Source organism: Neopsephotus bourkii, unplaced genomic scaffold, assembly GCF_033783945.1.
Source record: "Neopsephotus bourkii isolate Nb327-2 ecotype Australia unplaced genomic scaffold, CSIRO-AGI_Nbou_v1 NB_1624, whole genome shotgun sequence".
NCBI lineage: Eukaryota > Metazoa > Chordata > Aves > Psittaciformes > Psittacidae > Neopsephotus > Neopsephotus bourkii.
Window position 1 is genome coordinate 4321568 of NW_026902099.1, and position 60948 is coordinate 4382515.

At 38.9% G+C, this 60948-nt stretch overlaps 1 protein-coding gene across 1 annotated transcript; it reads right to left on the bottom strand.

Moving 5' to 3' along the window:
* Positions 1 to 15383: 15383 nt before the first annotated feature.
* On the bottom strand, positions 15384 to 59896 carry IL17REL (interleukin 17 receptor E like). The gene is made up of 17 exons (XM_061372916.1): positions 59330 to 59896; positions 42065 to 42092; positions 36285 to 36434; positions 35379 to 35488; positions 33857 to 33971; positions 32208 to 32252; positions 31139 to 31278; positions 30904 to 30975; positions 28611 to 28665; positions 27467 to 27630; positions 25133 to 25180; positions 24416 to 24473; positions 23941 to 24086; positions 21336 to 21395; positions 20295 to 20352; positions 17960 to 18014; positions 15384 to 16366 (listed from the first exon to the last, which is right to left on the bottom strand). The coding sequence occupies exons 1-17, from the start codon at positions 59429 to 59431 to the stop codon at positions 16339 to 16341; spliced, it is 1434 nt and encodes a 477-aa protein (XP_061228900.1). The 5' UTR covers positions 59432 to 59896; the 3' UTR covers positions 15384 to 16338.
* Positions 59897 to 60948: the final 1052 nt, after the last annotated feature.

The window sequence follows — 60948 nt, forward strand, 5'->3', positions numbered from 1 at the left end:
AAGCTGAAACAGCAGCATCATGAAAAGGAAACCGATGAGGGTGATGTACAGTAGATATAAGTGGGTAAGAAATGAATGTTTGAAAAGAGATGAGAAAGAAAAGGGATCTGAAAAATGTACTTAGTTGCCTTGACGGAAAAATATTAGGAAACGGTGGATTTCAAGCTTTGCAAAACTTATGATTCATGACCATGTGCCTGTTTTATCTCTGAAAGCTATATGTGAAGTAACTCTAAGGAAACTTCAGAAGCACATCTATGCATAGCGCAACCAAGCCCTGCAGCCATTATGGCAAAGCCACCCCTGCTTTTCATGAGGAAAATAATTCCCAGTAACTAATATTATGAATATAACAGATTAATCTGTAATTAGCTTTCATTTGCTTTTATGAGCCCATATTTTGTTTCCAGTGAAGCATCAGGGAAGTCACTCCCAGAGAAATCCTTTCACCTCAGGATGAGCAGCTCTCCTCTGGAATGAGCAACAGCCCAAACAGAGCCTCACCTGGACGTGCTCCCTGTACCTCATGTGTTAATCAGCATTGCATACATACATGTTTGCTTTATAAAATGCGTGTTAGAACAGGAAGGTAGAGCGTTTCATGAACCTATTATCTATCCTCTTTTCCACATAAATGCTTTGGAGATGTTTTCCTGGCACGCTGTGGGTTCTCTTGGTCTGCAGGCTGGCCCAGGCCCCAGGTTTTGCAGTCTGTTTTCAGCACACTTGACAAAAATGTTGCACTCCGCCATGCCTGAGTGTCATTCCCACCAAAGCTGCAGCTCTGGCTTTACAGGTACCATAGCATAGTCACATATTCAGGGGCCACTCCTGGGCTCTGACCCAGGGACTCCCCTTCCTTCCTATAAGTTACCAAGATGTCAGGCAAAGGCAGCTCAGAGACACATCAGTGTGGGGTGTTGGTCATAACAAGTTTGCACTGATGTTGTCTCATCAGTCCCTGGAGGGAATTTCCATGCTTGTTTTCTCTCCTCACTGCACCTCAAGCCCCTACTTTGCATTTGTGATTGCATAGGTAGATGGTGTCCCTTTCCCTGCTCTTATTTTCTGTCAAACCCAGAAGGTGATTCTTACAGTTCCCAAATTCTGGAGATGGGGCAGTACAAACATCAGTGCCAGAGGTTGGACACAAATGGCATTAGCAGTCAACTGGCTTCACGTCTTACAGAATAAGCTACTGGATAAGGTAACTTCCAAGCCATCAGACCATAACCTTCAGTACTCAAGTGCACCAAGAAAAGGAGGGTCCTTGTTTCTTCTTTGTCACTTTCAAAAGGAAAGAGAGGCTGAGTTGCTGCTGAGGAGTCGCACTGAGCCTTGAAAACACACAGAGAAATGGTGTCCAGAGAGGTGCCAAATGGCTTGTCTTGAAAATCAGAGACTGACAGATGTCAGTCAAGAATAAACAAACAAATGAAACCAAAGAGCAGATAACTAGGTGTCCTCGATATTACACGGAGAAGTTTGCTGTGCAGTTTCAGAAGAACCACTCAGTTGTGGAAGTACCTTTCAACACAGGTGGAAATTCCCCCTATCAGATTCCTAAATGCAGCAAAACTTGAGACCCAACAGGTATTCTATTCTTTCCTTACCAGTCATTATGGTTTGAATGCTGTGCTCAGTTTTTCACAATTAATTAAATAAATGCTAAACCTATGCAGCTGTAAAGAAACACTTGATAAAAATCACAGCTGAGAAGGTGAATGACTAATCCAAAGTAAACAGTAATTTGCATAAATTAAGAAATAAATACAGGGAGACATATTATTCACTGCAGAGTACTTCCTGTTGGAGCATTCTACAACTAATTGCAAGTCAGTGCAATGTCATTCCACAGTTTTCATTTTTGGCCCCAGCTGTGCTATTAAGCAATCTATCTGAATACAATGATGTCTTCAAATGACAAAAAGATAGGATGAGGCAAAGGGTATGGAAAAGGTATCCAGCAATTTAAGAAGAAATATTGATGTGAATTTTTACTGCTGTAGAGGGAGCATGGGTTGGTTTCTCAACTGATCAATATGCTCATAAATCATCTAGCTACTGACTTAAAACATTTGTCAGTGATCCTAAGGTATTCAAGCTGAATATGACAAATTACAGATGGGTTTCACAGCAGTGAGCAGCTGGTGATAAAATGGTAGGTGATGTTCAATACCAATAAATAAAGAGATATATGTAGGAAAAAAACAATCCTAACTTCACAGCTATAGGAAACACCATTGATACCAACACCACCCTCACCACCCCTATCATGAAACCTTAACTACATGCAGAATATATCCTGTCTTACAGGAACTCAGTAGACTTAGGAGGGGGGGAACCTACCATAATGGCTAAATTTCAAAACATTTCTAAAGCCATCTAACTTGCAGAAAAATATTATTGTCTGTATATGATAGTCACAGACAGCCTGCTCTACATAGAAGTGATTTGGATTGGAGGCTCAGGACTATTTTCCTTTAAAACCTGACTATATTAAGAGCACAGAGTTTTTAACAGTGCTGTCATGGAGACATGAATTAAGTGAGAATAATAATAGACTCTATTTTACCAAAGCAATTGAAGCTCCATCAACATTGGTGGATCACAGATTTGGGATGTCAGATGCAATTGGTACTACAAAACTGACTTAAGAATTACCAAGTTTATAGAAGGGTAACCCAGAATGTGCAGGAACTCATCCAGTAAGGCCAGTGCCCTCAACCTCAGAGACTTACCTTGAGCAGTGTCCTGACCCAAGATGAGAGTCCCAACTACAGACTCACTGCTCCGAGGATGGCTGACTTGACTGATCCTTCAGCTGGGATCCGTACTTACCACAGGAACATTCATGTCTGGAGTGAACATCCTCTGGCTGGGTCTTCCCTGCAGACTGGCACAGGGGCATATTAACACACATGGAACTGTTACAAAAAATACAAGGAAAGTGCCCACAGTTGTCTTTTTCTTCCTTCTGATCTTGATTAGTTAAAAAGGAACAACAACACCTCTCTTCTGTCCAGTATACAAGAAGCGGGATCTGCACAGAACAAAGCGTTCGACACTGTTCCACATGACATTCTTGTCTCTAAATTGGAGAGACATCAATTTGATGAATGGACCACTCGGTGGATAAAGAATTGGCTGGATGGCCACATACAAAGAGTTGTGGTCAATGGCTCAATGTCCGGCTGGAGACCAGTAACGAGTGGTGTCCCTCAGGGATCAGTGTTGGGACTGGTCTTGTTTAACATCTTCATCGCTGACAGTGGGGATTGAGTGCTCCCTCAGCAAGTTTGCCGATGACACCAAGCTGTGTGGTTCAGTTGATACGCTGGAGGGAAGGAATGCCATCCAGAGGGACCTTGACACACTTGTGAGGTTGGCTGATGCCAACCTTATGAAGTTTAACCATGCCAAGTGCAAGGTCCTACACCTGGGTCGAAGCAATCCCAGGCACAGCTACAGGCTGGGCAGAGAAGAGATCCAGAGCAGCCCTGCAGAGAAGGACTTGGGGGTGCTGGTCGATGAGAAAATGAACATGAGCTAGCAGTGTGCACTTGCAGCCCAGAAAGTCGACCGTATCCTGGGCTGCATCAAAAGGAGCGTGACCAGCAGGTCGAAGGAGGTGATCCTGCCCCTTTATTCTGCTCTCGTGAGACCTCACTTGGAGTATTGTGTACAGTTGTGGTGTCCTCAACATAAAAAAGACATGGATCTGTTGGAACAAGTCCAGAGGAGGGCCACGAGAATGATCAGGGGACTGGAGCACCTCCCATATGAAGATCGGCTGAGAAAGTTGGGACTGTTCAGCCTGGAGAAGAGAAGGCTGCATGGAGACCTCATAGCAGCCTTCCAGTATCTGAAGGGGGCCTTATAGGGATGCTGGGGATGGACTCTTCATTAGGGACTGCAGTGATAGGACAAGGGGTAATGGGTTAAAACTTAAACAGGGGAAGTTTAGATTGGATATAAGGAGGAAATCCTTTCCTGTTAGGGTGGTGAGGCACTGGAATAGGTTGCCCAGGGAGGTTGTGAATGCTCCATCCCTGGCAGTGTTCAAGGCCAGGTTGGACGAGGTCTTGAGTGATACGGTTTAGAACGAGGTGTCCCTGCCCATGGCAGGGGGGTTGGAACTTGATGATCTTAAGGTCCTTTCCAGCCCTAACTATTCTATGATTCTATGATTCTATGATTATTTTGTAATATAGTGTTAAACTGTGATTTATCCATAAGAACTGAAGAATGAGATTTCAGATTTCTAAAAGTTCTGTGTTGTCAACAGTTCAGTACTCAGTAGTACTGGTTAAAAACAGGCATGTAACTGTCAGCATTATCAGGTAGGGAACAGAGAACAGGACAGAACATCACTACCCCAATGCATAAATTAATGAAGCACTCATATTTGAATACTGTATGCAGTTCAAGTGATTTTCACACAAAAAATAATTAAATAGACCTGAATTCTTCAAACTGAAAAAAAGAAAATAAACTAAAAATCAAATGCTCTGCTTCCATTGCTGCAACCACCCCCACAGGCCATTTGCCACCATCCATGAGTCAGTACAGAGATAAAGTACTGGTCACTTTTCTCGTTCAGCAATGGAAGCAGAGCAACTGGCAACGTAGAGGTAAACCTATCTGGGCTGCTGCACTGTGGAAAGATATTGCTGCCCGGGTGCAGAACCTGGTGGTGAAGGTACGTCATGTAGATGCCCATGTACACAAGAGTCGGGCCACTGAGGAACACCAGAACAACCAACAGGTGGATAAAGCTGCTAAGATTGAAGTGGCTCAGATGGGGTTAGATTGGCAACATAAAAATGAATTATTTTTGGCCCGGTGGGCCCATGACACTTCAGGCCATCAGGGCAGAGATTCAACATATAGGCGGGCCCGTGATCGAGGGGTGGACTTAACAATGGACACTATTGCCCAGGTTATTCGTGAGTGTGAAACATGTGCTGCCATTAAACAAGCCAAACGGTTATAGCCTCTTTGGTATGGAGGACGATGGCTGAAGTATAAATATGGGGAGGCCTGGCAGATTGACTATATCACACTGCCACCAACCCGCCAAGGTAAGCGCCATGTGTTTACCATGGTGGAAGCAACCACCGGATGGCTGGAAACGTATGCTGTGCCCCACGCCACTGCCCGGAACACTATCCTGGGCCTTGAGAAACACATTTTGTGGCAACACGGCACCCCAGAGAGAATTGAGTCAGACAATGGGACTCATTTCCAGAATAACCTTATAGACACTTGGGCCAAAGAGCATGGCATTGAGTGGGTATATCACATCCCCTACTATGCACCAGCCTCTGGGAAAATCGAAAGGTACAATGGGCTGTTAAAAACTACACTGAGAGCAATGGGTGGGGGAACTTTCAAGCATTGGGATACACACTTACCAAAGGCCACCTGGTTGGTCAACACCAGAGGATCTGCCAACAGAGCTGGCCCAGCCCAATCGGAACTTTTACATATTGTAGAGGGGGACAAAGTTCCTGTGGTGCATATGAAGAATTTGCTGGGGAAGACAGTCTGGGTTATTCCTGCTTCAAGTAAAGGCAAACCCACTCGTGGGATTGCTTTTGCTCAGGGACCTGGATACACTTGGTGGGTAATGCGGGATGATGGGGAAGTCCGATGTGTACCTCAAGGGGATTTAATTTTAGGGGAAAACAGCCAATGAACTTAATTGTATGTTGTTGCCTGCTGTGTAATACTTTAATAGCCCATCAACCAGATGTCTTCAGGCCACCAGCGACTAGCCCTGACTTCCCTTCAACCATCATCCCAACAGAGAGTGAACTTTGACAGAACCAGACAAGTTCTACAGTAAGGGAATGATCAGCATCAGCAGGCAACGACCCAATACTGCACGCAGCCTCTCCTGTGAAAGACTGTTACAAGAGATGGAGCCTGACATCATGGACCAGATGGACTCAGCAGCTTTATAGGGACTAGTCTATGCACTAAGATAGAAGTGCACTGAGATCAGAGTGATGGTATATTGAAAATGTAGGATCTGAGCATGACGTGAATGGTATGGAATAAGGGGTGGATAATGTCCTGGGTTTAGCAGCAGCAGTCATTTTTTCTCCTTCTTGGTAGCTGGTGCAGTGCTGTGTTTTGACTTTCGGGCTGGGAACAAAGCTGATAAAAATGATGTTTTGGTTTGGCCAAGGACTTTGTGAGTCTGATGCTCTGCCAGGGAGGAGGGGAAGCCGGGAGGAAGCAGAGACAGGACACCTGACCCAAACTGACCAGAGAGGTATTCCATACCACAGCACGTCATGCCCAGGGGGGAACTGGGAGGTACCCGGAAGGGGAGGGGGTCGGCCAGGTCGGACTGGTGGTTCGGCACATGGTATTGTACTCCTTTCCTTTGCTATTTTCTCTTATCATTGTTGTCGTTGGTGGTAGCGGTGGTGATTCGTATTGTACATTAGTTGCTAGACTGTTCTTATCTCAGCCCATGGGAGTTGCATTCCTTCGATTCTCCTCCCCATCCCTCTGGGAGCGGGAAAAGGGGGGGGGGGGCAGCCCCTGGGGAAGGGGGGCGACGGACTAACATGGGCCTCGATTGCTTCCAGCCTGGCACCACTCACTGGGAGTAAGTGCACAAGCTGTCTTGATTGGGGTTAAACCACGACAGGAGGCAATAACGTAGAGGTTGGCAAAGCAAAGGGAGTGTGAGAAAATAAGTACAAGGAAACTGTTTATTGTCCCTTTCAACACAATACGTAGAGGACAACTAGAGCTAGGTGAATGGCATACAGATTGGTGACAGGTTTAGAGCAGACAGATACTTCACACATCACCTGATTAAACTGTGGAGTCACTTGAAAAAGAAAATCTGAGAATTTTACATAAATTCAGTAAAACTCTTAGGTAAATTTGCATGAGAAAAACCCTTCCAGAGATATTAAACACACACAAGAAAAAATAATTCATCATGTTCTAAAGAACAACTTCCCCACTGAAGTTGGGGAATATTACCTTATGTTTGTCCTGACTATTTGCAGATGTACCTGATGAAGACAGTACAAGCTAGATAAACCTTTGATTTGCCTCAGTACAAACTCCCACATGTCCTTATACAAAGTTAGGGAAGCCAGAGGTGACTGGGTAGAAATGTGAAAAAGGTAGGGGTGCAAAGAAACTTTGTTGACAATGTGCATTGAAATCTTGGCTAACTCATCAAGATAATTTTGGAGTGCTCTGTAAGGAGGGATGGGATTTACAAGGGAAAGATGTAACTATTCTTACATCTGTGATTAATTTCCCAGATGTTTAGTGCTGGACCTGACAGTGCTAGGTTAACAGCTGGACTTCACGGTCTTAAAGGTATTTCCCTACCTAAATGATTCTATGATTCTATAACAATGTTTTTTGCTCTCCAACTCCTTAGCCCCAATTTCTCAGCTACCAGCCAGCTGGGCTCCAAGAACAGGAGAGAAAATACAGTGTTGTGTGGCAATAGAGAATGTGTGCCTCTAGCTCCAGCCCCACAATCCTCCTCCATGATGCACTTGGAGATGGCATAAAGGGAAGCAGCTTGCTTCATCATGTGATAAATGACTGAAGGAGGAACATCTTTATCCTGGAAATCATGAAAAAGTAGCTACCATCACAAAATATCCAGTCTGCATCCTGCCCTGACTTATATCAATGGTGAACTGAAGTTAAGTATTTAGGAGAACTAGCAAGGATGACAGCAAAAGATCATAATGTCCTGATCCAGAACCCACCAAAATTTGCCTACTGAAGAACAGACTGATTTCTCATGATGTATTCTCACTGAACAAAACCTATAATTACCCACATTCCAAAAGCTGTCCCGTATGTCTCATAGTTTAAAAACTTGTTTTCTACTTACCTGGAAATGAATCACTGGACTTCACAAGAGAATTAAGAGCTTTTGTGCTTCTGGGAAGTGAAACTCAGTAGTGTGCATATATTGCCAACCAAAAAATAGCACAAAAGACAAATGGAATCTGTATTTGACTGGAATTTACTGCTTATTACTACAGATGACTTACAGATCAGAGGAGTACTTTCCTTGGGCAGGACAAAGTCAGTTTTCTTTGTGAAAATACTAAGTGAGCTGTGAATGATGTTGTTTCTGGCAGGCACAGTGGTTGTTATTGTCAAGTAGTGGTTCACAGGACAGATAATTCACAAGAAAAACTTTCTTGCAATGTTCATTCTTTGTCTCACACTTCACACACATGAACACACACACACCCTTCACAAAAATTCACAACTGTCAGATTAAACATGGGATGGGAATTGTGCTTGTGAAGTGTATTACAATTAACATTCTTTAAGTGGCCTCCCAATTTGCTGGAGTTTTCAGAATTCCATAAGATTGCCTATTGCATTTAAAACCAGTTTCTTTACAGACCTTATGATATAGATAAGGGAATGCCGCTACCCTGTATGCCAAGTCTTACGCAAACCTGTATCCAGGAAAGACTTGGTGCAATGGTTCTTCATTTCTGTGAGCTGGAACCAAAATACGGGAGTATTTAATGGAGTAAGATAATGAAACCTTTTGAGAATCTAAACCAAATTAGCCTCTAGTGTTTGAGTCTTATAAAATACAAGAAACATAGGAAGTGAGTTACATTCTTTAAACACTACTTTTCTCTTGTAATGGTGACAGAGTATGGCTAAGATGGAGTACAGGAGAGCATCCATTCAGGAATCAGAGAGTTCTCTTTCATCTGAGGCAGTGACACAACAGCAGCAATTTTTGTACAGCCATTTCGCATGGTACCAAATGTCTCTGCAGCAAGCAGATAATGACAAGTGATTAACAGCCCTCACAAGTTCATTTACATTAACTTTTTGACATTTTCTATGGAGCAGATCTTAGTCTGCAATATCAGTTTGTGCAGACTAGGTTGTATATATACAGCTCCAGATTGCCTGTGTTCACAGCCCCTGAAGGGAGGGAAGACACGCCGGAGCAGAAGCCATGCCCATGCTTTCTCTCAGATGGAAAAAGTTAGTTTTATCTGAATGAAAGCCTTGGACTGAGCTAATATGTATGTAATATGAATGATCAGAACCCTGAAGTAAACTGGAACTATAAAGTTTCACTCTAGGGACTCCGACATATTTTTTAGACAAAGAAAATGACAGAATATCAGAGAGTTTTGTATTTCCCAGAGACTGAGGGTCATTTCACAACGCCTCTTCAGACCTAGTTTCCTGAAAGTTAGCCCTGTATCACATTTAAGTGCCTGATAAAACCTTTGTAGCAACTAGAACACATTTACCTCAGCATCCTGTTGGTGTTTGTCTCTCTAAAATATTGATTTAATCAGTTCCAGCTGCCTGTTATTGAAAGAACTGCCTCCTTGGGGGCATTTAACCTCATGAGATACAAGAAAACATAGGAAGACAAGAGAGAAAGAGACAAACCCAGTAATAATTTCATTCATACAAGAAGAGATCTCCAAATCTATTTCTGGAGTAGAGAAAGACAGAAGAACAAAGCTTTCTGAACTTCTGCTTAGACCTCATAGCAGCCTTCCAGTATATGAAGGAGGCCTGCAGGGATGCTGGGGACGGACTCTTCATTAGGGACTGTAGGGGTAACGGGTAGCTGTAGCGGTGACAAGACAAGGGGTGACAGGACAAGGGGTAACAGGTTAAAAATTAAATGGGAAGTTTAGATTGGATATAAGCAGGAAATTCTTTCCTGTTAGGGTGGTGAGGCACTGGAATAGGTTGTCCAGGGAGGTTGTGAATGCTCCATCCCTGGCAGTGTTCAAGGCCAAATTGGATGAAGGCTTGGGTGAGATGGTTTAGTGTGAGGTGTCCCTGGCCATGGCAGGGGGGTTGGAACTTGATGATCTTAAGGTCCTTTCCAACCCTAACTATTCTATGATTCTATGCTTACAGAACAAAAGTCAGAAGATTGCTTGCTCATCAGTGAAGATCCAACACATGCTTCAGCTGTAAAGGCATAGGTTCTTGATATGTCCCTGGCCTTTGTTGGATTTTGGGCATGCCACAAAGGCCTTATTTCCAGCCCCCTCCCCCTTGACCAAGGTATCCAGTTCAAGAACTTGTGAGCTCATTTTCATGTGGAAGACAGATGTTGCTGCAGTGGAGCAGCTCCCAGGAATAAAAATTAGCAAACAAAAGACAATGCAGCAAGATGGCATCTGAAGGTTTTGCAGCAGTAGCTGAAGGACATAAAGTCAAGCAGAAATAAAATGTTGGTTGGATTTGGGTGCAGTTTTCACTGCAGTCCTTTTACTGCGAAGTCCTGTTGCAGCACTTCTGGGAAGTGGGGATGGTGTCTGATAAGCCGGCCAGCAATAGCTAGCTGTTTGGTGAACGTTCTCCTGGCACTAGAAGCAGATGAAGTCTGAGCACCTTGGAGCTTACAAATAAAGGTGATCTGTAGCACACCCTTAAAGAGCTAGATGTGTTTCTCTAGGATGAGACTTGAGGGTCACAAAGCACCATAGAAGTCAGCTACCTGAAAACAGGCCAAAGGATTTGGGTCCGGCTAGATATTTATGACAGTTTTCTGCTCATCATTAACTCACAGAAACTAAAGAAACACAGGAAGGAAACCACAGCTTGAATCATAAAAAACAGCCCACAGTTTCTGAAAGAAGGGACCCCAAATGAGGTCTCAGCTCAGTCTCGTACCTTAAATAAGCCAAGACAGAAAGAGCAGATTTGGTAAATGCAACTCAAAGAACACTACAGAACAGAAATCCAGAAAAAAAGGATGAAGTTTTGTTTATATAGCAAGGTGAAGACAGATTCCAGATTGCTGTCTCTGCTCTGGCTTGGCCAGAGCAAGTTATCCTCAATCTGGAAACCACATTAGTGCTGTGATCAAAATTACCTATTTTGCCTTTCAGTAAATCTTACTAGATTAAGCATATTCCCACACAAATACAGTTAAGTGACTTTCAGGACTCAGATACAAAGCCATTGTAGAGCATGGACAGAAAAAACTTGCGTGGTCTAGAAATATTCTGAGATATTCAGCCACTCATGGTTGTAAGGTTCATCAGTGTAACCTGGGTAGGGCACAGAAAAGAAACTGGGTAGATAAAGAGTACATCAACAGAAGAAGCAGAACATTTAAGGGTTTTTATGATGTTGGTATCTGCATACATACAATCATGTCTTCCAGGGTAAGCTGGGAACAGTCTAGTCTGAAGGTACTCAGCTGGCCAGGGTCTTGCAGAGAAAGAATCAGTGAGTAGATGAAGGAAGATGTTCTGGATTTCACAAAGAATCTGAATAGAGGACAGGAGAGGAAAAGCCACCATAGAGGAAGCTGACTGCCATGAAATCCAACACTGCAAGAGAGGAAGAGATTCATTATCTTAAATAATTAAAGTGAGAATTCTACTTCTAAAAGTAAAGGGAACTGACAGGAATGCAAAAAATGAATCAGCTCTGTCAAGTTCCAGTATTTTCAAGTGGGAAAATGAACATAAAAAGGTTGTATATGCCTGTTGTGTAACTCAGGGTTTCTCCGTTGTCTGAATCACACCTTTGCTGTCCCTCCCCGATGTTGGGACTTTAGGACTGTTATTGAAGAACTTAAAAAAAAATATTACAGGCTTTTTCCACACCCTCTCTAACTCATGCTCTGCCCTTAGAAGCTGAGAAGATGACTTGCTGAGGACCCAACAAAACATGAAGGCCCATAGGGAAGAAGCTCATATGCACACTTAGGTGGCTATGGGTCAAAATCAAGAGTTTCTTAATTATATTGCTTACAATATGAAAACATCCAAAACCTTCCAGCACTCATGTGGAGACAGCAATGTGGAACATGATCCCACCCCAAGCTGATTTTGAAAACTGGACCCTTAGAAGTCAGATAGGAATTTACACAGCTTTAAAGGAGGATGATTTAGGTTTCATGAGTCAGGAAATATATCTTACAAATTCCACCTGTTGAAAGATGCAATCTAAAGAAATTTTCTGTTTTTCAGTAGATAAACTGTCCTGGTTTTGTTGTATCAGGTATATATTAAGAAGTCATTTAGTCCAGTGTGCTGGTTCACATATGTCTGACTTTGTAGTTCAAGGCATGAAATCAGCTATAAACTAACCCTTCAAAAGAAGTCATTATTTCTCTTCCTATTTATTTCTCTGAAGTAGTTTATCGTAAGTCCAGAAGAGAAATGAGTCAGGAACACAGCATGCAGACCACTGGACTAGACCTGCTGTGGGTGTTACTACAGCTTAGTGAATACACAACTACTCATTAGGGTGTGGTGATTCAAGCATGCCACTCAACTATAACTTGCTGTCAAGGAAATGTATCCATGACTGCAAATCATAGAATCATAGAATGGTTTGGGTTGGAAAAGACCTTAAGATCAAATAGTTCCAACCCCACTGCCATGGGCAGGGAGGCCTGTGAGAGACTGATCTGAAATCAGACTGCACTGTCCATTGTCTTAAATACTGGCATGAGAAGCTGAAATGCGATTCCACTGACCATTGTCTCAGAGATAGGTGGGAGAAGTTGACATAAGACTCCAGTGTCTATTGCCTGGGAGAAGGGCGTGAGGAGCTGAAGTAGGACTCCACCATCATTGCGTGAGAGATGGGTGGGAAGAGCTAAGACTCTTCCATCCATTATCTTGAGGATTGGTGTGAGGAAAATTGCTGTTCATTTTGCCAAGAATTGCTGCAGGCATGTGCAGTTGAAGAGCTGTCCACTAGACCAGGGAAACTGGCCCTCCAGGAACGTGTAATATGTGATGTTAAGAACAGAGGTACTCCCCCACCCCCGACTCAGTATAAAAGGGAGAAAAAGACATCACCATGAGCTCACCTTCAACGGGACAATTCCAGGAGGACACTTGCACAAGGACACCCTCCACGAGGACACCCACCTCCAATGACTATTACGGACTCTTGGGGACACTCTGCTCTGATACCAATCACAGATCCTGAAGGACTCCCCTCACCTCTGACAATAACTACGGATCCCGGGCATACCGCTGGATCCACGGTGGTGACTATCTGTCTGTCTCTGCACCCTGAATTCTTGCTTCATTTCTATCTTTTTTTCTGATTTGTCCCATTGCTATCTCTTTCTTTTACAATAATTTCCTTTTGTATAATAATTGTCTTTTTGTAATAAACCAACTGATTGATTACAGTACTTGACCTCATTTGTGTCTTAATTTCACTCTTGGGATCATGAAGGAAACAGGTCTGACACTGGGGTTTTCTCCAGTCGGAGCCTGACAACGCCTCACACAAGACCATGTCGCCCAAGGCTCTGTCCAACCTGGTCTTGAACACTGCCAGGGATGGAGCATTTACCACTTCTTTGGGCAAATTGTTCCAGTGCCTCACCACCCACACAGTAAAGAGCTTCTTCCTTACAGCTAACCTGAATAAAGTCATCCAAAATACTGCAGCAGCATCAGTCTGATTTCCCACACTAGACCGCTTGTTGGTGTAGCAAGTGAAAATAAGCCCCTAAATAAGAGGAGGAAAACTGCTTTATGTGGTGACTTTAAATGTTAGTTTAAGGTTTGCGCAATGCACGAGACAGCACTGAAAGTCTTTTGAAGAGATTGCTACAAAGCATCTATCAGTGCTTTTGCTATATTTCAATGATATTCTGATATATGCTAGCATCTCAGAAGAACTGGTGCTCTGTGATAATACTACAAATGTACATATGAAATAAAACCCGAGTAACTGTGGGTTATCTCAAAAGAGGGTGATTGAACTTTGCCCACAGTAAGCAAGAGAGGAATTGTCTTCAAGAAAAGAATGGAGGCTCTACAGAATTAGCCAGGTCCATAGGCAATCACATAGGGGATTTTTGCGTTTGGCTGTTATTACAGTACATTTACTTGTGCATCAGTCAATATTGGAAAACTGCTGTGTAGTTTGGGTGAGAAAAGAAAACATTTCAGTGGTCAGCAGATTGAAATAAATACTTTTAGAGTTGGGAAAGATTCTCAGACCTTCTTCTTTCAGGATTGACCTACCAGATTTAAAACACCCTGTGGAAAAAAACAAACAAACAAAACCCTTTATTTTTGCAGCTGTAATGTCACAAGGACAGTAGTGTTGGGTAGCTTAGTAATGCCAAACTAACTTCTCTAGAAAAGGCACTATGGCACCATGTGAGTGGAACTCCTTCTAATGCATTAGATGTATAGGGTGGTCCAGTCAGTATTGGAGAGAGTTGGAAGAGGTGGTAGAGCAGGAATTTTGTATCTGAAGTAGTGTATTAGAAACAGGACTCTTAAAGATCAGCTTGAAAGTCAATCAGAAAAGCTAGAAGCAATTTTTCTCAGTACCTAAATGCAAATGAACAGACCTGAGCCAAAGTATGGAAATTCTATTAGGGATTATTTGCAAACATTACCGTAAGCAGGAATGTCTTAATGGTAAGCATTTAGACTACACTGTCCATGTTCCTTCAAAAACAAGTACCCAAGCAGAATGAAATATGATTGGAAAGTATCTGTGTCTCTCTAGTGGCCATCATGGAAACCTAAAGTACTGCCTTTGAATTAACACTTTACTTTCAGACAGTTAAAGTGATATGTCTGCTATAATCACGATTCAATCTTTCATTTAAAACAACACAAAAGTCATGAGGACCATGGCTGGTCATATTCTCTTTGGTATTTCCAGCACTGCAGCCAACAAGAGAAGATGGACTGCAAGATATTCAGCATCTGTGCATCTAAAACAGGATCTTATCATTGAAAGCATTCAGCTTCAGTACAGCTATTGCTGCTTCAGGACCTCATACAAGCTTGTCACTGAGGTGGTGTTTTCTCTTAACTACAATTAGGTTTTCAGATCCTGCCACACCTTTATCATTTTAATTCATTGTTAATCTGAAGACATACTCAAAAGCTGATCTTAAGACTTCGCTTCAAAAAAAAAAAGCACACTGTACAAATCAACCTTTCCTGCAGAAAAGACTTTTCCACTGGAGGAAAGTGAAGAGAGTAATGTTATGATGCTCTTTCAGTTGAATGGCTGAATGTCTTGTTTCTGGATGCAGTCTGGAGGGTAATGAAGGGAAAGCAGATGCCTGAATAGATCAGTGTTTCTACTTGACAGACAAAGCAAGTAAGTAAATGCTTCAGGAAATCTGCCTTGCCGCCTCTGCTTTTGGAGCTGTAGCACTGCTGGAATAGGAATGTATCCAATAGATGTGTAGTCTACACAACAAAGCTTTGGTATCAAAGGAGTCAAGCAGGATTTGTTCTCTTCAGGTCACCTCAAAAGCCTTGTGTTCCAACACAACACATATGTATCTTACACCATATTTGTCTCCTATAAATTGCTCTTTGAAAATCTTGAAACAAAAAAACATACTCAGATGGAAAGTATTTTTTTATTGATCAACTTCTTGTTCCAGACCCTCACTCCCCACCCATATTCCTGATCCCACATGAGCAATTCCACATGGTTTCAGGATTTGTTAATAATCATCTTTTAGTTGACTTTCTTCCTTTGTTGCACAACAGGAAGTAAGGATGTTTGAGGGGAGTACTTAGGGAAATAAAGGCCAAACATGTGATAATCAGTACAGCATGTAATATTATTTTGAATAATTGAGTATAAATACTGATATAATGGGAAAAAATACTTCAATTATTTCAACTAAACTGTTTCCTTCTAGGCTGGATTTCCACATGACAGTTTTAAATAGCTATCAAACCAAAGACATATACCTCCTCAGACAAATAAGAAAGGTATCTCCAAGTCAAATACAAATGCAAACACAGAAAGCAGTTGTTAGAGATATTTAAGGAATATGGTCTGCCATGGTGAGATCATCAGAATGGCATCAGAAAACAAAGGAAACTGCAAAGAACGATAATGTAACAAAGCTGAGAAAACTTCCTCCATTCTTAATTTCTCAGACACTTTTGCTTATGGTTTAAAAACAAAGGCTACAAGTAAGAAAATCTGAAATATTTGTTCTACAGGTACACAAGGTACTACGACAATACTCATTTATAGAATATTGTATGTATAATATTAATTTAGAAGGAAATGTGAACCTGTTTCTCTAAGTGATCTAAGATATTTTTTGGTTTTAAATATCAGGAAATAAGGAATCATAATTCATGTTCTTTTGGACATGTTCGAATAAGTCTATGTTCGAATAAGTCTAACTTGCTATGTGCTTCCCTCACAACAATAATCTCACAGTAATTAGTAGAAACTACCAACATGAGAGATGACCATTTAGACAAGATTTGCAAGTTACACCAAAATACAACCTGATGTCGAGAATATACTAAGGACCTTCAAAATATGTTGTTAAATTCAATGCAAGGAATGCACACTCTTCATTCTAGGGAAAAACAGAGGAGGAAAGAACATTGGCTTTTTTTCCTCTTAAGTGTGAGAGAGTTCATTGTATTCATACATTGCTGGACTTAAATATTTAATACATGTAACCATTTGTCTACAGCTTGTTGACTTGCCTGTCACAGTCCAAACAGCACTCATGTGAACAAATTAACAAAGCCATGATACTTTATTCTGAATGGTATCTCCTGACAAGGGAAAAGCCAAAGACTGCCTCAAAGCAAAGATAGTAGCACTTTGTCAACCTCATGACTTGTATAACTTCTACAAAGCTGCATCTTTTTCCCTCCTTTGAACAAGGAATTTTCAGAGCATCTCTACTCTCTTTGGAGTTCTAGGTTACTCCCACTATTCAAGGTTGTTTCCAAAAGGGTATCCTAAAAGTATTAAAGAGCTCAGGGTCTATCAAATCATACACCCATGGACTGCATTAATTATTGATTTTTTTACAATCTGGGAATAGGTGCTTTTCAAAGGGCTGTAGGAGTAAAAAGAAACACTGGAATAGCTGAGAAGACATGACTAATATGTGAAAACACAGAGGGGACTAATCTGCCTGCAAATGTCAAAGAGAAAGCAGGGGGCAGGTGCTACTAATGTGAATCTGTCCTGGTTTCAGCTGGGATAGAGTTAATTTTCTTCCTAGTGGCTGGTGCGGTGCTGTATTTTCAACTTTAGTCTGAGAATAACACCAGTAACACACTGATGTTTTAGTTGTTGCTCAGGTGCACTTACCCTGATCTAGGACTTTTCAATCTCTCACACTCCACCAGTGAGGAGGGGCACAAGAAGCCAGGACAGAGCAGAGACAGGACACCTGACCCAAACTAGCCAAAGGGGGGTTTCCATACCACAGCATGTCAGGTCCAGTATATAAACTGGGGAGAGTTGACTGGGATGGACCGATTGCTGCTTAGGAACAGGCTGGGCATCAGTCAGTGGGTTGTGAACAGTTGTATTGTGTATCACTTGGTTTTCTATTTTCTTTGGATTTTATTCCTCTCTCATACAGACTCCTTTTCTTCATTATTATTATGATTATTATATTTTTCTTTATTTCAAATAATAAACTGTTCTTATCTCAACCCACAGGTTTTATCTTTTTTTGATCCTCCTCCCCATCCCACTAGGGAGAACAGGAGAGCAGCAAGTGAGCAACTGCGTGGTCCTTGCTGCTGGGGTTAAACCATGACAATGTCATGCTCAGCAAATCTGAGATTGTTCCAGGGCTCTTGAAGGTTGTCTTCTTAATTTATAAACTTCTTACTTCCACTGGCTGTTTGTCTCCGCTTGCCCTCTCTCTTTGGCAGCAAGGCAGCTACCTCTGATGCCAGACTGCACCGTAGTGCAATAGAAAAGAGAGCAAGAAGAGAAAGATCACAGAAGCAAGAGACGTTTTGAGTGAGGACAAGGAAAGGGGAGAGATGATAGCACAAAATTCACTCAGATGAAGTTTGCTAGTACAAAATTCTCTCAGACATTGCTTCTGTTCTTTAGAGAGGCCAATGGTATGTTTTCAGGATTAACAACTCAAACAACTCACAAACGTGTTTTAAAATATATACTGGATGGATACCTGTGTGCCATGACCTTTGTTGGGTTTCCATCGCTATATGTCTGACCACGTAAACCTGAAGAAACAAGTTCAGATATCAGTTAGCATTTTGGTTTCATTAAGATTCACATATTTATTCTCACATTAACTGAGTTGGGTTATTGTTCCATTCAGAATAGATAAGTTTATTTTTTAATAGGTGAAATCATGTCTCAAAATGTTTGGCTATATTAAATGGAATCCAGAAAAATGGCCAAAGGAAAATAAAACTTAAAAAGAACACAAAGTTGTGCCTCTAAGCCAATTAAAAAATAAAAAAATAAATTAAATATGTATTTTCTCATTTCCATCCTCTGTAAAGCAAGTAAGACCAAGCCATTCTAATTTGAAAGCACAGCTACTGGTAGAAAAAAGCAATGGAATTCAGTATAATGCATACTAAGTGTCAGAAAACTCCTGCAGCTGGGAAGAAAGCAGCCTTCATGATGGTTAAGTATGCTGATCTTTTTATAATGATACTGTTGTCACTGGAATCTTGGGTCTGAGTAAAAAAATATATGTTAATAACACCATGATGCTGCTTGGTATTTTTAACAGTTACATATTTTCACTATGCCATTATAAGATTATTTCTCATTTATTTTGACATTTTGTATAATCCAAATTGTCACAAATTATGGACTAATCTTGGGTTTAATATTCCCTTCAAATTTATGTGGATTGTTCTTCATAACACCTTAGGTTCAAACACAACACCATTCCAGGGTAAGAATTATCGCCTGTGGGGACATCATCTTTAAGAAAGTTTCATCATCTTCTGATTTGAAAAGCTAGTGCTTGAGAAAATATCTTTGTTACAGGAAATAAACATTTAAGTATGCAAAAGTCCTTAGTAGCAATGCTGTTACTGTTACATTAAAAATCTCACACAATTACAGCAGTGAGTTAGACCCACCTAGTTTTGTCCCATCTCTGACGCTAGTTTGTACCAATCTGCCTCAGAGGAAGGTCTTGGGAACCCTCTCCTGCTCAGCCAACAGAGATGGACCACATTATCCCAAAAATATAAAGCATGGCAGAATTCATGAAGCATGAGGCTAATATCTTCTATAAAACAAACACTGATCACATATTCTGATATTCTTGATATGAAGTTTCTCATCATTTTTCTGTATCCCTACAAATCCTTGATCAGAACAAAACTTGTGACAAAAAAAATCCACAATTAAAGAAAATACCGTGACCTGAAAGTTCTTTACTCAGTTTTCAGTATTCCGCCATTTTTATTTAATACACAGACACATTCTCTCCTAGTGTAAGGTAGAAGGGAATTCCCAGACTGCCATCTCTGAACCCTTTCTGTATTTTACATGTCTTTGTCATACCCTTCAATTTGAAATATGAACAAGGAAAATGCATCCAGGTTACATGAATCACAACACACTGATTATTTAGTTGATTCACCTTGAGCAGGCTTGTTACAGTTTTTAAGTGGAAAAGAAACCAGAACTTGCATTATGCAAGTGCTTGCACAGAGAGCTACACTTCCAATTCAAGACTACAAATTCAAGCACCCTCCTTTTTAGTGTCAGGCTTCCAAATCTGAAGCTATAGTTAACTGGCAGGTATTTTTAGACAACAAAGAAGGAATCACTATCTTTGCAATGAACTGGGAAGGGAAGTTTGAGTGGGTGGGTTTGAGGCAATTTGGCAATGCTCAAATTGAGTCTTCTCTCAGCTTAAGTCCTTTTAGACCTTTTGGTTTTAAACCAGTCAATCCAGTCTTCCTCCCCATAAACCCCACAGCCTTAGTTCACCCTGAACTCACTAACTTCTACACTTCCAGGGCTTTACTTCCAGGGTTTGGAGATTTTGGAATATTCTGATTCCGTGAGCTCAAATCATAACAATATCCTCACTGTACTTCTGTAATGAGTGAAGTACTACTGTCCCATTTGCAGAGGTGGAGAATGAACAGTAGGGCTCTGCTGGAATCACAATGACAGCACTGTGTGCCTGCTTGCCAAGGATTCTTTTTAACTAACTACCTCATGTACCAACAGCAAGGTAAATATAGATGTGACATGCAGAATTTGGCGTGTGATGGAAAATTCACCCAGGAAGCAGAGAAAACAGCCAGCCACACAAGTTGTCCTTGCCCTAGCTAATTAAATGCTAGTTGAGGTATGAGTCCATTATCTACAAGGAAAGCTGAGCATATCCAGCTCACATGCAGACTTCTGCATTCAGTCAGGTGAATCACACTTTGATTTCCCAATGAAAATGCACTTCACATGGAGTGGTCTCTTCTATACAGTTGAGACCTAATTTTTCTTTTGTTCTCATTCATACTTACCGCAGTGGATATCACAGATCTGCAGTGGAACTGAATAATCTACATCTGTCCTCCAGCCCTTTTAAAAGAAAGAATTGAGGCTTATTCCCCTTTCAGCAGCACTGCTACTAAACACTTGTGTTGACAAAATGAGGTTGCTTTATTAGTTTACACAAAGGACTACATTTTTTAATTTATTTTTAAATACATGCGTATGGAGATCGATGGTCTGTTGTATATTTAGTGAGTTGCAATCACTTTTAGGTTTCTAGTAATAAAGCTAATCAGATTTTTTTTCTTGGGCGGGGGCTTTATTGTGACAGATAATGTCTTATTTAGAAAATAAACTATTTCTATAAGTAAACACCAGTTTTACCACCAAATCTGATTTTCACTAGGGAAAGAAGAACTGTCATTACCCAGAAGGCTCTTGTCAATCTCACTTTCACCTATCCCTTTCTTCCTAGCATCGGAAAGTGAAGCTGACAACAGCTTGTCCTGGTGTCTGTTGAGAACATTAACTCCAGAGACAAGTAAACCTACCAGCTTCATGCTCATTTTCTATTAATGTTGTCTTAATAAAGTTCAGCTGCAGAAACAATGTGCAAAAATATCAAAAACCATCTGCTCAGCTCTGCTTTCAGGAGCACTAATTCTAGCATCTATGATGCACTTACTGTGCTGTTTGCTATATGCCTAACGTTCTTCAGCTAATGTCAATCTTTGAAAAACTCATCTATGATTTACTTGGATCTCTTGATAACTTGGAACTTTTTATTACAAAGGAATGTACAAAGACAGGTTTAGCAATTTCCTGTTGGTATCCCTTTATATGCCACTGACAAAATAGCGAGATCATGGAGAGCAACTTCTCTGTTAATTAAAGTCATCACAACAAGAGGTGGTGGCAGCGCATCAAGCTATAAATATTGCTCTTCGCCAGCTCTGTTTTCACAGTACCCAGATTTGGCTGGGAGGGGAAAGCAGTGAGAGTGCCTGCTGGGTTTCCTTTTTTTGATGCTTTACTTTGTACAGAGTACCAGGCAAAACCAGAACACATACCTGAATGCAAAATGATGACCCACACATTTCCCGTGACACAGCAATTGATACAGAATCTCCCTAATGAAAATGAAAGAATTGAAAATTATTATTTTCCATACCCTGGAACAATGGAAATATATTGTGTCTCTCCAGCATTTTGGTTTGTTTGCCAGTAATAATACTACACTTTCTATTCTGTCAGAAAATTAATAAAGTGTATATTCACTACAGAAGGTCATTTATTTTCAGAGATATCCCCGGATCTCAATGACTGTAAGTAGTGGTGTAGTTTTGCCAAGCACAATTTGGGCAGCACAGGAAGAGGACTAATGTTCCCCCATTTTATGAAGCACCAAAAGGCAGGACATCCTCCCTGCCGTATCTGCTCACACCATGTTAGCCAATGACCATCTTAATTTCGTTTCCCTGGTGTACATGAGTTGAAGGAATGACTCTTTCTTTACAGTTCTTCTGGACTTCCTACCACATTGTATGCTAAGAATAAGTTCAGCCTTGGGGTAAAACTGCCCTATGTGACTGTCCTGAAACTTAATGTTTGATTGTTTCTGGTTTGTCCTCAAAATAATGCTAGTGTACTCCACTAATAACTATGAATCCTAAACTGCTCTTTTTAGCGTGGCAAACTCCAAAAATAACTGGGGGCAAATTAGATGAATATGTTCTTTTTTCAAGCACAGATTCCCAGGGATTGTGCAGAATGAATCTTGGTTTCTCAGAGAAGAGAGCTAAGTCTTGATGAAAACTTTGTGTACATTGCTCATGGTGTTGAGACAGAAAATGTATGTAATTTATTGGGCTTCCATCCTGCCACAATAGCCGAGGATATAACAGCTTGTAAAAGAGGGAAGAAAACAGCATTTTAAAATGTATCAGTGCCCTTCACAAAACGCACATTTCAAAACCTAGCTGTGACTTACTGGTACCTCTTCTCAACAATTCACACAGGAAACCTTTAAAACCCTAAATTCCACAGATTCATATGAAATAAGCCAGTTCAGTGCCACTGTAAGTGTTCACTGAACACAGTGTTGGACAACTCTTCTACCATACAGATCTCCGTCTCTGCCAGTAACACAGCATTTCCCCAAATACCTTGCCCCACTAGGACATGCTCTTGAGAGCACCACAATGCCCTCTCTGGTCTGTTGATTTGGAGAGCTGTTTCTTCCCAGGATTTTCTCCGTGATTATTCAGCTCTAGGACCACCTGCAGGAGCAGTTATATTGTTCCACTAAAGTATGTTCTCAGCTTGAGCAGCAAAACTGAGTTAGGAAACTTTGCTTTTAACAGCTGCTCTGTTGCATTCAGCACCAGAGGTGTAAGAGCTAAACTGATTCACTAGAAAATTAATTCAGCTGTCAGTGCCCCCTCTTTTCAGTTTAAGAAGCCCTTTTTCATAGAGGCCTGCTTCGTATATACCCCCTGGTATGTACACCCTGCACAGTGAAAGCATCAGAGGTACTTCAAAAAGTCACAGCTGCAGCATGTACCTGCATACAGTGGCAAGAAAGAAGTACAGCTGGTATGTATCCTAAAAAGGGGAGAGGTGTAGGAGCTACAACATGCTTCTCTCTTCAAAAGGACAACCCTCTACAGCAGAGTGAAGTCAATGCACACAGTCAGGGATAACAGTGGAAATCACAATATCTGGATTTCTCAACTTTCTCAAAGTCCATCATACGACATCTCGTATACCTGGTCAGGGGAGCAGACAGCAGGGGCACACATTTGGGGGTGGACGTAACACTACCAAGGAGCTGGCTCCTGAACCAGCTGGATACCTTGCAGCATAGTGGTCCTAGTAGCTCCTAGGACCTATCCTGCTAATATTCTCCTATTTGAAAAATAATGCTATGGCCATTCTTCTGCTCCTTGACCCCACATTCCAGATGTACCTCTTGCTAGATCACAGGTCAGTCCAACAGGGTAACTCTGGCAGGCTGCGCTGAAGGGCAAGAGCAGGACAACTTGCTGCACTGAAAATGCATGATACGGGCTTAGCTGCAAGACAGAAGTCACTAGCTGTGCCTGAAACAGAAATCACCCTCCCATAATCTCTTCCTTCTCTCCCCCAGCTTTGCTGGAAGAAGCAGTTGTGTACTCACACAGTCTGCTGGCTCAAAAAGCTAATTTGGCTGAAAACTTACCTTTTTTTGAGTGTTGAGATTGTTTTGGCAGCTGTGGAAGTCAGAGCAGCTCAAGATTATCATGGATTTATGCCTCAAATCTTACATTTGATGATGTGAAATTTTCCAGGTCAGCTGTACCAGTGACCCATATATGAAACACTAACACTATCATTTGCTATATACATAATACAAATACTACACCACAAAATGATGTTAAAAGAATATTAAGTTTTCACTCAATAGTCACTTCCTTTAATGTGATTCATTTGACTTCAGGATCTTTATTTATTTCTTGCTTCAGTGTGAGATCAGAATTAGAACTACAACTTTAAAAAAGTTCCAGTAATTGTTCCAATATGTACATGGGTTTATTAATGCTTTCAAGCTGCAGAGCGATAAACAATAATAAATAAATGAATGCAGTTAGATCTGTCAAAAAGTCTTAGAGTGTTTAAGAAATAATATATACAAACCACAGAGACTGAATGGCGCATCCCAAGAGATTCACATGAGGCCAGCTGCGTCCTGTTACACACAAGTACTGAGAATTGTGCCTTGGTTTGGGATGTGAAGAAAACTTGTATTTGTTCTGCAACTTCAGCAGTTCTCATTTTCCAAGCTGATATTAGGGGAAAAGACTTACTTTTAGATGTACAAGGACATATATTCTAAGTTGCTATATCTAAAATAAATGCCTTTTTAGTTTGTTAAGTGCCATCAAGTGATATGTAGTTTTTTTTATTCCCACAAGTTACTTTTTATACTGATAAACACTTGATCTACTGGGGTTACATAGAAGTAACAAGCTGTCAAATCTCTTTGCTATAATTTATAAGGTACAGTGTTGTGAACACATCTCATCTGCTTACTAGAGAAGGGTCATATCTAGTGACTGATATAAATATTTTTCACTATTTAATATTATGTAATTAAAAAGTCTATATTTACCTGGAAATTCTCCATGAGCAAATGGACATTTAACCCAAGAGCCTTGTTTGGTTGTAAACTGAAAGCAGAGAAATCTGTTACGAAAACTGAATTTTCAGTTTCAGTCTGTGGCTACAGATTCATTCATACAGATCAGTGCATTCCAGAAAGTTGGAGAAAATGAATTCACACCTTTTCTGCCTATGGTATCTTCCAACACTTGATTTAAATTAGGTCCCCCAATACTTCAGGTATTTATACACATGCTTATTTTACAGAAACATGTAGTTCCATTGACTTAAAAGTAATCTAAAAGAAAGCAATAATATACCTATATTAACCTTATGTGGCATCTTTTTCTCAACTAGAATAATAAAAGACACTCCACTAAATGTAGCATATCGATCATTGTTATTAACAAGTACCTAATATGGAAAACCTTTTACATTAAGTTTAGTGCATACTTCAGAGTTTGCATTGACCTAAACCATTTTTTCCCTGCTTTTCTTAAGCAGAGAAAACAGAGCACACAATCTGACCTGTCCCCTATCTATCATTGTTGGTGCACTTCCAAAGAACCTTCTTTTAGTCCAATCTTTCACATTTCCTTTGTTCTTACTTCCCATTCAGCAAAGCTATGAAACAAAATATGGATCCTAAAGAATATTAGCAACTCATTTTTTTAGAGCTGACGGGAAGAAGGCAGTTAATAGGTGTTTTAAAAAGAAATCTCTTTACCTTCATGCAAAGCCTCGGGTGAGTGTCCACACGAGAATATTTAACCTGCTTGAAAAGAGAGCAGAGGGCATTAGCTGGTTTCATTAACTAGCTTCACAAAAGCAATTGCCCAAAATATGCATGGTTTGATTATTGAGAAAGGAACTGGTTTGTATCCTCTATAAACATCCCAAGAAATTAAGCACACAAAACAGTAAGAATAGAAACAATCACTACTTTGGATTAACAATTTACTTCTTTTTATCTGTAACATGTAGCATTTTATGCAGTCAGTCTGACCCATTACAGCTCAATTAATTGATTCTATGGTGGTGCCTGTGCAAAATTCTGATTACACAGCCTCGTTTCAGTACCTTATTTACCACTCATCAACAACTCAGCAGAACATTGAGACATACACCCTCGAGTGCCATTCCACATTCAGTTCAGAAATACTTTAACTTTTAGTATCCCTATTCCAGAAAAGCATTAAAAGTAATCTGAATTTTAGACATCCATTTAAGTGACCTACAAAATGTTCTTTTCCTAACAACCGTTTACCCACCAAGGGCTTCACCATAAAAAGCCTTGTCTCCTATGAACAATTGCTACCCATGTAAGTGATCTTTCTTAAGAAACACTGTTGCTCAAGTGAGTGAACACAACACATGGCATTGTGACCAAACACCTCTTTCCTGTAACTTTTTTGATAAGAACATAATGTATATCCTCATGTGTACCTACAAGATGGTCACAGAAGATAGTTCTGTAAGAGTCCACTCAGATATGGAGACAGCATTACCATCAACAGAGAAAGCCCTATCCTAATTTGAAGAGTTATGTAGCTTTTGGGCCTAAGTCAGTATATGGGCATAGTATTAGAGGATGGAGCATTGTGTAGATTTACTGGGGGAGCTAGCACTACCTGAGTAACTCTGCAGCCACCTCCAGCACACTATTGAGAAGTTTTTCAGGGTTACTGCACAATAAATGAACCAAATTCAATATCAAACCTTTTAGAATTAATTAGAGGAAAAAGGAAATTTATTCTGTCAATGAATTTATATTCAGTCAGTAAAAGCAATGAGTAAATACCCTCCTTGTCTGTAATAAAATAACACTGGATTGTGTTATGGGTAATGGAGATGAGTACTGCCAGCCAAACCTCATTTTAGGCTTTTTTATTTTTCTCCTCTTCAAGCAAAGAGTTGTGCTTGTTGTCAGCAGATGACAAATCCCACAGGGGCCACTCACATGTGTAAAATTAAATATATTTGCCTTTGCAAGATCAAAGTTTTGCTGCAAGCCATAAAATGGTGAATCTGAAGAATCACTAAACACTTGGCCAGGAGTTCCTAATCAAAAAGCATTCAACAGGCTTGAGTCAGTTCCCCCAGATCATGTCATCAGAATAATACTCATAAAGTTTCAAAAATTAAGAATTTTTATTGGATTTTATTTGCCTTTTCAGTTGTTACCTCAAATTTTCTGGCTCATCTCCACAAAGACAGCAAAGCCAGAAACCTACTTTTCAAGACAAAAGCTAGAATTCTAACCAACCTACTTCATAAATCCATAAATCAGCATCATGAGACTTCAGATTAAAGTATGAAGCAGTGAAAGATACGTGTAGTAAAAACCCTTTTCAATTTTAGAACATAAGTGCTGGAAGAACCCAGGGACCCTGGATTTCAACATGCACAATTTTGAGACATCGGACCAGGCTGAGGAAGACACTTCAAAGAGATCTTAATAGAGTACAAAGCAACTGTGCCTTACCAAAGCACCATCGTGTCTTCAGTAAGATTTAATGATGCTTAGCCTCATCTCGCTAACAGTTTAGGTGTCTAAATGTTAAATATCCAAATCTGACCCAATAATAGATTCAGTTAAAAGAATGAGGTACCTTCAGAGGGAAATCCCTCCTATCTTTCTTTTATGCCTATCTTCAAATGAAAAGAATTGTTCTCTCAGTATGTCTCTTTCACTTACTTTAAAGGGCATCTGACATGAATAGCATAGACTTGAACACCTATCTTTTAAAAATGTCGGGGCAGATGAATCATGCTTTTACTATAAATGAAAAGCAGACCCAATTTACCCCAAAGAATTTAGCAAACATTACTAGCTTCACAGTCATCTCCACTTTTTATTTCTTAGTAGTGAGTCAGTGAGCATTTTGAATAAATCATGTGGTTAGTGTACAAGAACAGACTGTGTTTATGAATAGTTTTAAGTATCAGAGAAGAAGAGAAGAATTTGCAGCTGCTTTTTTTCCAAAGTCCAGCTCTTCACGTTATGCCTTTGGTAGTGGCTTTCAACCTCACAGTTTGAACAAATCTGCACAGCTCTTACTTTCTCAGGAGAACTTCTGGAAGAGTTTTGTATATCTTCACAGTAGTCATTAGACTTCATTAACCTGCATAGGTTAACCATGACAAGCACAGGACAGGCTGGCTCCCAAGCTAGGGTTTGTGTCACTGGGTTATAAACAATATTATCCCATAGCGCCTTCGTATCTGTGCACAGAGAGTGGAAATGTTATTAAAGATGTCTAAAGATGAATCAGAATTGTTCATAAACCTGGTAACTATGCATGTGCTTAAAACCAAAACCATTGCTTTTCCATTTCCTTGGTATTTTCACCCATCAAAACTGCAGTTTTGTCCTTCCTGTGACTACATAAAGGTTTGTAACCTATGCTTCAGAGCATCAGAGAATGGCATTAGAGAATGACTGCAGTTGGAGGGGAAGGAAAAGACACAGAATAAAAAAGGAAGAAAAGAATCATGGGATCCATGATCCAGATTTCCTGCACTTGCAAATCATAACTATTCCAAGCACAGGAAATAGGTAGGAATAAGAGAAAAACTGGAAAAAACCAACCTGTGCCCCATGAGACCCATTCTCAAGCTGAACAGCTACTGAGAATAGAGGGTAGGACTTCATACTGCAGATGGACAATAGGCTTTGCTTTGATAACCTTTAAGCCAGATCTGACTACATGGCATATACATAGCTACAGACAGAGCACTCCTGTTTGTGCTCTCTATTGCATAAATAGAGAAAATTTATTTATTCAAACTTCACTCCATTGCTATAAAGGAATGGTAGTGTCATAAACTCTATATTCTTCCACAATAAAATAAATTGGAAATTAAAACTGGGCTCAATAAAGAGGAAAATCTCTCCCTGAAGTCCTCTTCTCATAGCAGTATTGCAAAGCTGACCTCAGTGGCTTTTCCTCCTTCTGGCCAGTTTGTGTGTGACTTAGAAAATGGGGGAAATTACTGGAAAGTTACTTAGTGTTTATATTGGCATAAACTTGGTGAACAATTTGGTCTGAGAGTAAGTTCTTTAGTCTACCCACAGTGAAACAAAACAATCATGATGATTTCCTTGAAGTTTTGCAATGTATGGTTTTAACTTTAAGTGAATTTCAAATTGTGACATACCACTGGAGCTACTCATATATAAAAAGTAATCACATAGTACTTGCCATTTTCAAAAGGGCAAAGTTGTATCCTCCTTGCATCTGGAATTGCCAGCCAGCCCTACAACCCCAAAAGTGGTCATTAGCTAGAGGTTCTCAGATACAACAGTTTTTAACATTCTAGTCATAATAAGACAGAAAACCTTTCCACCAAAGATAAAGATGTTGTGTTTATTAGAAAGCTTTGGAAGTATTTTTTAAAATAAACTTTTGCACTGGATATCTATTTTACTGTTTGTCGTTACGGGAACTGGAGCTGATGAACCAAGGGGATCCCTTCTAATACTATATTGTTACTATTTCTGAGTCATATATTTAGCTCAATTTCCTGTAGAAAGACTTCCAGTTTGATTTTCATTAAGTTTGTTACAGTGTCATTACTTTCCAGGGATAATAAAAGACATTCAAGAATCTCAATATCAGACCTTCTGGCCTTTGTAGTGGTAAAAGATGTATTCTTAAAATCTGAGGACTAAAGCTCAGCCCAATCTGCAAGCATATGTGCATGGCTATTATTATAACCTAATTATTTAGATTAATGTGCAAATGTTCCTATTACTCACAGTTCCCATCTGTTTGCCCAGCAATTGTATTGTGGAATTCTCTGCGTATACCCTGAGAGGAATAATATCTTTCCCGTGACCTCATACCTTTCAGAGTGGAATAAAAAAATCCCTAGGCTTGGAAAAGACCCGTGGTTCAACTTGCATATTAAGGTATATGATTTTAGGTGCCTACAGCGCACACATCTGAGTGTGTGTGAGTGAAGTGCCCAAATTACTATTACAATGACCAAATGGAGTCAAGCCAATGCAGTCTACAGTACTATCCATCACATCTCAGAATAGCCATCAACATTTGGTTGGTTAACTGACTACATTAACTAGATCTCCATTGAATAAAGAGTCTGGACATCTAATTCAATTGTAGATATCTACAAGAGGACATCAACATTTAAGTATCTTAATCCATGAGGTTTAAATCCTATCCCAAAATTCACTGAGAAACTAGGTTCACATGGTATCTTTATATCTTACCAAGATCATTTTAAATTGGGCTGGTGACTTTTTATAACTTTTTATGAAATATATTCCAAAAATCTCACTTCTCAGATGATCAGAAATAAAAAGTAAAAAAAGTCTGTAGCTATCCTGAATATATTCATGAAATGATGTTTTCTTCATTCTTGTGGCAAGAATGGCTTTAGCTTAAAAAGCTGTTATTTTTCTGTATAAGTGACCTTTCTGATATGTATTTAGACCACAAATGTATTTTCTATTTTCATGTGTTTTACTATGCTAATAAAACCATGTTCTTTGAATCTTTATTATAAGTCTCTCCATTCCCCAACCATTTTAGATTTTTATGTACATCTTTCATGTGAATCTATCTTTTTTGAGTACAGATACAAGAAACATAAGCAGTATTCAAAGAAGGCCTTGCCCGTACTTTCCTGTTAGTTTAGAATAACCTAATGCACTAGACCGTTGTTCACATTTACATCATGTAAGCATGTTAGTTTAAACATCCTGCAATGAACTATTACACACAGATCTTTTTTCCTCCACTGTTATTTCTAAATGAAGACTCGCATCTTACAGTAATTCTTTCTATTAGAACAAGTGCATGAACTTGCCCTTCATATGTTACACTTTATCCTCCTTTAGTTACGTCACATATAAAGATCTCTAGTCTCTTCCAGTTATCCCGACCCTCTTTCGTTTTGATTACACCTCTCCACTGTGTTATCAGCAAATCTCTAACACATTCACACTTTTTGTGCCCATGTCATTGATGAAAACATTTATACAAAAACTACTCTAAGTGTGGTCCTTACTTAACTTTCCTCCTAGCACAGTCCCATTCAACAGGAGTAGTCAAGTTAGCCCTCCAGCTAGGTGTTATCTACCATACAAATCTTGTTCTCACCCCCAGCTTCTTCAGTTCCTCTTTTAGTTTCTCATGCAATACTATATCAGATGCTACGCTGAAATTCAGTCAGATTAAATTTTCCTTCTTTTCATTGCTTAGAAAAAAAACCAGTCAAATTAATCTTACACAATGCTTTCCATAAATTAATGTAAATTGTATCCCATTTTCTTATCTCCGTGTTTTAATTATTGTGTCCTTAAAAAATATATTCTTCATTTACATAAACATAAAGTTAGACAAGTCTTCGTAAAAAACTTAGGTCTAGAACCTTTTTCTTACAGATTTTTCCCCCTTTCTTAGCACAAATCAGAGATAAAATTTCTTTAATCAGAAACACAAGTATATAGTAAATTACAAATTGCATTACCTCAATGCAAAGACAAGGCAGTAGCTGAGAATATTTCAGAGAAACTGATTTTAATGATTCCTTCCCTTTTATCTGAAATTAAAAAGACAGCCATGAAGCCAGGACAGTAAATTAGTTTTAATAAAGCTAAATAAAGCTACAGAAAGCCATTTCCTATGACTATGATCTCAATGAGCATTTCCTCATACAAATCACCTCCCACCAGTTCAGCAAACTGCTTTGAGCTTTAACTCACCACAGCAAATGCTCCTACATCTTCACAAGTAAACCATTTGTGGCACAGGCGAATGTAATAATCTTGATCTCGAATAAAGTTGGATACATTCACTGAAATAATTTTCCTTGCTCTGTCTACATTATAATCAAACTTTCCAGCTGAAAAAGAAAATTCAAGCATGAAATTCACATCTGTTTCTTTATTACTTTATTATTTCTATTTTGTTATTTCTTTAGAAAAGGTACAGAATGAATTTTATAACTTTTATATTCTGATATTCTTAAATATAGTATTATTTTTTTAAATACAATAATTTTCATGAGAATAAATTTCAATATTTTTCTGTTTAAAATGAGCATTGGCAGTACTAAGAGGCCAGGACACTTACTGATTGTACCTCAGTCTTAGTACTTGAAATCTCATGTAGTTAATGTACAAATACCTGAAATATATACACTACAACTACTACAAAAGTTGATTATACCAAGGTTTCAATTTCATTACATAGAGAATACCATGGAATCATATAATGGTTTGGATTGGAAAGGATCTTCAAAGCTCATCTAGTCCAACCTCCCTGCAATGAGCAGGGACATCTTCAACTAGATCAGGTTGCCCAGAAACACATCCAGCCTGGCCTTGAATGCCCCCGGGGTCGTGCATCCACCACGGCTATATGTGCAACTATGTTAGACAAATACAGTGGTGGGGATGGTGGGGTTTTTTTTTATTCGTGGGTGTGCCAAAATCAGGATAGCAGTTTGGCAAATTAATTTATTTATGAGATCTGTTCACAGTTAAAATATAAAACCAGCAATCTGAAAAGAATTAAAAGGGCACAAACTGATTTCCAAAATTTTAAGTATTAAATAGGTTGTCAATATCTTTATCTGCTACCTAGAATTTCCAAGTCAATATAAAGAAACACACCTTCCAGGACATTACCTATCAACTATATGGTAATTATAAGCAATGGTAGTTGTAAATCACTGTTTTTTTTCCCTGATTATTCAGCTATGAAAACATTTCTCTGTATATATTGCCAGAAATATCTCACAGCTTTAAACTGTATAAAAGATCAACTCACCTGAACAAGCTGGAATATATTTTCCCACATCACTGTTTCTGCAATCTGCAAAATAGAAGCTAGAGTTTTCTTCAGTGCTGCTTTATTTATATAACTGTGTAAACAAACTGCCAAATTATCCAAAAGCTTCCCAACAAGAAACCTCTCTCTTATGCCTGCTTTTTAAAGGCAGATTTGCATCCACTTCTAGATACACACAAAAAAGAAAAGTACCCTTGCCACACACAGAGATTATATCACAACTTGCTTTAAGCAAATATCTCACTCGTGGGGAATTTCTACTGGAAAACCTCAGCAGCAGTTTAAGGTGGCAGTCTAGATTGTAACACTGCACTTCTTTACCTAGTACCTAACGGTAATTTAATTAATAATAATAATTGTTGTTGTTGTTCCTATTATTATTATTATTTCAGTTATCCTTTCCTTGAAAGCTACTCCTGTTGTTTACCAAGCACGTTCCTCTATTATAAATAACTTCGTATTTTTGCTATTCTGACAGTACTCTAGGCTTAGAAACACCTTATTTAGCTCCCAGGGAGAATTACAGCCCAAGTAATTCTTTCAGAACTAATACCTAATATTTGTATCTCCAAAAATTAAATCTTGATTTAAGAACACTGTATCAGCTCATAATATTCTGCCTACTGTTTTCACCTCTCCTTGCCTAAATCAGGGCAGCACTTTGCTGTCATTTCCCACACAACTCTTTTCCCTGGGAAATATTTCCTATTTCCGTTTGTTTACTCACCCTTACTGTCTGAAGAGTGTCTTAAAACTCATCTTTATAAAACCTTACTTCCTCCCCCTCTTTATTCACAAAGTACATATCTACTTCAACAGTGAAACAGGATTTATCAAGAAAGGCTTTTTAAACGCAAGAAGGCTTTACTCCAAGGAAAGCGTGAAAGTGCTAAAATGTGCCTGTGTGGAAGGGATGACACTCTACCAGCGGGAAAGGGGAAGAGGTACCCATGCACGGCCTCTGGGGATGGGAAGGCAGGACAGTCCCAGGCACTGGATCAAACATGGGGTCTCATTTCACTTTTTGCACCACCATTTAGTCTCCACTAGCCACACTGCATCTTGGTTAGACCACAGCACTGAAGCTATTTATAGATGCATATGGTAGGCGCTTTACCCTAAAACCGTGGAAAAGTAATACCTATCCTTATCTAGTTACATGAAATCAAGAGACAGAACAGCTAGCTAATGAAAGTAAAAGAAATTTCTTTGCATTTTCTCATTGAATTTTCTTCAGTCTCTGAAACCACCTGTGGCCTAACTATGAAGAGAGGCAGAGGCTCAACATTCTGCACAGAGTACAGAGAACTGAACCTGCAGGGAGAGAAAGAGCACATGCCAGTTACAAGAAGGCCAATTAGGATGAACACATAGTGTGGTTCAGTTTCCCATGTACTGTTAGATATAAACTCTGCTCTCTTTTTTATAGCAAGTCAGACATTCATATGCATAAAATAAATCATCAAAATGCAGAATAAGACTGGTCTTTGCATACATGAACAACCATCAATTAGATCAGTGTATCCCAGAATGTGATTTGGCTTTGCATTTGGGCTTTTTTGGGGGTTGTGTTTTTTTATTTGAGAAGATGTTTCTTGAAAAACATCTGGTTTAAGATGTTTTCCTACCTTCAACAAAGTATTCCTGACTCCTCTTGACTTCACAGTAATTTGGTACTGTTTTCATGGTCACATAGATGTGCTGTGCTACATTGACTTCAATGCAATTGAATTGTATCTGTACCTGTTTAAAACATTTACAAAATCAAGTTTGTGTGTGACTTCCAGAATACATGAAAACCACTGGTCATCAGAGTTAAGCAAGTAATATTCTTTGATCATATTTGTTTATATTTACAAGGAGCAATAAGCAGTCTCAGATATTGTAGCAGTAAGAATGTAAAATAATCAAGATTTCGAAGGGTATCATTATTTCTAATTCAGGATGTTGCTGTTTTTGTCACTTCCACAAATCTGAATATTTACAGGCCATCAATTAATCCTAAAAGCATAGAAATACAGGTATCCAAGGCTTGTTGGACTTCAAAAGCAAAAACTTCTTTCACACTGCCAAAAGTCCCAGTCTGTGGGCATTTTACAAGCACAAACAGTTGCAAGATAGGGGGAAAAAAAGCCTGTTTAAAGATTTAATGGCAACTTCAGCAAATATGTTTGCTCCAGTAACAGTTTGTGAGAGAGAAAATAATTTAGGTAACAAAAGCTGAGGTCCAGTTACAGCACGTTATTCTGACAGCAGTAACTATTAAATTCCATGTAGGTTTTCATGTTGTGTATATTCTTATTTGGTACAAGGCATTTGGAGGGGAAAATGCATCTTACAGTCACTGAGCTAAAACTAAGAAAATTTAATTAAATGTATTTGTTGATTATTGCCTATAAACTTAGCTTACTTTGAAAGCCACCAGTTGTTCAATGCTGGCCCTGCATTGCCTGTAAGACTGTTTGATCATCAAGTGGTACAGAGCATATACTGCAATTGCGGTTTGGGGCAAGAACTTTATTTCACATGTGCAATCAATGTAACATTTACAAAGCACATGAAGTAACACATTTTAATAACAGTTACCCACCAGTAACTGTCTTTCAAACAGTTGGACAAGGATGGTTCTTATGTTTTATCCCCAATTGCAAATTTTGATAACAAATACTTCTGGGTTTAATTAAGCAAAAAATTGTACTCTGTTGTTGCATTTATTACCATGAGTTTAGGACACAATGGCTGTCTTCTAGATGTGCAAATTCCACTTAGATGGCTGGACTTACATAAATCATATGTATGCGTTTAAAATCCCTGTGGAATTGTGCTTCCCATCATTTGGAGTTACAAAAGTTTTCCAACAATTTGGTGGGTGCAAAAGGAAAGCTAGCAAGATTGATGTGAAAATTAGGCTTTGAAGAGGAAGCTTCTCCTGCAAAAATGTAAGTGGAGGAAGTACAAAAATGGTGGAGAATTCAACTTATAGGTTGTAAAAGGACATTTTTTTAGTTTCATCTAACAATGCTGAAGCATACATTTCATTGCAGTTTTCCACAAAATCAACAAAAACAGAAAATAGGAGATATAGCTCCTTATTTTCCCAAAGTCTCATAAACATTTAAAAGAATATCAACCCAAAATAAAGAAATCTACCTTTTTTCCATTAAGCATCTTGCTTTTTTTTCTAGCAAACCTCACATTTACGCACTGAGATTGCTGTGTGTCCAGTGAAAGAGAGCAGATTTCCAGCCCACGGATATTCTCTGAAATGAGTTAGGAATAGATTTCAAAACCAGAATTTGAGCATCTTTAAGAAAAAGAAAAAATAAATGAAAATATATCATATTGTAAGCTTTCCTTCTGAGTGAAAAGCACAGGTGTTTTATCTTGTTAAAAAAGGGACATTATATATAACACACAAATGGGAGTAGGAGGAAGGATGTCATGCAGATTGCTACAAACAGAAACTTTAATTATGCAAAATCTCATGCAAATTAAAACAAAACAAAACAAAACAAAACAAAACCTATTAACTCTGAGTGAAGTACACCAGGAAATATCTAAATAGCAACACACTAAGCACACGAATGGTGGAGTGTTAGTAAAAATAGACTATGCCCCAAAAGTCTGAGTGCTTTCATTTTATTCTGGAGCAGAATTGTAACCTCAGACACATAATCTGTTTTTTCCTTCTATTGGGTCAGTCACTCATGTCTGGGTTAGCAGGGCAGAGAGAATTAGTGTGTGTGTGTGTGCATGCACGCATGTCAGAGCAAGAAAGAAAAGGGCAGCAGTATGCCTGGGGCACTGGTAGAGGATAAGTGTATTATGTTGGAAGGAAAAATTCAGTTGTCTTTAATTCACTATCTCAGTTCTCACTCCCTTGAGAAGCGCCACAGCTTTATCCTGTTTTGTAGTAAAATGGTTTCACAAAAAAAATATCTTTCTAATTACATGAAAACAGCTTGGACACAAATATCGCAATATAGAACAAAATTTGGCTGAAAAGCCATAAACAAAAAGTAAACAGAAATATTCAGTAGCAAATCTGCTTCCTACCATCCAGACTCAGTGTTCCTTTAATGTTTAAATGAAGAGAGCATGGGCTTCCTTGGGCACATTTCATCACTGTTGAGATCTTCATGCTTTTCAGTACCATGGAAGGTAAAGATGCAGGAGCCTCATGGCAGAAGCTGTTAAAAATACCACCTGCAAATGCAAAGAAAGAGAAATCTCATTGTGCACAGGATACCTGAGTCAGAGAAAGCACCAAAGATAAAGCTCCAGTTCTACTGAAATCAATAAGAAAATCACCACTGACTTCAGCAAAGCCAGTAATTTACTTAACACTTTCACATGGACAATATAGCTAGTTGGCTTCACTACCAATGCAGGAGGGATTGGAAAGAACTAAATTACAGATGGGGTTTGGTAATACATTTCCTGGCTTAGAGAAGTGTTAACGCATAAGAGAAAGGAATCACATTTCTAACAATTAAAGCTAGAAGAGCACACCTATACTAACAGTATGGCTAGGCTAATAGACCATTTAAACTTTTTTTGAAAACCATTACCTGTATCTTATTGGCACTCTCATAGATAGTATTTTAATTTTAGATTTAGTTAATGCTAAATTAAATGTTACATGTTAAAATATCCCTTTCACACAAGAGGGCACCATTGTATTCCTAGTCCTGGAAAAGTCCCTCACACCTGCAAGATTTCCTTCTGCTTTAGGCCAGAACAGCAAGAGCAGGATAAATATTATCCAGACTTTCTTCCAGGTGCAAACAGTAGGCACAGAACATAACTACCATGTCTCATTTTATTTTCCTATGGAAATCCCTCCCCAGAAAGGCCCTAAATCTCATCAGTGAATGATGTTTTATCTGCTTTTATTTCTCAGACTGCCATGCACAGAAATCAAGTATTTCTTTATGAATTTATGTTGGTACAGTGGATTTACAGAATCATAAAATCAAATAGGTTGGAAAAGACCTTTAAGATTATCAAGTCCAACCTTTAAATTTAATCCCAAATGCATTCCTTGGCCGTCTCTATATCACAAACACTGCTTTTAGTCTCAAAAATTAAGAGATTCAAGAAACCATCAGAACAAATAGCCAGGGAATTGGGGTTTGCCCCTGGGCTTTGTGGAATACAATACAGCACACCTCAGTTTAGTTGCAATTACTTCATAGCAATTTCTTTGAAACATTTCTTACCCTTCCACTTTGGTACATAGCATGGAAGTTAAAAGTCAACCAAGTAAAACAAAGTATTTTACTGCACATTCTCCTCCCCCCCGGAGAGGCTGCAAGAACAAAAAAAACATTCGACTCTTAGTTACACTGCTTAACATACTCCTAGGAGGAGTTCAACTAGTATGGTGAAGAGCATAGGATGAAACACCAGTGCCACGACACTCTGCGCACCATAAAATACAGGATAACACTCTTAAATTGTCAGGAAAGGGTGCATCCCTCAATGCCTACCCAAGAATTGTCAAGCATGGATGCCTGTTGACTCACATGGAAGATACATCCACAGTTCTCACAGAGAAAAGGTAGGGTGTGGAGGAGGACAAAGAGCAAAGCTTATCCATACTTACCCCTTCAAACCTTCCAGTGAAGGAAAGTGATCTAAATTTAAAGACTGAAGGTCAAGGATCAGATACTGATACATGCAGGACGGGAAGACAGGCTGACATAAGGCTTCAATATGTCGGGCCTTAAGGTGCCCTCACACTTGGTATCAGGAGAAATAAGTCCTTGATAATACACATCAAATGTCATAAAAAATAAACACTTCCCACCTGAATCTCCACTCCATCATCTTGGTTTTGAGCCATTAAACATCTTTTGGAGGCAACAGGATTACTGATATGAGCCAAGTGGAAAAAAATGGAAAAACAATGACACTTTACCTCAACTGACAGTAGAGTCAACTCTTGATTATCCAAGGTAATCTTGGTAACAAGAGAAGACAATTTGTGCAAACCAAAGAAAAAGCACAGATCATTCAAAACATACAAATTGGGCTTTAAGAGCAGAGGAGTACATAGATTTTTGAAGACTCTGTAAACCTGCTTCCACAGAGATGAGAGAGCCTTACAGTACAGTGCACAGCAGCCAGATGTGAACACCGTACTCCATGTGCCAAGAATGGGTGGTGTAATAATCCTGAAGGTATCAGGATGAAGAGTTGCTGTACATCACCCAATCAATCCACCCACAGTTAACTGGGAGGCTATTATATTGCAGAACTACTGGATAATTATTATTAATAATGTGATAAGTGATGATTAGTTTTAGCTCTGTCTCTTTCCTCAAAAAGATCCTTTCTTGACTGCATCACAGGACACGCAGTTGTGAATACCAAATGGTATTTAGGAGCAATTGTTTCTGCTCAGTTCTTTGATTGTTGGTGTAAATTTCTTGATCCAGGACTGTAATCTAGCTAATTCCCATGTCTGTGTAGAAACTATTTAATGGAAGAGCAATGTGTATATATATACATTGTCACAGCTGACAGTTCTTTACAAAGTATTCTGTTTGAGTGAATCTGACTATATTATTTGACCCTACTAATTTTTAGGAGAGACTATCATGACTTAATTGAATTTGGTCCTTAGTTATTACTGTATGAGGTAAGGTATTACCAGATGTCCCGTTCTTGGAACTATCTCAGAAGAATTCTAAGTCATGACTAGGTGCATTACTGACACTAGATTGGTGTCAGGCAGATGCAAAAACACAGTTTTGAGGACTACTGTCTATCCATAAGCAGGGACACTGTCCTTGTTTACAGTTTCAAAGTCAGAACAAATAAGCAGTACACTGAATAAAATAAAATGATTCTTCCACTTTGGATTTTTTCCATTATGATCCGTTTTGAGAATTGCAAAAGTTGCTGCAAAACTCATTATTAATAACTTAAATGTATCATATCATGCATGAGGATATTAGTTTTGGATCAAAATAAATATATGATACAAGGAAAAGCTGTCAGAAAATAATTTTAATTCTATAAGTCGTCGCAGTATGACACTCATTTCTGACTAATTCTTCAGTAAACTCTTACCTTATCATCGTTTAATCCCCCTGCCTTAGATAGCTTCCTCTGGAACATACACCCCTTTCCTTTTCTCACGAGTAGTTTGATCTACACCCCAGAAGACATAAAGATACATCTTGCTACACAAACCATCTGCTAGATAAATCTTGCCTACACTTTATCTTTATGAATTATAACTGTAATTAGCCCTACATGAGAGAGGGATTGTTGCTGTAATAAAAGATTCCTTAATTATGGACACATATAAGCCCATGCATAAAGAAGCCAAGGCTTATTATTCAGTATGTAGACACTTTCCTTGTACTTTCGCCATCAGCTCAACCACAGCAGATTATTTTTTTATCTGATGATGCAGCAATCAACCCAGAACTGTCACGACAGCAAAACACACCTTATGTATACTTGGATAATAGAAGCCAGAGCTGAGCAATGAATACGTAACAGAAATTACTAGATGGATAATTTGAAGCCTCAGGCAAGAATGTGAAACTGGAGAACAGCAAAAAAAAATTGCAGAGAAAACACATTAACAAGTCCAGGCCAACACCCAATAGAAAATCCTAACTGTTTTTTGTTCTGTATTTCTCCCCTACAGGAATTATAAGAATCTGAACTACTTAGGATGCTGACAGTGCTAAAACTGTGAACATATCTAAAGGACACTAAAACTGCTTCAATGGAGCATCATTCCATGAGTATAAAATATAGTAGCATTTCTAACCTATCTGCATGATTTACCACAATATCTGATGCATCTGTGTGTTAGGATGGTTCAACAAAACTCATAAACAAACTAGATATCCTAAGATAACCACATGGTGCACTTCAGTTAATGAATACCAAAATTGACTACTTAAAAGTACTTAGACCAATTATGAAATTGATTAATCTCAGACTGACAGCCTCTCTTTCCCAATAGATTTTAACGCACAGTAAATTAGAAGAGTTTCACAGGTGTACGTTCAGAAACATTTCAAACTTTCAAGGATATTGGGCAGCACAGTGACACACCGTGCTAAATTTAAGGCTTTTTAAAAATCATAAACATATTGATATCAATGTCTGGGTATATTGCAGTGAATTTCAAATACTACAGTAGCCCTTAGGGACTACCAATAGTGTAGAAGAGCAGGAGGGAGAAGGCGGAGTAAAACCTACTGCCAAATACCACTGAGCTCATAGCTGTGAATTCAAGGAAATAGTCATCTTTTTGTGGCAGCTAAAAGCAGCAACTACTGAAAAGGTGTTCTATTATTAAGGTCTTTTAAGGTAATTTTATCTCAGTAAATAATAAAAAGAATTACTATGGAAAAGGAAATACGGAAATGAGTATACACCCACTGTTGCACAAGTGAATTAGGATGAAGACTAGAAAAATGTCTTTTCATCACCTCTATAAGGCTGAGTCATCCTGCATGTTACTTGTATTAAAGATAGCTGATAAGTCATCTTCAGGCAGCACTGAAAACCTACAACCAGGTCTGCTTCATGTACATCATCTTGAAAGATAAGATCTTTAGTTTACAAACTCTTCTGTGCCCAAAGTGTATATCCAGCTAAGAGCTAAACACCTATTTTAAGCTTATATGCATCATCTGCGTGACCCTGCATCTGTGTGACCCTGAGCAGGGGTTTTGGACCAGATGACCTCCAGAGGTCTCTTCCAGCCTCAACCAGCCTGTGATCTAAGCACCTCTGGCAGTCAACAGAGGGAGAACCCCTCTCACCTCCCTCCCAGCACATAAAGCACCTTGTCCTAAGATGGGTGAGTCACCACCTCGTGGTACATGTAATGAGTTTTCACTATCTAGATCTAAATTTGTGTAACACCCAGCACAGATTTTAACTCACAACCAACAGTATTGCAGGTGTCCTTCCCTTTGAGATCAAGGTTGAAGGGCTTGGATTCCTCAGCCTGTGCTGCCCAAGGGCATGAAGGCATGCTTCAGCGAGGCAGAGCAAAGGTCAGTGTTCCTGTTTCTTCTCCAGCGTTCCATGTAGTTTGTGTAGCTAGGAGCTCAGCTGCCTAATCCTGAAGAGATTCATTCAAAATCCTTGAACCAGCCACCAACAGTTCACTCTACTCACTAGCAGAAGACTACAGACTTTTTCAGGTAGGACTTTTAACTACATCCTTCCACAGCCATGTCCTTTCTCCCCACTCCAACACGTGTCCCATAAATGCCATGCTTTCAGAGTAAGACTCCCGGCAGCTGATATTCAACTCACACCTCAGGCCAAAGCATCAGCATTTCACACACTTGCAGCTTCGCATTGCAGCTTCTCCCTGCCTGTGGACTCTGTCACATGCATCCAGGAATGGCACCATGGAGACAAGCAGAGCTCAGAGCTGGGCCTCCAGCTAGGAGGGAACAGTCTACAGGGCACCTGCCTCGTATTTCCCTGTCAAGTGACCATGTGCACTAAAGGAGTGATTCATGGACGCTCAGGTTCAGGTAATTCAAGAGCTGTATTATTACTGTAGGTAATAAGTAGAAGCAATAAAAACATGTGAAATGACTAAGCAAATTCTCCCAATGACCATCTATGGTAAGAAAAATTATAAAGCAACAATGCACAGTCATTATTAACCTATTATTTATCAGAGCCTACCAATTTGCAGTGTTTCGTAGAAGGAAACCGGTGGCAAACATCCTGGCAGGACAGGGACTGGATGTCACCACGTGGATTTATTAGCTGCAATAAATTATCTTTACCTTTCAAAACCAAACGTAGTAAAAATGTGAATGAGGTATACTCACTGGAAGGCTTGCTTTTACAATGAATCCCCTGCAAACAGAAACAAAAATATTATAAAAGCTGAGGTGACAATAAAAATAAATATTGCTTAATCATTGTACACAAATACAAACATACCTTAAACAAGTAAACATACAGTCCACAATAGAAACAATTTTTGAGATTAAACAAAGGTTTTCAAATACATTGAAAGTGCACATCACTACTCTGTATGACAACCTGATATATGTGGGGACACAAGATCCGTAATACCCTTATTTTCAAGTATTTCTACTGAGGTGCAATTGTTCTAACAAGTTTAACAGTTCAATCAAATACAGACGTCATTTCATCAGGTACTGACATTCACAGTGACAAATAGTTTATTCTTTACAATGGACTGCTTCTTACCAGGGCAAGAAACCAAGAGACTTTTTAATGGAAGATATCTAGAACACTAATGACTATTATATGATTTTTTAGAGGATCACACCAGGCCAGTGGAAGGAATTATTACAGTAATTGCAAATGAAGTTTAGAAATAAGACTTTCATTTTTATTTCTTAGAACTATCTGGCTTGGAATCCTGAAAATGAAATTAGGCATAGCACTTAGGGTGTTCAAGTGGGAAAGTGTTTTTTGTAAGTGGCAAAGTAAACGTGACAGTGAGATTTTAGTGAGTGTCCACCTATCTTTCAGACAGATTACATTCATTTTCCCAGTAAAAAAAAAGTACTTAACCACACACTAAAATTCTGTAGAGTATAAAAATAACAAATCTTATTTTGACTATTATGCATGGTATACTAAAGAAAGGCTATTACTTAGCCAGCAAATACAGTTTTCTGCTGTTCTGGCGTTCAAGTTTTTGACGTAGTACTTTTATACCAGTATTCCTTTGTACAGGGCAAAGCTTTCTGCTTCCCTCTAAAATCAGTGTCTCACTCACAGAGACACTTTTGTCATACCCACAAAAGGAGCAGGCACCACCTTGTCTCCTCTGCTCTCAAAGGGACTGGCAGCTCTTGGCCTTTTTAAAACATACTAAGTCAATAAAACAACAACCTCTAAGGTTTAGAGCCAGCAAAAGTCTCTCAGTGGGCGTCCTGAGGTTCTCACATTGCAGACAAACAGACTGCAACCCAGGTACGCGTTAGCACACCATAAAATAACTATTGCTTGGTCATCCGTGAGGCATTCTCATCCACAGGTAATTCTGTCCCCCTCATAAACACAGCTGTAGCGCAAAATCATATTATTGCTCAGGTGAGAAATGACAGCATGTTAGCTATGCTGTGGCAGCTGCATAGAGTACCCATGAAGTGTTTTCGGTCCTTCATTGTTGCTTTTAAGTTCTTAGCTAGGTAAGTTTGTTTTTAAAGGAGGCCTTCAGAAAACCAGTCAACAGGATCTGAACTGTATCAGTTCTCATTCCTCTGTCCTTTTGGCACTTTTATTTTTAAAAATAACTTCTGGAGGTAAGTTCTCACCTTTTACAGCTGGCAGTTTGTGACTATGACTCATAAAAGCAGATGCATTAAAGGTAGCATTTTAAACCACTCATTATAAAAAGACAGAGATGGCCATATATTTTCATACACTGGAGATTATAAAAATTATTTGTGACATTGTTAAAGGTATTACTTTGGCTGCTTCTACACAATACTACATCAACACTCAAAAAAGTGTGGCCTGTTGTGATAGAACAAGGGGTAATGGTTTTAAACTAAAAAAGGGGAAATTTAGACGCAAGGAAGAAATAGTTTACAATGGTGGTTGTGAAGCACTGGCACAGGTTGCCCAGAGAGGTGGTAGATTCCCCATCCCTGGAAACATTCAAGGTCAGGCAACTCTGAGTAACCTGATCTAGTTGAAGATGCCGCTGCTCATTGCAGGGGGGTTGGAGTAGAAGGTCGCTTTTAACCCAAATTACTCTATGCTTGTATAACGGAAATCAAACTTCTTTGCATAACTCTTCTAAAATTGGGTTACTTCTATTTCAGTGGTTTCAGAAATTCCTCAAATCCCCCTGAAGGACCGAAAAACGTAACTGATGCAACCTCATTTCTGCTGTAATATGTTCATAGAAATATTTGTCATATATTAATTCTGCCCCCCACGAAAGAACTTCATTTGTATTTTGATGATTCTCCTAATGCACAAAGATCAACAGAAAGAAGACCACAGCTTCCTGAATAATTCAGTGCAACACTAAACCAATAAAAAAGGAACATGCCACCTCATATAAAACTGCTGGAATTTTAACTGTTGTTTCAAAGCCCTAATTTTGAATTCATTCTAATAGAACCCTGCAGGAGTATGCAGAAGGACAATTTGAATTCAGCCTCTTAACGTGAGGTTCTCCATGGCCTTAGGGTGTGGAACAGACAAATATACAAAATGACTGCAAAAAGTCAACTGAGTGGGCTAAGGAGCTAACTTGCTTACTGAGAAAACCTAACTGTTGGATCAACTCATTGCTGAGCCACTGCTTACTGGAAGAAATTAATCTTTCATGAGGTTGATAATTTAGCAAATTACTTCTGTATTTTTAACTTCCCATTTGGCAGCTAAAGTACTGAAAATATTTTGGTTAGGTGGCTTGAGAGAGTTCCCAATTGCCAGTTAAAATTTCTTTGAACATCATCTTTAAATTAAGCTCTCCAACCGTTCTGTCTGGTTACAATCAGGGCGCAAAAATACGTTAGAAAAAAAATAAAGATTTCATTGAAATAAACCAAAATCTCACAAAACCCAGAGGATTCAGCCTTTTATTTAAAGGCCGGTGCTTTGATGCCCCTGTTATGACACCTGAAGAATGTAAATTACATGTAAATAAATTGTCTTAAGTTACAAACATGGAAAAAAACGAAAATCACCCAGTTCCATGGGGCTGTGGGATGAGGCAAAGATCCACCTGTGCCTTCTGGTCTATCTTAATTAATTACTGGTTTATACTATTGCTCAGATGAATCTTACCATCTGAGCACTTCCCAGTACCATCTTACATTTATTTTCTCATCTTCTCCATGGGAAAAAAGAAACATATCCATTAGTGATTTCTGTTCTGGTAGGGAGATGTTTTGTCATTCCTAAGCACTTGGTTTTGTTCTGGGTGAGGCACTGTGGGGAAGGTTTACATAAAGAATCAAACATTTGCACAAACACTTGCCAGTTACAGAGAGCATTTTGTCACAGCTAAATTCCTCCTTTTTTAATAAGTGTTTCTTTTTATTGTACAATACCAAGGGGGAGGGGTGGAGGCAGTATATTCTTTTATAATCCTTTTGCAAAATAGCCAAAGGAGACCATTTGTCTCAAAGAAGAGCCCAAATAAATTAATCAAGTTCCTCTCCCACTTTCTATATCTTTTGTTTTCAGGAATTTTCAGTGATGAATGCAATAGAAAAACATAACACACTAAAACCAGAATGGAAATTTTCTTCCTCTTTCACAAATGCCGTGGGTGTCTTTTATGCAAAAAATAAGATCCTGATCATGATAGCACATTTTACTCCTATACAGAGAGCATCTTTGATTCTTATCCACTTTGGCAAAGATCCTAAGCAAAATATACTTACACAATGCACAAACAGTTAGGGATTTTCCTGTTTCTCTAGGGTTTTCCCCATTTGTGGTATTACTCAACTGTAGCTAGAGGTTATCTGAACAGACACCACCAACGTGCAGCATTCTGAATAGAAGGTGTGGTGCCAACTTTTTAGCTAGCACAGCGATTTCTCAGTCTAAGCCAACTGTAATATCAAATTCTTTTGTTTAAAGACTGCAGAGAAGAAAGTGAGATCAGCAGAGAAAGACTTGGATTTGGGGGCACAGAGAGCATTTCCATAAATTACCATGGATAAGAAACAAAGATTAGACCTGTTGCCCATTTCCTCTCATATCTCCAGGCACTGAATCAAGTGCAGAATTGTGGAAATTCTTCCCTGAATGCTCTGTCATGCAGGAAAGAATCTGAGGCAAATTCAGTTTCACAGTTCACCTGTTAGCATTGTTGTACCTTGTCCATAGAAGAGTTGGTGGCAGCTCTTCCATAACTCCACAAGGAATAGTACTATTCCTGAATATGCCTTAAAATTTGTTCTTTAATTGAGACAAGGTTGTCAGACACTTAACAATTATCCATTAAGGTGTCTACATTAAAGTCTGTGTACGTAGAGTTGTCCTGGGTTCAGCAGTAGCTACTACTGCTCCTGCTGAACCCAAGACAAAAGGGAAGAGTTCTTCCTCCTTTGAGAGATCTTCAGTGGCAAAGCTATTACCTGCATTTCTACTTTAGTTTCAACTGACAGAGAGGGCACAGAAAAAGGAACACACTGTATTCTGATGTTTCCTTCTATTCCAGCAATTTCTGGTTTTGGCCACCATTAACAGTAAGCATGGGACTGCATGCATTATTACAACACAGGGAAAGTGTAGCCTTGCAACAACGGATGCTCAAATTGTAGCCAAAAGGCTGATAAAGATGATTAATTTAATCATGTTCTTTTTTCTTTCCAGTCCAGAGGGGATGTTCTGCACAGATCCATCTTATTCAGCACAGAATTAGAAAGGATGTCCCAGACCACTGGGTCTAGTCCCCTGATAACAACATCATCCAATCCCCTTCAAAAAGTGGTGAAGCTTCATTTTAAAACCAGTCAGCCTTTTGTGTGCACTACTCCAATAGCCAATGCTATTTCAGAATCCCTGTTCTCTGCCATCACCAAATCTCAATTTCTAATGTAAACACAATAATGGTTAGTTTGTACTGACTTCTGATTGTGCCCAATATCTTTTCACTTAAATAGATGATTTTCACCCTGAAATTTACTTTCCATTTATCTTCAAACAGTAATACACCTTTTCTCATATTTTTATCTGAGACTACAAAAGCCAAGCTTGTTATTCCTCTCTAATAAAACAGGCTTTCCTTCTTACCATCACCTCTCTCAGCTGTTTTTTCTACTTTTAGCATTTGCCCAAATGGAGTGACCAGAACCACACACAGTTCCAAAGACAGTTTCCCACTAGGGTTTATTTGATGTGTTGGAAAATGGTAATCTTTGTCTCAATTGGAAGCACTAAAACCATGTCATACCAGTAGTTATCCTCCAATACAGGGACGGAGCTACTTACTGTTTTCTATGTCAGCAATCCAGCAGCAGCCTTCTTTTCTCCTTCTGCTCACCCCATTTGTTTCATGGGGGAAAAAGCCTAAAGATACTGGGACATAAGAGTCCTAAAAGGTTTCTCATGGCCTTTAATGAAATAATTGAACATGCTGATGCAATCTCAGTCACCTCCATAAACAAAAAAGTCTTTGAGCAGTGGACAGCCACTGTTAAAGTTATATGGCCCTATACAACATAAGAACTTTGAATAGAAATAAGAGGAAACAAGCAGTATCATAAGCTTCTCAGACTACCAAAAATGGCTGTAGTTTCTTTCACAGAGACATTCAGCCCCAAAAACTGTATATAGGGATAACTTCACAAATGGAAACAGAGTATGATTTAGCTTTTTCCAGAGCTATTTGCACAGGCAAAGGAGACAACAGTTTCGTACTTTACATGTCCTTGTTGCTGGTGGGGACTGGGACCTCACAGGACTTTTCTCATTCTATTCTTACAAATGTTACCACTGTATTTAACTTACCAAACGTAAGGAAACAGAATTCTTTACAGTAAGAAAAATCACATGGATCACATAATGATTCTTGTCCCACTAAGAGAAAATAATCTTAACTATATCATAGTCAAGAATTCATACAAAAAGACAAGTTACTGGAAATGGGTGAAAAAGAAAAATAATAGGCTTAGAGAAATTCTGGTTATATTTATTGAGAAACAGAGGAATTATAATGATGAATACACATAATATGATAAATTAGAACTGTTAAAAATTCATAGCGCTGCTGATGCAGTGTCCCCAGAAGACCTTTTCTCAAAAGGAGCATCTGTATTTGTTTTGGTACCATGTGGCATTACTTCCATTGCCAAGGTAAAACTATCTTACTCTTGATCCTTCTTAATTTTTGGCATACCACAAGGTTGTCCTTCAACTTTTACTGACGATGTGGTGATCAGATACATGCAAACAGCATACAATGGGATCAGCTAAGCAATCATAGAAGGAAACAGTTGGACTGTTGTCCATGCAGAAAAGGAAGAGGCACCTAAACTTACAGCAAAGCTTTATTTTGGACTACTTTGAACTACTGCTTCTACAGGAGTGCCTGGATGCTGCTGGATTCTTTAACAGAACACTAAAATCAAAACACTGAATCATGTGTATGCCTTATCCAGCTCCAAGTCTCTCTCTGTGTGTTCCAAGCCAAACAAAAACGGTCCCATGACTTTAGTGCGGTGCTGAACCTGAGAGGTTAAGTACTACTGAGAAGTGGGATCTTATGCTCAGGTTCAGTACAGTGCCAACAAGGTCACACGCTTTTTGGACAAGATCTGGCTTGTGTCCAACAGAGCAAGGTAACATCTGCCTGTGCTAATGCCATGCTGATGTGCTCTCAGCTAAACAGTGAACTGACAACAGGGAAGATACTACTGGGGCGACTGAAGATTATTGGACAATCTTCAGTAACGCTTCACAATGGTCTAAAGCAGAGCCTTTTACCAATTTTTGCCTCCTGCACCATTTGCCACTTCACATGCACATGCAAAGGTATGGACCTATCCTCCAAAACCTGCTGCTTGTCACAAGGCCAGCACTTCCATAACCATCTAGCAGTACTTCAGTAATGTAGGAACATGACTGACACAAGACCCTCAGGCCCCTTTGATTTTTGTCCTTCTCTTTACCTGCTACTATGCAAGTATAAAAGAGATTTTTGTCTTCAAGTCAGTATTATTTCCTCCTGCACCATACTGAAGCAGAGAAATCCTGTTCCTGTATTTTAACTGGACTCTCTTGTACTTTAGCTAGACTGCATGCAGCATATAGTATCTTCTGACCTTTACTGTGGCTGCATGTCTGTACATCTTTTACAGAGCAGAACAAGTGAAAGAGTTGGCAGCACAGTAATTATATCTTTGAGAACTCTTTGCAGAGACATGCATTTATCCTATAAGTGAATATCCAGACAAAATAATATTGCTTTGAGGTCTCACAACGGGGAAGAATGCCCCTTCATATTTTTAAGTGAATTGTATGTAAAAATAACATGATACAAAAAGGAAGTGTATAGAAACCACTTGCTTTTAAATTTATTGGACAAAAGGGAGCTATGACAGTCTGAAATAAAAGCTGCCTGTTCTATTGTATGCTTCAACTACAAGACTAGAAGCAAAATTTACTTGAAGCAAAGTTTTAGGGGAAAAAAATATATATATGCCAATCATTTTGATGTCATGTTTCCTAAAACATTCATACAAGTTGTTAACAATCTGAATTTCATACAATAGACAAAGTAAAATTAAAATGTACTTTGAATGCCATAACCTCAGCTGGTATAAATCAGCACTATCCCATGCACAGTGTCAAAAATTTCAGACTACTCAGCTACTTGAAAGGAAGACTAATCTATCAAATCAGCACTTCTAGTCTAACGAGACAGGGGCATTCTAACACAGCATTAATGGTTAGTTCAGTGAATGACTGGAGATCTCACACAGAGGATGATAAAATGGAAACAAAGAAATCTAGGGTGTAAGGGGCCTCTGGAAGTCACCACGTCCAGCCCATGCTTTGAGGTTAGCATGGAATAATGGTCTCTGTAGCACAGAAAAGGCTACAAAACCTGGGTTTTCACTGTGAGGGTGACCGAGCATTGGAATAGGTTGTCCAGAGAGGTTGTGGAGTCTCCTTCCCTGGAGATACTCAAGAGCTGTCTGTATGCTATCTGAGTAATATGTTCAGGGTGACCCTGCCTGAGCAGGGAGGTTGGATTAGATGATCCCTGATGGACCTTTCCAACCTCAACCATGCTGTGATACTGTGGAGTCAACCAACTCTAAAAGATGATTTAGGTACCTAAAGCATGATTTAAGCAAACTGTGGTAATCTCAGCCAAACACCATGATCCGTAATTACTAATTGCCACCTAACACTTGCAGACACATAAGCTTATTAGGCACCTCCCTTTCTGATCTGAAAGCTTCATGGATATATGACCAGAATGAAGCTGGAATGACATCTAGCTTATGCCAGAGTTCTTTGGGATAGCATATACTCGCTTGTGAGACACCCCCATCCCAGAGTAGCAAGTGGCTGGAGGAGATTTAACAGTAACAGAGGTCAAATTAACAAAGCTTAAGCTTCTTTCAAACTGGAAATATTGGAAGAGGAAAGTAGAATATGGGAACATTCCAGCTTTTATACTCTAGCATCCAAGTCCTTACCTCAAGGGACAGCCATGTTCAACATCCTCTTTCACCTGAAGCAGTTCTACCCCTAAGTTGTCTGTTTGTTACACTGCCAAGTAAAGGAGAGGGTTTCCCAGGCCTCCTGTCAAAGCAGTGATACTGCATATGGAGGATATGGAAAAAATGGTCTGAGAGAAGGACAGGCAGGATGTAATTTTTAAAGCTGAGTGTCCTGGGCTTAGACAATTTGAAAATTGACTGCTGTTGCTAAACCCAGGAGGACACTGAGTGATTTCACCATTCAAGTGGGAAATTCGTTTCCTACTTCAAAGGCGCTTACATTTTATTTTCAGCATTCTTCAAAGAAACACCCCCAAACCAGAAGCTGAAACTTCGAAGAGTGACTCAGCAGCTATTTTGAAGAAAGAACGTCAAACTCTGGCTCCTAACTCAGGTGCCTGGGCTGTACAGCCTGGAGGTGAGACTGACATAGTGCTTAACTTTTTCCCTTGCCTAACTTGAGGCAGCACCATGGTGAGCATGCAGGTTTCTTATACTGCCCTGACAAGTCACTAATGCTTTTTCATTGTCTCCATTTAATCTGTATTTAATAACGTGGAACAACAGGAAAGGAGCAGGGTCATAGAATGGGTGAATGTTGCAGAGGTACTATCCTGAAATGCTGGGAGCAGAAGGGCTTAAAACCAAAAATTCACTTGCTAATCCCAACCCTGCCAGCATGAATCACAAATACCAAAATTTAGAACAACAAAGCACACTTGGCAATAATTTATTATAACAGTTTCAAGACTTTGGAGGCCACGTGTCAGGGCTGACACCCTTCAAAGCCATGGAAACATATGCAGGAGCACGTTTCTGGTTTTTTGTAGCTCCCATACATACTGTGTTTCTCCCTCTTCTCCTTAAACAGAAAAATTTAAAACTTAAACAACCTTGAAACTACCCCTGATTATAGCTTTTCGTGATGGGAAACATTTTAAATGTTGTCTTTGGTTTTATTCTAGCCTTAGCTTGTTACATGATTGTGTAAGGCTGTAAGGCCATACGGCTGTACAAATGATACCTCAGGCCATGCTAGAAGAGGCAGTAAAGTAGTTTCTGATGGCAATCCTGAGAGGAAACTGCATTCCTTCCTGATGCCACGGTATCAGTTAAGGAACTTTTTCCATTAAAGACTTAATGACTAAGACACCTGACTAGCTCTATCTGTTCTTGCTTCAGTTACAGAAACACTCTAGCCACAGCAAAATGAGGAAAAGCCTAGCACACAAAGGTGAAAACATAATTTATTTATTTTGCAGCTGCACACTTGAAATTTTTTCACAGGATTACTTCCTAACTATTCCTATTTGTATTATTATGGCAACTGAAAGTCTTAATCCTACATCAGAAATCTTGCACCAGAATCTCTCTATACAAGTCTTTCCTCTCCTATCAAGAGCCACAAAAGCCAAAACATCTTTCCTTGAAAGAGCTAGCAGTGTATGTGCATGAAAGATTAAAACATATACAAAAATGCCATATACAAAAGCCCTACTGAAAATATCTATACTGTGCATTCCAGCTGAAACATTTGCAGTTCGAGGTAAGCAATATAGAAGCCAGTTAGGAATAAATTTGGAAATGCTAAGGAAGAATAAATAATATAAAAGACAAAATAAAAAAATAATTACTCAAAAAGTCATGACACAGTCTATTTCTTTTTTTACTGTGAACTTCTAACTTTGTTGGGGGCTGACGACCAAATTATGGAATAATTATGTTTGGCTTTATCTTGTGTACCTTCCAGGTACTGTAGTTGCTAAAGTTAGCACAGTCCAACTAAAGAAGGCAGAGGTCCAAAAAAAGGGCTTCCAAAGAGGCAGGATTCTACCAATGTTTCAACAGCAGCATTGTTTCATCTGAGTCTCCTGATCATGCTGCTGTCCCTAAAGGCAGCAACAATTCCTGGGCATTGCCTCAGCTTAATAAACCCATCAGTGTTCAGTACCTTCATATATTGCTTCACCCTATGTCTCATTTTTAATGATAGCTCTTACTCACTGAAAACCACCTATGCCTCACATTTGGCTAAAAAGTATGTGTTTTTTCCCCCTAAGTGGAAGAGAAAATAATCATAGAATCAACTAGACCTTTAAGATCATCAAGTCCAACCATTACTCCAGGACTGCCAAGTCCACCCCTAAACCATGTCACTAATGGCCTCATCTACATTGAATGGTAACACAGATGAGACCATGCTGTAAAAATTATTCTATTATATATAAATATATTGAAAATGAGGGAAAATACAGCCAGTGGAGACAGGAGAGCTATAGCTCCTTTAACCCCTGCTCCAAATTCTAGTAATCCCTATAAGCTCCTAGAAGTATCTCTTCCTGGAAGAAATCGGTAAGAGGAAAAAAAAACCTGCTTACCTATTTTCTGGGCCTCTCACACTTAAAAATGACATATTATAGATAAACTAACACACCACGGACCAAAACTAAGCATCATACTATAATGAGAATAGCAATAATTTTTTTTTTTTTTTAAGGAGATAAATTATAATAGAAAGTTATAGACATTTGTAAAGTAATGGAGAAAAATGTCATTGCAGTCATGGAAGGAAGAACAGCAGGTCAGGGAGATGAGGAAGTGGGAAAAAGATCAAGGAAGTTTGCATATGTAGAGATGAAAGGGAAAAACAAAACTGAAGACAGCAAAATGTGTTAAGTGCAATAAATTCTATTTCCTCAAAGTTTTTCCAAGAAAAGACAATGAATGCACATCTAGTACTGTACAATGTTGTTTATATGATTCATACTTTCTGAAAATATGCAGGCAAGTAGAGGCAACTCCAAGACAATCAGTTTTCCAGAAATGATTGAAATTTACCACACATACTCAAAGCAACTAAGTTGAAACATTTTCTTGCAAGGGCCACAGATAATCTGCAAAGTAAAACTGAAACTCTCATCTTTTTTGCATAGACACTTCCTGAAGGAGATTACATGTCCCATACAGTTTTCATGGTGAGTTCAGTACTTTGCATGCTGAAAGGGCAGGACATGCCATACAGCAGGAGCAATCTCAGCTCTGTTGACTGTTCCAAAGGAATAAGCTAAATATGACTTGACAGACCATCTTTACATCCCACAAGACAGAAAATTATGAATGAAAGCAGAGATATTAGGGCGAGAAAGAACTCAAGATGCCATCTACTTCACGTTTCTGCCTTAGAATGACCTTTATCTGAGACATAACTGAGATTTTCTTAGCATGTGTGGAGATCTCTATAAGCTCCACAAGCAATCCATTCCAGACCTCATCATCATTAGTTACTGTGACTTTCCAGCTTATTCATGACCTCAGAAAATTCTAGACCACTGAATTCCTGCAGCTGTAAATACAGGGTCAGTTCTGTGATGTGTCCGTATCATAGAGCTGGTCTGGAACTTGGTCACCAGCACACTGCTCTTCAGGATATATTCTCTGCTTTGTATTTTTAAGATGGCAAATAAACCCCTGGTTTCAAAAAAAAAAAAAAAAAAAGCCAATAAATGCCAAAAAAATGAAAAAAATTTCATGAAGAAAAATATTTTCCTGAGAGTATGAAGACTAATACGAAAACATCTGTGCCAGAGTTGATATATAAAACCTAGGCATCTCTCGCGAGGATGATGGTAACAAAATGCATAGAACTTCAAATAACAGCTCCCGATTTGAACAGCCTTGTAACCACAGCACACAGGAATTCAGGTCTTCTAGAAGCCAAATTATTTGTAGTTAAGAGGTAGGGGGAAACTTCTTTCTTAGGTCCAAATTACCTACCTATCTGGGAATGAGTTGAGCTTCTCAATGCTGAACCAAAAAGCCACAAGAGTATCCAAAGCTATCCTTAGAAATAAGTTTTTAAACCCTCTTTTTGTTCCTTCTAATTTTTTACCATCCCTGGTTCTCTCCCATGCACAGGCATTCTGGCAAGAGAGGAAGACAAGGATAGTATAAACAAACGTGACAAAGTAACAGGTACAGCATTGCCAGCTTCAGCAATGTACAAATTAAGCTAACCCTAGACCTCACTGTATGAATTCCAGCCAGGACACACCACATGGTCTCATTATAGTTACTACCACTCCTAAAAAAGATTTGTCAGCCTAGATTTCATCAAATTACAAGTAGCTTTCCAACTGCAAAGCAGACAACAATATTCTGCAGGTGTGGAAAGCACCTACTCCCAGATCTCCATATTCACCACTGTATGCTGGGCTCAAATGGAGCTGACAGACATCTTCCCTCCCTAAGATCAGGGCTGAGAGAGATCTGTGAGCTAACATTCACAGCCAAAAATAAAGGTCACCTACTCCCATCTCCTGCTGAGCCTGCTTATATATCCCTTTTTCGTTGTTGTTTTTTTTTAATATCTACCTCCTGCTATGGATACTGATTGCACATATTTATGCGACATATGATGGTGGTGAAGATTCTAGCACTGCCTTGTGTTTCAGTTTCAGGATACCTTGTCAGGTCCAGTTCCAACATCTGCTAATTTTGTGACCCCAGCTTCCATGACTTTCCTGTAGTGCTTCAGCTCATGCTACTCCAGTGGATTACCTCTTTCAAACCTAATTTTTTTCCAGAGCTCTCAAGGAAGGAAGAGGCAAGAAAGAAAATAAACAAGAGCTACTGTTGCATTTTTTGCAAGTTGGGACTTGCAGGGCTTTCTCCATCTCCACCACTCCTGAAAGTGTTGGTAGATGCTCTAATAATGAGGAACACGGGAGTATTTTGTAAGTCTCTGCTTGTATCTGTCACTGGCTGTTTTCTTCTCAGGGGGTGAGGAAATGGGATGGCATAGGACATAGCAGGAAACATGGAAGTGTCTTATATCGTTGTTAAGCTATTTCTGACCTTAAGAGCAAATGTAAAACACAGTTCAAGAGATAAGTCACCTTAACTCACTGAAGTGCATCTCTCCTATCAGCAGGAAAGGCTAAGCAAATGGGTTAATATCACTCTAATACAGTGACTCAATATGATTGTTTTGACTAATGAGTACTTAACACTTAATCATAGTATTCAAAGCACCTAACTAAAACACATAATTAAGACACATCACACAGGAAGGTCAGCACTATTTTGTACTTGTGAAAACTGGAGAAAGGAAATTACTTGAATAGGGCCACACAAGTGAGTCAGTGACAGGCAGGGGTGCAAAACCCAGCTTTCAATGTAGTGCATGTTCTTATGGATTATACTCAGCAAACATTAGCAGAGGGTATGTTTTATATTCTTATGTATCTCCTCCAGTCATCAACTATGTTAATGCATGCACAAAAAAGTCTGTGGTGAATCATCATCCTATGTCAGGACTTCACACTGTATCTCTCTCACTCATTCTGAGGAAGCCAGGTCTATGGTCAGTCTCTTCAGACATTTTCTATGTCTGAAAATAGATTTTTAAACATATTTTAGGGAACAACTGAATTATGTTACCTAGACTATCAGGTCTATTTTTTTAGTGGCTTGGGATCACTGTCAAAATATGAATTACTTACCACAAGAATGCCAAAGTATGCCAATCTATGCCAGCTGAGTTAGTGGCCTAAGGGCTGTTTTTGCACTGGTTTTGCAGTGTATAGTATTCAGCAACAACAGACTGATCTCTGGCATAAATATCCAGTAAAGAAACACCACATACATCAACTGTGAATACCATGAACAGGGAGCAACTATATCAAGAATTTGTTGCCAGTAACCTTTATAATTGCAGGGAAATCCCGGATTCCATTTTGGGTTTCCTTCTTTATCCATGGACTTTGGAAATATTACTACATTTAATGGCAAACAATACGAATACTATTTCATAGTCTTCTGGAGAGCTTTTTAAATGTAGTACTCTTGATCTTTACCAGCTGTTCAGTCAAATTTGGTGTAAGCCTGCTTCTTTGTGTACAGCCTGCAAACAATGTGGATTGTAAAATGAGTAGGGCACAAACCCAATTTCAATTGCAGGCTGGGATTCCCCTATGCTTTTACAGGGAAACTTGGTTGATAACTGTGTTTGCTATTGGGTGAGGCATGGAGACCAAACCCATTGTATTTAACCTTTGAATACCACACAAGTTCTAAAACCAAGCCATTAAAATAAGGAAAGAGAAATAAATCATAGTGCATAATAAAAGCTTGGTTGTTCCTTTGCCATAACTCAACCCACAATTGTATATTTTCATGCTGTTTAAATTTTCATTTACTTGCATAAACATCCAATGTTCTTTTTTCCTTTCCTGTACTGAACAGAAGTACAACCTGTGGTATAGTGATGAATTGCCTTGTATATGCCATACTATACCTTGTGGTATAGTAATGAATTGCCTTATATAAGGCAATGCAAAGATGTCTTGCTGAATACATATGGTAAACTAAGAATGACTCATAAAATTATAATAAGATCCAAAATCTAAACAGTTCAGTGAAGGGTTTTTAAGTCACATACCTCAAAACAGTTCTGTCGCTATTTCCCTCTCGCAGCCCATGCTTTACTCTTATTAGAATGAACAACTCAAAGTGAATAACCAAAGTGGAGTAGCTAAGGAGGTCAAAACTGCTTACAAATATTCAGGAGGCACAACCACTTTAAAATCTAATCTGCTGGTCAAACTCTAGGGTTAATGCTGCTCAAAACCTTCTGACAGCACCCACAGTCTGAAAAAAGTAGCAAAATGCAAATCAATAGCTTTTCATTCCCCTATTGCTTGATGAAGAGCCACACAACCTCAGGGCTGACTCTGCAGAAGAGAAATCCAATTATATAAACTTATCAGAAAACTTCATAAAGAAAAAAAACAAAAACTTCATAAAGAAAAAAACAATTTTCTATAATACTCACTTGTAGCAGTAACAGCTACAGAAAACTTGTGGTGGTTTTAAAATTACAGTCTCTCACTATCACATTAAGCAGATTGCTGTAAAACAGGGCATTGAAGACAGCACACATATTGCACATAGACAAGGACAAATTTTAAACCCTGGTTAGTGCCCCTATAAAGACCATTGGGTCAAAATCATGGAGGAAGTTAAACAGCTCCCTTTTAAACTAACACAGGTAAGAATGGGATGGAAGCCACAAATTGTGGTCAGTTTTGTAGGGAAATTGAAGTTACTTCCAAAGGAAAAGGAAGGAGTTTTCTCTAACAAGCTAGTAGCGAGACTCCTAATTTCATGTAGCTAAAATGCTCTGCAGTAAACTGAAACACTGTGCTGGCAGTAATTTATCCTGTTGAGATCATTGTTGTTTCCAGTGAGAAAACATTTTTGTCTTAAAAAGTCATTAATGTGTTCAAGATTCCACAGAATACACCAGTAAAAACATCACATAAAGAACATGAACTGAATGTTGCCTTTAACATCACAGATGATTCATTGATTCCATTATAGTGGAAACAATGTATTTCCCCTGTAAACTAAAGCAAAACAAGACACAACAGACAAACAAAAAACCCCACAAAATGACAAAACTAAAAACAAACAAACAAAAAACAAAACCCACCAAAACCAAACAATACGACACCTTTCTCAATTAGCCAACATTCATGTAATACGTTGTAGGACAAATCTATATCTTAAGCATCCAATGAATCAATCTTCTTACATGCATGCCTATGACAGGGAAAGATGCTGTTTAAGGTCCTCAGAGCTCAACCCTACCCGCTAGAGAGAACCCCACCATAAAAAGGCTGGTATTGTTTTTCACATGCTGAGTCTGACAGTCACAGAGTCTGTGGAGGGATAAATTAGAATGGTTAATCCTCTCTATTTTAAACTCTCATTGCAGCAGGCCAGAAGCATAAATTATTTAAAATTCACATTTGCATTCATAAATGTTAAGCACATTAAAATCCTTTAAAAGTCCTCAGCCACATCTAGAGATTAACATCTTATGGCTATCCTTTATTATTCTGAAAACATTATTTAAGTGGGTAGACACTACAGAATTTAAATGTGGGAATATTAAACAACTTCAAGGGAGGGGTTGATCAACCCAGTGTTTTATAAGCATCTTTATTCCTGATATTTTCTAGGATAAACATATAAAATATAGGATAACTTGCTGAAACATGTACTAACTTAATATCTGTGTAGTACCACTTTAGGATGCCTCATTGCCTCTCATAAACACTGGCATATTCAAGAAGTCTGAACAGACAGCCACTGTCTTTCATGCCATCAATTCTGCTTCTCTGTAGAAAGTACATACTTATCTTTCTCAACTAAGACTGAAAGTCAAGTACACTATTATTTTATTCCTTTTTATTATCATTATTTGTGTATCTTTCAGATTATTCTTACAGTTTCAAAATGCCAACAGAAGTAGGATATCTCCACACTGCCCCTTTGTGGGGATATTTGGAAACATACGAATTTCAAATATACTGAAGAGATGGCATATGGTTCAGACTCCACTTTATGCACATACATAAGTAATTAATTTAACACTGCAGTTCCATTCATCCCACAAAATTAAACCCAGTTTTTGCTCTTTCTCAAGCTTAATTCAATTTTTTTTCACGGGAAAGTCAGTATTATGTATTCCCAACATAATTAGCAATTTCTGAACCCTTCCTTCCCTCCCTCCTTCATCTCTTTGGCAGCACTGCTCTTGCAAACACTGACTCTCCAAAGCAATGAATATGAACTTAGTAAATTTTTTCAAACACAAAGGACAGGTTTAAAAGGTACTAACAACAGCAGTTGGAAATAGTGTAAGATACATTTTCTTACTCCCTTCCTAACAATCATTTTTGCCACTTTGGACACTTGATTCAGAATGACAGAAATATAAAGTGAATGTTCCGGACAGCTGAATTAGTTTTCCATTTTTCTTTCTTGCTTTTCTCACTATTATTTTGGCAACATACAACTACTAAATTAATAGGTAGCAAATAGGAGCAAGCAAGAGATTACCTGAGAACATGAAAGTCCACATTCTTCAATCCTGGGAATAATCTGACAATCAGAATTCCAAAAAAGAATTGTTAGAAGAATCTGAACATGAATATTTATCATCCTAAATTGGAAAAAAAATTAAAATAAGAAAGCAAAACCTCAGAAGAAACCTTCTACTCTGACAATTCTCCCTCCCATGCTAAAACTTTAATATGAATTTTAGTCCCTCCCACAGCACTTCTGGACTCCTCCCTCTAACACATTTCAAAGAAAGAGAATTGCTAGTTGTAGGAAATATAAAACATGTTCAACTCATGTTCCATTTTGAAAAATGTGAGACATGAATTTCTGACAATCACAGTCAAAGTATTTTCCTTCTGGGTTTTACCACGGCAGCTTCATACCAGTTTTAACAAATTTCTTTTCTGTAAATTCTGTGTGTAAGCAGGAATTTTGTTTCTAGAGTGATGTACCAGGCAGGTTCACTGGAATCCAAATGCATTCTTACATCTACTTGTTTTCTTGGTTTTCTGATGCATTAAATAAAAACAGCTTCGCCAAAGCAGCTCAACATACCAGCTCTAAAAGCAGGGTGCCAGTCCCAGCACTTCAATAGCTGTTAGCACAACAAAATGCCCAGGAATGCCTTTCTGGGTGCTGCCTTATATAGCCCCACTGCTCACCACAAGGAACAAGTATTCCAAAACCACATTTTCTGGTTCACATGGTTCTATGGGGTATGTTACCCCCATAGGTGCACTAGGGAGTTATTACTCCATAGAGAGGGCTTGCTTACAACTAAGCGAGCTTTCATTTAGTAGGACAGTACCAGAACCCAAGTTCTCAGTGCTCTCGCAAAACATCAGTTAAAGCAGGGAATACACAATTAACAACATCTGCTAAGATGTGATTCATCAATGTTCTTTTTTAACAAACAGGTAAAAGACAGGGTCTACTCTGCCAATGTATCTACTGTACTTGTATTTTAAATACTTTCATTTGAGTCCAGTTTATCAACTTTCCAGTAAGACTTCATTTTTGGAAGAAAAAGAGCAGTATCAATCACAGTACTGATCAAATACACCAGAGCAAAGATCTGCCCAGCCCACTCTCCTGTGCCTAACAGGATTACAGTAGCAGATTCTTAGGAAAAATAAGAAAGAAGTTAACTATGCTACTTCCATGGATTATTTTAACCTATATGCTACCAGTTCCAATGACCTGGGTCCTACAGATTTCCTGAGCTGAAAGCCACATACACATTACTGTTCTCAATAGCTTTTATTGACCTTTCTTACATGAATTTATATCACAATTCTTTGCATTTATTTATCCTTCCAGTTTTCAAAAATTTTGTGGCAACAAGTTACACAACCAAACTATGCTTATTTGGTTTGTTTTGATTTTAAAACTGCTTCCAAATAGTCCAGTTGGGTTCCCCTCTTGGTCATGCTTTAGAAAAAATTGAGAATGTCTGTTCTCATCTCACCTTTGCCAAAACAGCCACAATTTTATTGATTTCTAGTATATCACCCAATTTTTTTCTAAGATTAGATCCCTTCAATTTTAGTATACTGTTTTCTGAGATAGCAGGTCCCACACACCATATTCAGGAGTGAGCAGATCAAGGATCTTTT

Coding starts and splice junctions, on each gene's coding strand:
- IL17REL (XM_061372916.1), bottom strand. CDS start 59,431: ATGATAAATATTCATGTTCAGATTCTTCTAACAATTCTTTTTTGGAAT. Junction 42,093..59,329: donor GTGGACTTTCATGTTCTCAG/GTAATCTCTTGC, acceptor TTCTGTTTGCAG/GGGATTCATTGTAAAAGCAA. Junction 27,631..28,610: donor ACTTTGCCCTTTTGAAAATG/GCAAGTACTATG, acceptor CTCTGTGCACAG/ATACGAAGGCGCTATGGGAT.